Source organism: Phoxinus phoxinus (assembly GCF_949152265.1).
Source record: "Phoxinus phoxinus genome assembly, chromosome: 10".
In the NCBI taxonomy this organism is placed as follows: Eukaryota; Metazoa; Chordata; class Actinopteri; order Cypriniformes; family Leuciscidae; genus Phoxinus; species Phoxinus phoxinus.
The window spans coordinates 9,306,707-9,378,795 of NC_136885.1; the positions used below are offsets into that span (position 1 = coordinate 9,306,707).

Consider the following 72,089-nt stretch of genomic DNA (forward strand, 5'->3'; position numbering starts at 1 on the left):
TTACCTCAAACGTGCTGGAGTAGCCTAACAACGGATCCAGCTGCAGGTGATCAGTAAGTGCTTTGTTCTAATCGCGATATGAAATGGTGTCTGTAAACCGCAAAAGACTGTTTAAATTTTAATCGCGTTTCTGTGTTTGAATGAATGAACGGCACAGACGCATGCGTTTGTTTACTACAGCTCGCGCATGTCTGTGTGAATGAATTTAGCTTTTAGCAAACTATCTATATTGCCAACTGAGTAAAAATCGACTGAATACGTTGAAATAAAATGTCTTTGTATAAGCAACATATTAAACTGCAAATTAACATTTATGCCTATAAAAGACGATATGTTACAGACGAAATATGAAAGACAACATTTCGTTTTGGATAGATTATAAAGTTTTTACTGCCACATCAAAACCTAATTTACAAGGTGCAAACAAAATCTTAAAAGATCAATATAAGCCTTCTCTTTAAATTATTTTTGTGTTTTATTAGTGACAAATTTGGGGAGAGGATAGCCTACATCCAAAACTTTCTGAAAATACGAATGAGAATTAACTGCACAATTACTAGAAATGTTTACCTTGGATATTATACAGTTGCAAGCATACACAGTTTGTCGTAAAATACACTTTTTTCAAGATGTTTCCAACTCTGAACCAATTCTGTAGTTATATATATATATATATATATGTATGTATGTATGTATGTATGTATGTATGTATGTATGTATGTATGTATGTATGTATGTATGTATGCATGTATGTATGTATGTATGTATGTATGTATGTGTGTGTATATGTGTGTGTGTGTTGTCTTTGCATTCTTTCTTTTGGCTCAGTGACACCTATGAAATGCTCATTAGTATGCATCATTAGCAGGTCTTTGTCTTCTCTCAGGTGTGAATGAGGACATTATTCATGACCTTGTTGGATCATTCACGCCCACCTGCATATTGCCTTTCCAAACAAAATGTGTCTTACAAAATTTAAATCAATCTATTGTTTAATGTGAACGATTAGCCCAGATGATTTTCAGATCATTTTAAAGTAAACACTCTAGCCGACAACTTCCATTAGTCAAAAGTATTGTGGGAATATGTGAAGTTGGTCGTTTGTGTCTGTAACGTACGGAATGAGGCGGTCGGATCCATGTGCAGCACTTTATTTAAACTTACACACAAGCAGACATAAACTCAAGCAGACAGTTAAACAAGGGGCAATCCGGTAATTCGTGGTCAAAACAGGCTTAGGTCGAGGCAGGCAGCACAGGTTCATAAACAGTCCAGATAACAGACAAGGGTCAAGAGTCCAGGGAAACACAAAATACTAAAACAAGGAATAATGTACAAACAAGGGATGTACGCTTACTTGTATAACAAGACCTCGCACAGGACAGAGGGATCACTCAGGCTTAAATAAGGAACTCAATCACTCGTAATCAAACACAACTGAACATAATTAAACAATTAGTCCATGGTGGAAAATAACACAGGAAGAGAGTGCCCTCCAGTGGCTCATGCGGGCACTCCAGCCGCTGATTGTCACAGTGGTCTTATATCATAAAATTTAAGTTAGAGTTTTTTGAATAACCACGCATAAATAATATTCTCTCAAAAATGCAAACATGTACATACATGTTGCTCACATATTATGATAGCCATGTTCGTGCTAAATAGAGTGTAATTGCACCTTTTCCATTAATATGTTTATAAGCTACTGAAAAAAATACAAATATCAGGGCTTGTCAAAACATCTCAAGGACCCCAAAAACACCTTAGACCCCAGAGGGTTAAGACCGCACTCCTGCTAGCGTTAGCATCTGTCTAGCGAGTGGGCGATTTGCAAGCACTCTCTTTCAGTGCTTCCTGCCTTGAGATTGGGCCTAACGACTTTAAGGTCGTCCTCAAGTTATTTAGTTGTCACTCTTCCCACCTTGGAAGATGAGCATCAATTACACTTAGGCTACTCTGTCCTGTCCGGGTCACAAAGCAGAGACTGTCCCGCTGGATAGTAGACGCCATCGTATTGGCTTACATTTTGTTGGGCCTTCAATGCCCCATCGGCGTCAGAGAACCCTCCACCAGAGATATGGCCTTTTTTTGGGCGTGGTCCAGTGGTGTATCTATTGGCAACATCTGTGCGGGGGCCGGCTGGTCCTCGCCCTCCACCATCACCAGGTTTTACAACTTGGAGTGAGCCTAACCCACTGTACTATTACCTCTCTGGAGTTTCCGACCTCAGTCTGAGCCCTATTCTGGTTGGACTAATTCTGCCCTCCTCCCCCAAATAGTGCCCTTATCCAAGCACCTTAGGCTAGGGCCCTACAACATGTCGTTCTTCTTGAACATAGCACGGCGTGATTGGACTGGTTCCCCATTGAGTCTAGCGACGCAATACGAGTAAACTTTTAGAAAGGGAGCGTCTCGGTTACTAATGTAACCTCGGTTCCCTGAGATAACGGGAACGAGTATTGCATATAGACCTTATGCGCCAGAGAAACAAGGGGGCCGCCATCTTTAGAATATTGTCTTTGAACTTCCTTTTTGCGGTTGCTCTGTATATTTATATGGCATCGCTGTCCAGGAGTAAATCGCTTTTGAAGTGGATTTACTTAATGTAAAGTTAACGAAAGTTATCATGAGTATTGTAATGTTTAAAGCAGATGTCTTAACAAATGTCAGTAGACCGGGAAGTTCTCTTACGAGAGCTCTCTCGTACTGCGTCGAAGACGCTACGGGAAAGATTCTTTCTCGAGATATTGAAGCCTAAAAATTCATCCTTAATTTTGTAATCATTTAAAACGCATTTCTGCAGCATACAGCCTTAGGCGGAACAGCTTGCGCGCCTATTGGCTGCTCTGCCAGAAAAGCACAGCCTATGCGAGGCCAGTGACGCTGACCCAATGACCGAAACGGGCGTGGCCTAGGCCTTTAAATACTCGAGCATAGCTGTCTCCAAACTGATTTCTTTAAACTTCACGAAGCTCTCGCATCGTTGGATCTGGATAGCAAGCCACCACCGCCGTTTGAGAAAGCAACTCTGCAGGATGCGCTCTTCACCTGAAGCAGCTCACCTCGCCGCCTTCAGTAGCCGTTCCCTGCAGCGCTATCCGGCGTTGGATATATCCTTTTCGCTTTGTGTGTGTTTTGTGTGTGTGTTTCGCCGCTGCGTCACACACTTTTTCCTCACAAAAAGAGTACGAGTGTCTTTTTAAAGATGCCTCGTGATTCCTGCGGCTCGTGCAGAGCCACACTCATCGACGGGGACCACCACGTGCTGTGTGCTTCCTGCTTGGGTGAGGAACACGCAGCTATCGCTCTCGGTGATGGCGGCTGCCATCATTGCGACATGATGCCTATCGCGACTCTGCGGACTCGCCTAGCATCGTTCGCCGAAGCTGCTCCTCCGCCCCCTGTAGCGCCGCGCCGTAAAAAGCGCCGCGCTCAGCGGGTCCCGGATGACCCCCCTCCACCGCCCGGAACCCCCCCTCCACCAAGCTCCCCGCAGCCGCCCTAAACAGCCGCCCGCTCAAGCTCAGCAGCGCCCCGCGCCCGCCGCGGCAACCCAGCAGCAACAGGCCCGAGAGAGACCACGGTCTCGCTCTGCTGGACGCCGCCCGCCGCCGCGTGGGCCTCGGCCTAAGATCGCAATCAAGCCCGAGGCCTCGGCGCCATCCTAGCCCGACTAGGAAAAAGACGGTGTTTGGGTCCCGCTGCGGCCGGACTTCCACCCAAGATTCCCGCTCGTACAGCCCCAGCAATAGTGTTTGTACCAGTGTATACTGCAGCCAACAAACCGGTGGTAAAGCCCGTTTGCCTGCACACAAACGCCGTTTTCACGGCGACCCAAATAAATCCAAAAAAGAGTTTTATTTCTGGTGTTCCGGCCAAGGCCGATGGTGTAATGTGTGTAACTGTAATGCCCACCCAGTGCCCATTCATACACACAAGCACAACCCCGTTCAACACAGGGTCTGCACACATAAAATCGATTCAGGTCGATTGTGCATCACATGTAGTAAGCGTGCCCACTACCCAGTCCCCACAACCACTACACACTGCACGTCCCGCGGTTTCTGTAAAAACGAAACCAACGCACGGTCAGTCAGTACTAAAACACAGTATTCCCGTGTTATAAATGTGCCCGCTACCACGCGCCCACATTTATTCACAAACATAACGAGCCCTATGGGGCTCGCCCCGCGCGCTCCCTCTCAACCAAGAGAGTTGAGCGCGCGCGGGATGCCCGCTCGATTAAGCGCGCCCCCCGCCTCAGACGCCACGGCGTCCATGTTACAGCACACGGTTGCTCGCGTGTCGCCGCCATTTCGCGACCAGGGCCCGGTTTTCATTCGACCCCTAGTTACTCGTGCAGATGCATGAGGAAAACTCCCCGGGGTTTCAGAATGGGTGCTAAAAACTATGACAAGAGGCTATTCGCTACAGTTCTCTCGACGCCCTCCCCGTTACACGGCGAGGCTCGAGACCACGCTAAAAACGGAAGTAGCACATCTACTTCAAGCCGAAATAGCGAAGCTTTTGGGCAAAGGGGCCATAGAGCCTTTATCTCAAGCTCAAAGCGAAGGGGGTTTATACAGCAGATATTTCCTGGTACCAAAGAAATAAGGGGGTCTCAGACCCATTTTAGATCTGAGGTATCTGAACAAAGCGCTTATGAAGCGAAAGTTCTGAATGCTCACGACCAGAAAAATCCTCACGCAGATTCGCAGAGGAGACTGGTTTATGGCAATAGATCTGAAAGACGCGTATTTTCAAATACAAATTGCGTCACGTCACAGGCGATTCTTGAGATTCGCCTTCGAGGGCCAGGCATATCAGTACACAGTCCTGCCGTTCGGCCTGTCTCTAGCACCTCGTACATTTACAGTGTGCATGAACGCGGCGCTGGCACCCCTGAGACTCCGAGGCGTTCGAATTCTGAATTATTTGGACGATTGGCTGATTCTAGCTCAATCACGTTCAGAACTCACTAGCCACAGAACCCTAATACTCGATCACCTCGAGTTTTTAGGTCTCAGAGTCAACTGGGAGAAGAGTTCACTAATTCCCAGTCAAAAGATTTCTTTTCTGGGAACGGAACTGAACTCGCTGTCTATGACGGCACAGCTGTCATCACAGCGCAGACTGAGCATCCTGCATATGCTGAAATCCTTCCGCAGCGGTCGCATAGTCCCGCTCAGGAAGTTTCAGAGGATGCTGGGTAGGGCTGCACGATATGAGGAAAAGCTGCGATGTGCGATAACATTGTTTAATATTGCGATGACGATATGACTTGCGATAAATGTGATTGTTAACTATACTGTTCCCATGTCTTAGTGCTTTAATAGGTTCTTTGCGTGATAGGTCAAACGTTTATTACCTGCCTGGTTCAGAATACACGATTTTAGCGTGATTTTGGCACGATCCGTTTGATGTATGGGTATCGTGGAGATTCGTAATAACGACAACGGGCGTCGGGACGCAAGATTCGATCGTAACATCTCGTATAGTGTGTCATAGTGGGCGACAACCTACGTCGCGGCTGCGATGCTTTACGACAGAAAGACTATAGCATGTTTAATTCTTTAACGGTCCTCCACGACGGGTTGAATATGTGAGCGAGGCGAGGCGAGACGTGAGTGAGTGTGTGTGTGCGTGCGTGAGCGAGCGAGTGAGTGAGCGAGCGAGGGACAGTGTGTGTGTCTGTGCGTGCGAGTGAATGTTTGCGAGTGAATGAGTGTGTGTGACGGCACGCGATGACTGGTCGGAAAGCAACGTGTAGTCTGACATGTTTCTTGTCCACGACAAGATTTTAGGAGTCAAAAACGTAAGTTAGTGCTAATCTGAACCAGGCATTATTCATCGTGTCAGGCTGTCTGTTGCGATGTGTTCATCGCGGGAGTTCATATCGCGATGACGATGAAAATTCGATGTATCGTTCAGCCCTAATGCTGGGCCTTATGGCCTCAGCCTCGTCAGTACTACAGCTGGGTCTGTTGCGCATGCGCCCACTGCAGTTCTGGCTGAAAGCGTGAGTACCGCGCCGAGCATGGATCCACGGTCACTGTCGCCTCAAGGTCGATCAGGTGTGCATGACAGCCCTGACACCATGGAGTGCGTCAGACTGGTACCGCTCAGGTGTAAGCCTGGGGACTTCCTCGAGCGTGAAGGTGGTGCCCACCTCAGGCTGGGGAGCATTGCTCGAGGGCAGACCGCGCTTTGGCCAGTGGCCAGAGCGGGTCAAATCACTACACATAAACTGCCTGGAAATGTTGGCAGTGGACTTAGCGCTGAGGCGCTTTTGTCCTCGGATAAAGGGACACCACGTCCTGGTCCGTTCGGACAACATGTCGGTAGTGGCCTACATAAACCGCCAGGGGGGGTGTAAAATCCCGAAACCTATACAGGTTGACGGAGCGCCTCTGTCTCTGGGCCCAGCACAACCTGCGCTCACTGAGAGCAGTACACATGCCAGGGCGCCTGAACATAGGCCCGGACAGACTCTCACGGAACAACGTTCCTGCGGGAGAGTGGTCTCTACACCCACAGACAGTACAACTGCTGTGGAGGAGGTTTGGCAGAGCAGAGATAGACCTGTTTGCGTCTCAAGAGAATGCTCACTGCCCGAAATTCTTTTCAAAGAGCACGAACGCGCTTGCCAGTGTCTGGCCCCGCTGTCCGCTCTATGCTTTTCCTCCTGTCTCACTCCTGCCTCAGGTGTTGGAGCGAATCAGAGAAAGCGGAGGCTCAGTGCTACTCGTTGCCCCATACTGGACGGACCAAGCATGGTTTCCAGTATTGATGCAGCTGACGAGCACTGCTCCATGGCCGATACCGGTGAGGAGGGAACTCCTCTCTCAGGCCAAGGGCGCGATTTTGCATCCTCACCCCGGATCTATGGTCCCTACATGTGTGGGCTATAAACGGGTACCCGCTAACCTCCCGAAGGGAGTATTAGACACGATCGAGCAGGCTAGAGCCCCATCCACTAGGCGGCTCTATACCTCTAAATGGTCTGTGTTCTCTGGTTGGTGCTCAGACCGGGGTCTGTCACCCATGCACTGCGGGGAAACGGAGATTCTCTCCTTCTTACAAGAGCTGCTGGATAAGGGTAGGACCCCATCCACGCTTAAAGTTTACGTGGCGGCCATATCAGCGTTCGTTAATCCGACGCTTGGCCGTTCACTGGGCAGAAATGACCTGGTGGTCCGTTTCCTGAAAGGAGCCAGGAGGTTGAATCCTCCCAGACCTCCTTCAGTCCCCATCTGGGACCTTTCTACGGTATTGAATGCCATGAAGGGTGCCCCATTCGAGCCTATACACTCAGTTGACATGAAACACCTGTCTTTCAAGACCGTGTTTCTTTTGGCTCTTGCTTCAGTGAAGCGCGTGGGGGATTTGCAGGCGCTCTCAGTGAGAGCGTCATGTATGGAGTTCGGGCCTAACGACTCTAAAGTAGTGTTAACCCTCTGGGGTCTAAGGTGTTTTTGGGGTCCTTGAGATGTTTTGACATGACCTGATATTTGTATTTTTTTCAGTTGCTTATAAACATATTAATGGCAAAGGTGTAATTATACTCTATTTAGCACGAACATGGCTATCATAATATGTGAGCAACATGTATGTACATGTTTGCATTTTTGAGAGAATATTATTTATGCGTGGTTATTCAAAAAACTCAAACTTAAATTGTCTGATATAAGACCACAAACGACTAACTTCACATATTCCCACAATACTTTTGACTAATGGATGTTGTCGGCTAAAGTGTTTACTTTAAAATGATCTGAAAATCATCCGGGCTAATCGTTCACATTAAACAATAGATTGATTTAAATTTTGTAAGACACTTTTTGTTTGGAAAGGCAATATGCAGGTGGGCGTGAATGATCCAACAAGGTCATGAATAATGTCCTCATTCCCACCTGAAGACAAAGACCTGCTAATGCTGCATACTAATGAGCAATTCATAGGTGTCACTGAGCCACAAGATAGAATGCAAAGACAACACACACACACATATACACACACACACACACACACACACACACACACACACACACACACACACACATATATATATATATATAACTACAGAATTGATTCAGAGTTGGAAACATCTTGAAAAAAGTGTATTTTTCCACAAACTGTGTATGCTTGCAAATTGTATAATATCCAAGGTAAACATTTCTAGTAATTGTGCAGTTAATTCTCATTCGTATTTTCAGAAAGTTTTGGATGTAGACAATCCTCTCCCCAAATTTGTCACTAATAAAACACAAAAATAATTTAAAGAGAAGGCTTATATTGATATTTTAAGATTTGTTTGCACCTTGTAAATTAGGTTTTGATGTGGCAGTAAAAACTTTATAATCTATCCAAAACGAAATGTTGTCTTTCATATTTAGTCTGTAACATATTGTCTTTTATAGGCTAATATATATTAGGGCATAAATGTTAATTTGAAGTTTAATATGTTGCTTATACAAAGACAAATTTTATTTCAACGTATTCAGTCGATTTTTTCTCATCTCAGTAGGCAATATAGATAGTTTCATTCACACACAGACACGCGCTAGCTGTAGTAGCTAAACAGCAACATGCGTCTGTGCCGTTCATTCATTCAAACACAGAAACGCGATTCAAATTGAAACAGTCTTTTGCGGTTTACAGACACCATTTCATATCGCGATTAGAACAAAGCACTTACTGATGATCTGCAGCTGGATCCGTTGTTAGGCTACTCCAGCACGTTTGAGGTAAAATTTCCAGAATTATCACGATATTATTATTCCTCACAGCGAGTGTGTTATCCAGCTGTTGTGGGCGTTGACTGGTTTGCATGTGTTGCTTCAGATCTGCGTTTGAATAGCGGCGCGCTCTCGATGGGCGTGTCACATTAGCAGAGTAATGAGATGCCAGAACGATAATGAGACCGGCTGATCTCTCGCTCTTTATATATAGATTACATAAACAGAGAATATTTATTTTAGTTTTGAATTAGATAATTTAAAACTACACACTTAAATGATTATAGAGATATATAGCTCATGTCTGAGTGAATAGTATTCGCTGAGTTTTGTTTGAGTTTAGAGAAGTGCTTCAGAAAAAAAGTTCACGGAGACGGAGAGGCAGAAAGCACTCCCTGTTTACTTTCTTTATTTTACAAAAACACAATGTTTTATTTCGATTGTAAGTGGACACATAAAAAAGTAGACATTTAACAGCTTATTTTTTCATATTTCTTAAGGCTGTATGACCAAAACGGACGGAGTATTTTAGGTCTATTTTGCTGCTATGTAAAAAAAAACGAGCAAAACGCGCCCGCGCGTTTGCCGACCTCAGAGGGTTAAAACCGAAACATGGGTACGTGCCTAAGTCCCTCAACACACCGTTCAGGGCTCAGGTCATCTCCCTGTCGGCTCTGCTGGCCTCCGAGGACGGGAGTAGCTCCCTTTGTCCAGTTAGGGCATTAAGAGCTTATGTGTCCCGCTCTGCTGTTTTTCGACAGACAGAGCAACTCTTCGTTTCGTTCATTGGGCGTTCTAAAGGGTGAGCCGCAACAAAACAGAGCCTGTCTAGATGGGTGGTGGATGCCATAGCGCTGGTCTACGCATCTGAGGGCTTAACATGCCCACTGGGCATCAGAGCACACTCTACGAGGGGCATGGCCTCCTCGTGGGCCTGGTATAGTGGAATCTCGTTGCAAGATATTTGTATGGCGGCAGGCTGGGCCTCCCCGTCTACATTTATAAGGTTCTACAACCTAGAGGTTCCCGCGTTGCAGGCTAAATTGCTCTCAGTCTAAAAGCAGGGCGGCCCAGGTCACCTTATGTTTTAAGCATCACTCACTGACAACGTGTCCCATGAGCATGCTATGACCCCCCATATATATCTATCTGTTACATATATATGCTATTTTAAAGGGATGATGCTATTCTAGCCGCTCTCCTTATAAAACTCTCTGTGAGTTGTTGTGTGTAGGCACTTGCATGCCCGGGCGCGCGCGCCCTTGGGTGTCTGTGCTGAATCCAAGCACGCACTGCGTTTTACAGGCGTTCCTGTAGCGTCTTCGACGCAGTACGAGAGAACTCTCGTAAGAGAACGTACTCGGTTACTAATGTAACCTCGGTTACTAACGTAACCTCGGTTCTCTCTAGAAGAGTAACGAGTACTGCGTCTCAGTGCCGTGCATGCCCACTCTGCGTCGCTTCAGTGGCGAAATCAGTTTGGAGACAGCTATGCTCGAGTATTTATAGGCCTAGGCCACGCCCGTTTCGGCGGGACGTGATGCAGAGCGTCACTGGCCTCGCATAGGCTGTGCTTTTCTGGCAGAGCAGCCAATAGGCGTGCAAGCTGTTCCGCCTAAGGCTGTATGCTGCAGAAATGCGTTTTAAATTATTACAAAATTAAGGATTAATTTTTAGGCTTCAATATCTCGAGAAAGAATCTTTCCCGTAGCATCTTCGACGCAGTACTCGTTCCTCTTCTAGAGAGAACCGAGGTTACGTTAGTAACCGAGTACGATTTTAAAACGAGCCGTTCATTCATAAATATGCAAGATCGCTGTGAAAATACAGACTGGAAGACAAAAGACAACGAGCGCGGCGCTGAAAAGGGGCAGGGCTACATAAGGTCTATACAGCTGTGCTATGGCGCCTCATGACTTGCCATACGTCGCTTCAGTCAAACTAACCTGAATCCTATGGCGATACGAGCTGCTTATATAGGCAGATACCCCGCCCCCTTTGGCTGGCTCTGCACTTGGTTCAGGGGTATGCGCCCCAATTGGCTAGCGCAGATACGCAGCATTGCCATAAGTTCATGCAGTTCCCACTGCTCAGCCAATAAGCGCAGATCACTGCAGTTGCTCTCGGAAGACAGGCTACAGACTCTTCCCTCGCAGCCAGCGAACTCCTGATACTCACATTAACAAACTGCTAATAAAATAAGTGTCTTCAGTCTTTGTGTCTGTCACCAGTTATCTTTAGAATACCTTGAAACACAATCTGTATTAGCGATCTATAAAGCTAAAGAATGAAGAAAGGCAGCTATGTCAAGCGAATATACATGGAGAACTCAGATACTAAACAAATAACACTCATTCAAAACTCACGTGTCTTACACGTTACTATGCACAATTCTATATTTTAATCTGATGTATTTTCGATTAAACAACTTTTCTTTACCACAATCTCTTAGCTTCTCTCTCTGATCGGCTGCACTTGTAAATCTCTCCCCTCATCTCTCTCGAACAACCACTCAATTACAATTTACACACCAGTAAGGGCGGGACTTAAATTACTTAGAGGAAGTAAATCAATCAAACTAACTTTAGCTGGACAATAACTTTATTCTAGAGCTGCTGTAAAGCCAAAACAATCGGTTACTTTAATTTCCTATTATCCCTGTAAAGCTACTTTGAAACAATCTATATTGTTAAAGGCGCTATATAAATGAAGGTGACTTGACATTAAAATCTATTGCTGGCTAGAGCAATCTGGATAAGACTATATTGAGCAACTCTATAGACCGATCTCAAATCTTCCTTTCGCAAGATCATTGAAAAAGTTGTCTTCAATCAGCTGAACACATTCTTAAGCTCAAATGGATACTTTGACAAATTTCAATCTGGTTTCCGATCGCATCACAGCACAGAGACAGCGCTCATAAAGATAATAAACAATATTCGCTTAAATACTGATACAGGCAAATTATCAGTACTGGTACTCGACCTCAGTGCTGCATTTGACACTGTCGATCACAACATACTTCTTGACAGGCTGGAAAACTGTGTCTGGCTTTCTGGGATAGTCCTAAAATGGTTCAGGTCATACATAGAAGCGAGTGGTTATTATGTGAGTATAGGTGACCATAAGTCTGAGTCGACATCCATGACATGCGGAGTTTCTCAAGGCTCAATACTTGCGCCACACTTCTATTCAACCTGTACATGCTCCCAATGAGCCAAATAATGAGAAAGAAGAACCAAATTGCTTACCACAGCTATGCAGACGACACACAGATCTACTTAGCCCTATCGCCTAACGATTACAGTCCCATTGACTCCCTGTTCCAATGCATTGATGAAGTAAACAGTTGGATGTGCCAAAACTTTCTTCAGCTAAACAAAGGCATAACTGAAGTCATTGCATTTGGAAACAAAGATGAAGTTCTCAAGGAGAATGCATATGTCACCGGGTGAAAGAACCAGATATTCTAAAAAATCCCATATTGGTCCCAATTCTGGCTGTGCTTGATTGCTGGCCATAACGAGCGGCAGCTGAGGTGAATCAGCTGCGCTTCATTGAAGCACGCGCTCAGGACAAGGGAGCATAAAAGGGAAGTGTTTGAGCAGTGAGAGTGTGGTGTATCTGGGCAAGTGTGTGTCTCCCGACAGCAGTGTGTGTCTTGACAGCGGCGCAACAAGAGAAAGCTGAAGGTTGAAAGTCTAATCGGTGTTCTATTGTGAAGTTTCCCCGAGACGTGCTCATTAAGTGAGTTTTCTGAAGCAACCATGAACAGCAGCACCACGAAGTAAGTGAGGAGATTATACAGCAGAAAAAGGAGACGTGACTGGCCAAAGTGAGAGAGGAAACCATCGCAGGATTGGAATAACACACCGAGGAAAAGTTAAGTGCACCCTTCATTTGAATACCCTTTGAGAAAACCACATGTGAAGCTTGTCCATCACCAGTGCGTGTCTAACCTGTGTTGCGGGCAGTGTGTTATTCTGTTGATAGAGCAAAACGTAGTAACTGGAACAGCTGGGAGGATCGCTGATGTGCTCACGTCAATCTTCTGAAAACACTATTCCTTGAGTCAATCACCCTACAGCGAGAAGAGAAACGGGTTGATTAATCATTGTGGAGATGAAGTGAGTTTGCAGTGTCTGAAAGAGTGAAATGCACACGTGTGAGGATTTATAAGAGTGATTTATGCACAAGTGTGGTGAGATCAAACGACTGTGTTTCCTCTGAAACTGTGATGAATGAAAATTGACGTCTGAATATGAAGATCCCTTCAAATTGATCTGTCTAATGCCTTCTGTACACCTAAAGACTTTGAAAAGATTTAGAAAAGACTTTATAAGATTATCAGCTCACATCTAAAGACTTGGTTTCACAGACTCACAGTCTCAGACTAAAGATTTTACAAACACTGAATCTTGTAGTGACACTATTTACAAGACTACAACACATTTTTTCCTCCATTAAAATAGGCATTTTTGTGCATATTTTTTGTTTGATGAGTAAAAATATGTTAATTTATATTGTTTAATTACAATAAATCACTTTCTTTTCCAGGAATGAAAAAAATTGTTATGTGAACATCTCTTAATAAAGAGTTGACTATTTAATGGGATGACCTAACTTTTTCACATGACTGTATGGGGGTTATGAATCTATATCATTATATGATGAGAACAATAGTTTGAACTAATGTCTTGAAAGGGTATAATTTTAAATGCAGGCATGTCGATGGCTTCGGCAATATCGGTCCACTTATTTTCTTTTTCCACTCTGTCGTGGTATAAATGGCAGTTTACATCAAAAAGACACGGCTGCTCTGCCCACAGCTCGACAAGGCGCTTCTCTTTATCCACGGTCCATTTTCGCCTACTTGGCGCTCGTTGTGTTTCCACGTCCGTCGACATGTTTCTTTGTTGTGACTGATGGCTTCCTGTTTCTGGTTTTCTGAGAACAAATGTATTGGTTGTTGATTGTTTTACGTCACTATGACTACGCTAGGACTTGCGATAATATCAAACATGTTTGATATGAAAGACTAGAGAAAGACTGGCATAAATCGGGTCGCCGACTGCAGATTATCCCCTCACATTTAACGATCGAGACGACGGGAGCGCGCCGAGACTCCAGTAAGATTCCTAAAGACTGCCGGTCTTTAGTCTGGGACTGTGAAAATCCTTTGGTGTACGCCCAGCATAAAGCTGTGTCCAGGTTTCCCTTTGTGCACGGTGTGGCGAGGAGCTCAATACACCCTGAGCACCACAATTCACGAGCACTACCTCTCGCGTCAAAGAAAGTCCAGTCTCACGAACTCTCCAACGACGCCGTTCTGCTGTACCCGGAACGAGAGCGCAGGCTAAAATCAGCATACTATCATCTGAAAAATATTGCAAGAAGTAGATGCTTTGTTTCCAGTCAAGACTTAGAGAAACTTGTGCATGCTTTCATCACCAGCAGGGTGGATTATTGTAATGGACTCCTCACTGGCCTTCCCAAAAAGACCATAAGACAGTTGCAGCTCATACAGAACGCTGCCAGGATTCTGAGCAGAACGAGAAAATATGAACATATCAAACCAGTCCTCAGGTCTTTACACTGGCTCCCAGTTACATTTAGGATTGATTTTAAAGTATTATACTGGTATATAAATAATTTAATGGCCAAGGACCTCAATACATTGCAGATATGCTCCCTGAATATAAACCCAACAGATCACTCAGATCATTAGGATCACATCAGCTAGAAATACCAAGGGTTCACTCAAAGCACGGCGAGTCCGCTTTTAGCTACTATGCCAGCCGTAGCTGGAACCAGCTTCCAGAAGAGATCAGGTGTGCTCTTACTGTAGTCACATTCAAATCCAGACTCAAAACACATCTGTTTAGCTTTGCATTTAATGAATGAGCACTGTGCCACTGTTCGTCCGACTGTTTGTACTGTATTTTTTAATTTGTTTATACTAAACTGTTTTAATTATTCTTATTTCTTTTGATTATTTTAATTTCTTCTATGTAAAGCACTTTGAATTACCATGAATGTATGTGTATGAAATGTGCTATATAAATAAACTTGCCTTGCCTTGCTGTATAAGCAAATTTTATCTCTGGTCTAGAACTAAACAAAAACAGAAATAAATACACTGAAATAATCCCATTACCTGTGGAATTGTATTCTACTGGCTTATACAGTATATATTGCAATATCATAGCAACGACCCAGGACACACTAGCATTCACTTAACAAGCACCCAGAACATCCTAGCAACGACCCAGAATGCAACCCAACACCCTAGCAACTAGTAAATGGCTCTCGCATGGTTCACCTGCTATACTTCATTTACACTGTAAATCGTTTGATGGCTGCTGCCTGCAGGTGTAAATGGATACATGATCTTGACCAAAATTCAAGCTGCATGATCAAAATATTCTCAGCTTTCTTTTAGGTTGATTCAAAATATATTATAACTGTTCCACTTAGACAGCTTTCAGTTATGTCTCAGGTCAATCAAAAGGTCAATCAAAAATGTGGTGTTTTGTGCTCTAAAAGTGCTGATAAATATCCCCCCCCCCCCCCCACACACACACACACAAAAAAAAAATCATACTTTTATCAAAAGTCTGTTTTCATCCTTTCATTTTCATACTTTTATTGTTGCAAAAGTGGATGGTTTTAAAAGCAAAGGGAATACATTTCCTTAAATTTATTTCACAATAACATATTTTGCAAACAAGCAATACCCAAGTTATACGTAATGCTTTCACCTTCCAAATACAGTATTGAAATACAGTGATCTTTAGCAAAATGGAGAACTTCAGTCTGGATGTGAGGACTATGGCTTAAGCTTCACTCCCAAACACAGGGCCAGCTCACTCTTCTGAATCTTTCCGTCTTTATTCACGTCACAGTGATGCAGCAGAACCTCACGGAATTTATCCAGATCCACTCCGCTGATACTGGGCTGAGAAAAAGAAGGTGTTTGAATAAGGAGGCAAATAGAGAGAAACAGACAAAATGACACAAACAGCTGCCACTATTGACAATTATTAATAGTATTGTACCAGAGATGCCAACTTTGGTTGCCTGGCTGGAGTGAGATTTTGATAACATGACTGAATCAGTGACACGCCCCTTTTGGGTATTTTAAGGATCCAACAATTCATTTTTAATTTCCTGTTAATAATGCAAATTAACCAAATACTTGGTTAATTTGCATTATTGCAGCCTAATGTTGTACTGGATGCACCTATTAGAAACTTATTGGCCCTCATTTATGAAAAGTGCGTACACCAAATTTCCAGCGTACACCTGGCGTACACCCAAAACCACGGTGACTTTGCGATTTATCAATATGGACGTTGGCGTATGGCACGCTCAAATCCTACGCCAGCTCAGGAGGTGGTGTACATGTACGCACGTTTTGAGTTAGTGCTGAAATGCGCAGAAAAACAATTCACAAAACGCTCTGACAAACTAAAGATATGATATATTATGACCCACTGTAAAAAAACAACAACATAGAAATCATAAACTTCAGTGTTTATTTTTGTGAGTTAAGCCCGGCAGGTGCGCACGGACTGGGTTCAGTAATGAAAGGCTTTCAATGACCAAAAAATAATTCAGAATGACAAAATAATTCAGAATGACAAAATAATTAAAATGACATTCTTCTTCTTTTAAATAATAATACAAATAATAATAACAACAAAGACATGTTAATAACAATCTAAATAACAATAAGCGTCATTAATAATCAAAATCGTAATACTAATAAGAAGAATATTACAAATTGTCATGCAATTATTCACATCATCATCCAGCCCGGTCTCACCCCAAAACGTCATATACTGACGGGTCTTGACCATACGTCAACATACGACGAAAAGGGTACCCCTATAACGTCAATATGAGACGCAGACATAAACGCACCAGCAGCGCCTCCTAGCGGTACCCTAACGCACACCTAAACCCAACCATACCCGAATCGTCTCACATGGACGTTAAAGGGTACCCTTTTCGTCGTATGTTGCCGTATGGTCAAGACGTCACGTATGTGACGTTTTGGGGTGAGACTGTGTTACATCATCATACACCCCATTACATGTGACGTCATGCGAAATTCCACGCTAATAGTTTTAAAACACGTGCTGTAAAATAATGCATTGTGATAGGTAATTTGCTCAACCAACCAGCGATTTAAACTGTATTTCCACCGGAGAAGTTTCTCCTCTTTGCCGTCTTCCGTGTGTCCATGGCGTAAAATGAGGGCGTGGGGGAGGCGGAGACGTGAATATATAGGGGCATGTTAATCTAATGACGATCGTTTTCAGCCGCGGCATTTATCAAGAGGCAGGTATTGCGTACACCTGAATATCAAAGGTACGCACAGCTTCAGACGGTGAGAGGAGTGTAAGCATAATCTTACTCCAACATATACGCCCGTTTCAACGCAAGATTGATAAATGAGGGCCAATGTGTATGCTTTGTGTGAAAAAAAGTGTTATAGTGTTATATACATGTTATAGTACATAAGTATAAAAGTAGTGTATGCAAATATATGTATAAAGTATTAAAATAGTGTATACAATATAAGCGTGTTTGTCCACAGTTGTAAAACAGAAAGACACAATCTAAGTGTTAATAGGTCAGAGGTAGAATGTTCTGTAAGAACACACACATTCGGTCCTCTCAGTACAGTAACATATTACTCTCATTTATTTTTCCTGTAGGGCCTAAATGTAAAAGACTCTTTTATGAAGATCCCATTACGGTATTGTTATAAAACTATTTTTTGTGTACATTATTGATGCATAAAAATATATATTTTAATCAAAATGCTTCCACCTGTTTAAGACTCATGAACATGCATTTTGAAGTTATAGCTATAGTTTGGTAATGGTTCGGTTATAATATCATTTGGTTATGCAAAACTATTGCACAAACAGCTCAAATTAAACTCTATGAATATAAGTCAAATTGTATAATGCCCTTTTCGCACTGTGGTCTGTCATTTTTAAATGGTTCTTTAATCTTACAAACCACATTACTGACAGAGTGCAATATTCAACTAATTTACAACCAAATTATCACCTTCACCGAAAATTAGGGCTGCACAATTAATTGCAATGAAACCGCACGCGATTTGGCAAAGGCTGCAACTATTTTATGCGCAGCTTGTCAGTACAGCAGAGCTGATTGATAGTAAATGCTGCTCTATCTGAACACCAGAGACGCCAAATATGCCCCGCCACAGAAGTATGATAATGCACATAATTCCAGGAAATCCATATGGGTATCATCGCTGTAGCTGAATAAACAGAAGATTATGAAGTGAGTTTGGAGTAAAAGCATGTTATTAAATGTCTTTTATTAGACAAGAGGTTGATAAATGGTTCTCATGTTTGGAAAGATGTTTGATGTGTATTGCTTTTTCAAATGCACGTTATAAGTGACTCACAATGCTTTCAGATGGAGCAGCGTTTACAGAGCCATACATCAATGACAAGCTGCGCATAAAAATAAATATATCACAGCCTTTGTGATTTCATAATCGCGATAAGCCTTATTCGGTTTAAGTGCGGTATCATGTAAATTGCGATTAATCGTGCAGCCCTACTGAAAACTAGAAAAAAGAGATTATGAGATATTGAAAATTCTGAATGCTTAAAGTCATAGCACATCCCTCCTCAACAAGCTGTACGATTTGATCTTTCCAGCACAAACTATGCAGAATGAGTAACATGCTGATATTTAATACTGGTTAGGGAATTCTTTTTATAGGCCTAGCTGGAGTGCCCTTGATCTCCATCAGAGGGCACTCCTCTTGACTCTTGTACTTTTGCATTGTGAACTTAATTTCCCAGTGTCCTTTGCCTGCGCTCATGAGTGTTGTGATTATGCTCAGCTGTGTCTTGTTATCTTGTTAATGTTTCCCTATATAATTCCTTGTGTTTCTAATGTTCTTTGTCTGGTCTTTTCCTTTTGTAGGATGTTGCGTTGTTGTTTCTCAGTTCTGCTCCCTGCTTGTTTCGATTTTCTTATATTTGGTTATTTAGTTTGTTTGGTATCTTTCTAAAAAATGTAAAATGTCTCTGCACTTGGATCCTGCCTTCTCTCTTCTCTGAAAGCTCATCGTAACATACACAGGCCTATAAATATAATAACTTTTATATTAGTTTAGGCCCTACTGAATGCTAGGGACTTTTTGTTGAGCGGTGTGTTCTCCTCGCACTAGGTGCGTTTACATAGAGCATTGTATTCCGATTATAATTGGTTTAAAAAAAACAATCTGAATGAAAATCCTTCATGTAAATACCTTAATCAGAATAAAAATGCCCAAACCGATTGAAAGAGGAAGGAACAACCTTTTCTAATCCGTTCGATAGGGCATGTAAACACTTGAACGGAAACTGGAAAACTTTGCACATGTGCAATGACGTAGAAATGGCATAATGATAAATAATGCAAGGAGGAGCTGATGTTGTTGAATATAATAAATGACTGTAGTGTCAATCTAAAACCTAGTTTTGGGGTGCGGAAATGGGCATCTTTACTTCTAATTAGAACCCAAAATAGATAAATATTAAGTCTGCTTTAAAAAAAAAAAAAAAGGAAATTAGGATGGTTATGCAACAACAGCGGGGAAACTCTGTATATTCGTGCAGTGTCTGCATGTCAAACGTTTAAATTCAATTTAAAGCTTGTGACATATTAGCTCACGCATCAACCAGATCAGATTATTTAGCGTTCATGTAAACACTATGTTCCGAAAAGTGTCCGATTGTGGCAAGGCGGGTTAGATTCCGCCCTGTGATTTGTGTTGAGTGACGGGGATGACAACCTATCGGCAGCCACCCCTGGCTTACTTAAGGCGGAGTTCAGGTCACCCGGGGATACGTCATCGTCACAGACGTTGTTGTGGGTGCGTGTGCAGTTCCGTGGGAGCCAGGTTACTGTTCGAATCAATGCAACGTTGTTTTTGGGTACAGGCTGTCCCTATCCGAGGTATGTTTATTCTGACAGGCTAACGTTTGTTTTGATGTGATCTCTGGTAACGTTAAACCCCTGTTTCCATCATAGTGCGGCTAATGTGTTTGAACAGATGTAACATCTCTGTACACTTGCAGGTTGCCTATTGTGAACGAGACTGCGTGTGAGTAACTGAATCTTCTGTGGGTCTAGCGATCTACCTTTTGGGTAGGTAAATCTAACCACTTGAATAACCTGAGGTGGGTGTTTTTTTAAATTCATGTATTAACTGTTTTCTTTTTTTTATGCAGTAAACCACTTGTGAGCGGTTCATCATTGTGGACTGGAGGCAAAATGCTCCATTGATAACGTCGCTAAGACGGCACTGTTGTTTTCTGCTGCCATTTAATATCACTGTGATCATCGTGATTCATTATTTGTTTCCGTTAGCTTACTTTGCATCTGCATATGGTTGTAGATGCTGGTGGTACTAGTGTGTGGCTAGCTTCCGAGCCTTTCGCCCATGTATGGCGTAGTAGCTACATGTGATGGTATAATTTAGCACCACTTAATGTATATTACCACCAGCCGTTTGGTTATCCTTGAGCCCTGTGCCCTGTGCCCTGTGTGTTCCTCACAGACTGTGAAGTGAGCAACATCTTCTTTTCTGTTTTGTAATCCTGGATTCGATTTCTGTGATTTAATGTTTAAATTGTATTTTTGTTTGTGTGTGGTTCATTTCATTTTTGTTCATAGCCTTTGGCTGCTGTAACGTGGCCACATTGTAAACCTGCTAGGTCACCACCAGCCAGGTTAACTTCTGTGCTCAGTAATTTGCAGAGTGTTGATTTCTTTGTTTAATTTGGTTTATTATAATTTCATAAGTTTGCAGCCAACTGTGAAAGTGTATTATATTGTTTTTGTTTCTTTCAGGAGCTGAAGGCCCGCCCCGTGCAGGGGAGCTGGCTGTCTGTCCCCTTTTGGTGGTGGTTTCGTTACAGAGTGTTTTGCCGTTGGCACCTGTGTGTCTTTCACCTAGTGAGTGTGAGTGTCGTGTGGAGTGGAATTTGATGAGTGGTGTGACCTTAGGACACTCACTGTCCAGCTAGCTCGCTGCACGCAAGCCTCAGCCCAAAAGTGTTTTTGTGTTCTTTACTTTTGTTTTTCTTTATTTCTGGCCTGGTGCACACTTAACAGTGCAAAACTTTTGTCTACCTCAAAGTTTTTATATATTAAATTATTGTTGCTAAAATAAAAAAAGGTATTTTTGTATTCTGATCCACGTCTCTTGTCGTCTGTGGTCACGAACCAGCGTGTCTTGTATAAATTTCTCCGTTTAGTGAAACGGAGTGGCGTAGTCTTCTCTTCATTTAGTTATACTTTTCCTCATAAGTGTAACTGTAATTTACCCGATTCACCACCACGCCACACATGTAAATGTAGCTATTAACTGAAGGTTAATAGATTTCTCTCATGGAGGAGCGGAAGCATATCAGGATGTCCCTAATTACATGTGATGTTTATTACTGTATAGGTATAGAAGTTACATTCCAACAATTGATCACTTACCTTGACAAGCTCCATCATGTCTTTGACAAACCCGTCTACTTCTGGACCTTCAAGTGCTCCAGTCTTACTCTAGAATCAGAGCCAACCACTAAGTGAGGGAACATCAGGATAAGTATCTAATGTGATACTCATGCACAACAATAAACAAGACGTACTGTTAATAAAGTAATAAATCATCAGTCTAGGTTAAAAAAAATCTTACAACATCATAGTGAGCAAAAATCTTCTCAAAGTCTCTCTTTCTCTCGATTTGACTACTGGCCTGTGGAGGGCGAGAAATCATGACAGCATCATGCACTTTATCATTAAATTTGTGTCAATGATCACGGGTGTCACAAGCAGGAGGGGAAAAATTGAGATAAATTACTCTAAATAAATTAGAGAAAAAGTACTAACATCCATTTTGAACTGCAACAGGAAGTTCTCTTGTAGAGCCAGAATTCTGGGAAGGAGATACAGTTAAATTAAGGCAGGCAATGAAAACATTTTGTCAACGCGAGCGCGTGCAGATTGCATACGTCTGGAAATATATGAATAGTATCAATGGAGTAATATGTCAGCATAACATATGACAAAAAAAATTGATAAGAAAAAGCAACTGCGCTGCGGCCGGACTTCCACCAAAGATTGCCGCTCGTCCAGTCCCAGGAAACGTGACTGGTCCAGCGTATTTAGCAGCCAACAAGCCGGTTCCATTGCCTGCTTGCCTGCACACAAAAGCCGTTTTCACGGCTACCCAGATAAATCCATTAAAGAGTGTATTTTCTGGTGTCCCGGCCACGGCCAATGGTGTTTCATGTGTAGTAAGAATGCCCACTATTCAGTGCCTATCCCTACACGCAAGCACAGCCCCTCACACAGGGCTCGCGCACATAAAATCGACTCAGATCGATTGCGCATTAAACGTAGCAAACGTGCCCACGACCCAGTGCCCACAAACGCTACTTCCTGCATGCCTCACGGTTTTTGTAAAAACGAAACCAGTGTGCAGGCGGTCTGCTCAGGCGAGCGATGCTATAAAGGTGGTAAATGTGCCCGCTACCCTGCGCCCATGTCCACACACAAGCATGACAGTTCCAACGGAGGGTCAGGCATACCAGTACACAGTCCTGCCTTTCGGCTTGTCCCTGTACATTTACGAAGAGCATGGACGCAGCGCTCGTGCCCCTCAAACTCTGGGGCATACGAGTGCTGAACTATTTGGACGACAGGCTCATTCTAGCCCAATCTCACTCAGAGATCGTGGAGCACAGAGCTATTTTACTCAATCACCTCGAGAATCTCGGTCTCACAGTTAACTGGGAAAAGAGTTCGCTATTCCCCAGACAGATTATATCGTTTCTGGGAATAGAACTGAACTCGCTGTCAATGACAGCACGACTGTCACCCCAGCACACGCTGGACATTCAGCGCGCAGTCGGCTCTTTTCGCTGCGGCGCTGTAGTCCCTCTCAAGAAATTCCAGAGGATGCTAGGTCTGATGGCCTCGGCATCAGCAGTTCTGGCTCAAAGAGAGAGTGCCTCACAGAGCGTGGGCCGCCGGTCGGCTTCGCCTCAAGGTCAATCAAGCGTGCATTGCAGCTTTAAACCCTTGGGGGTAAAGAGACTGGTACCATTCAGGTGTAAGCCTGGGGACTTCCTCGAGGCTGAGGGTGGTGTCTACGGACGCATCCACCTCAGGATGGGGAGCACTGCTCGAGGGCAGACCGCTCTTTGGCCAATGGTCAAAACGGGAGAAGCTCCTTCATATAAACTGCCTCGAGATGTTAGCAGTGAGCAAAGCGCTCACGCGCTTTCATCCCCTGGTAAAGGGGTACCACATCCTAGTACGTTCAGACAACGTGTCGGTGGTATCCTACATAAATCGCCAGGGCGGCCTCAGGTCCCTGACTCTGTACAGGCTAACCAGACGCCTACCCACGTTCCGACAGGGGAATGGTCCTTGCACCCACAGACAGTACGGCTGCTGTGGAAGAAATTCAGCAGAGCGGAAGTAGACCTGTTCGCGTCTCAGGAAAACGTTCACTGTCCAGAATTTTTCTCGAAAAGCAAGGACGCGTTGACCCACACGTGGCCTCGCCGTCCTCTCTACGCTTTTCCCCCTGTCTCCCTCCTGACACAGGTGGTAGAACGGATCAGGGAAGAAGGATGTTCAGTGCTGCTTGTAGCGCCGCTCTGGACGAGCCAACCTTGGTTCCCAGTTGTGATGCAGTTAGCAAGCACCGCCCCGTGGCCAGTGCCTCTGAGGAGGGATCTCCTTTCTCAAGCCAACGGCTCGATCTGGCATCCTCACCCAGAGCTGTGGTCCCTTCATGTGTGGGCCATCAATGGGTACCCGCTGACCTCCCACAGGGAGTGTTAAACACGATCACGCAGGCCAGAGCTCCGTCTACGCGACATCTCTACGCATCTAAGTGGTCTGTGTTTTCTGGCTGGTGCACAGCTCGTGGCGTGTCACCCCTGAATTGCGGAGTGACAGAGGTTCTCTCCTTCCTACAGGAGCTGCTGGATAAGGGTAGGTCCCCTTCCACGCTCAAAGTCTTTGTGGCGGCCATAGCAGTGTTCTCTATGACAGCGCTTGGCCAGTCTATAGGAAGGAACGATTTAGTCAATCACTTCCTTAGAGGAGCTAAGAGACTGAATCCTCCCAGACCTCCCACAGTCCCTATATGGGACCTTTCTACGGTACTGGAAGCCATGAAAGGTCATCCTTTTGAGCCCTTGCAGAAGATTGATCTTAAACACCTGTCGTTCAAGACGGCGTTTCTTCTGGCTTCAGTGAAGCGCATAGGGGACTTACACGCGCTCTCAGTGAGTGCGACGTGCATGGAGTTTGGGCCTAATGACTCTAGGGTTATACTCAAACCTAAGCACGGTTATGTTCCTAAATCCCTCAATACACTGTTTAGGGCACAGGTCATTTCCCTGTCTGCCCTACCGGTCACTGAAGGAAATGTGGACGAAAGCTTCGTCTGCCCAGTCAGGGCATTAAGAGCTTATGTGTCTCGCTCGTCTGCCTTCAGACAGACGGAGCAGCTCTTTGTTTCATTTAGCGGGCGTTCTAAGGGACTAGCCTATCCAGGTGGATAGTGGACGCAATAGCGCTAGCTTACACAACCAAGGGCATGCAATGTCCATTGGGTGTCAGGGCGCACTCCACGAGAAGCATGGCTTCATCGTGGGCCTGGTCAAGTGGGATTGCCTTGCAAGATATCTGTATGGCGGCAGGCTGGGCCTCCCCGTCTACATTTATAAGGTTTTACAACCTAGAGGTTCCCGCACTACAAGCCAGGTTACTGGCGTTCTAGTACGGCCAAATCGTTAAACTGACACTGTCAGTCTTGAGTTATATGGCTATTATGAATAGCAGTGCGGCTCTAAGCTGCCATATACGGAAGATAGTGGCTAAAACCCTCTTCTTCCAGGATTCCCTGTGAATCCCCTGGGTGATTGTGCACTGTATGAACCCCGGGCGGTCGCCCTTTGGGTCTATGTTGTCAGATCCCAGCACGCACAGCGTTTTACATTAGGTTCCCCTAGCGTAGTTCTACGCAGTACGAGAGTATCTCTCGTAAGAGAACGTACTCGGTTACTAACGTAACCTCGGTTCTCTCGTAAGAGAGTAATGAGTACTGCGTATCCTGCCGTGCGTGCACGCGCTCTGGTTGCTTCACTGTGAAAAATCAGAGATATGAGCCCGCGAGCGGCATTTCATAGACCTAAGCCACACCCGTTTCGGCGGGACGTGACGCAGAGGGCGCGAAGCGCTCTCATTGGGTATGACGTCACTCTAGGTCTCGCTCGATAGGCTCAAGCAGTTGCCTGCAGTCCAGCCAATAGGCGCGCGAGCTGTCTCACCTATGCCTGTATGCTGTGGCAACGCGTTTTACATTAATACAAAATTAAGGATAATTTTCTTGGCTTCAGTATTCTCGTGGAAAAGGATTTTCCCCTAGCGTAGTTCTACGCAGTACTCGTTCCTCTCTCTAGAGAGAACCGAGGTTACGTTAGTAGCCGAGTACGTTTTTAGTGCACTTTTGTTAAAAAGATTACTGTATAAATGCATAGATATGTAACCTGTCATTTTTAAAAAGCCTATACAGTGTGTATTGGTACACCATTATTACAAAAAGGTACTTAAGCAATGTATGTTCTTGTAAAATTGCTCCCAAATGTAAGATTGTTGTTGAAGACTAAAATTTCATCTTTTAATATAATTTCATTATTTAATATTATGTATCTGTAGTATTATTATTTATTGGTATTCATAATCAGTTGTGTTATCTTATGCATTTTAAAATGCATGAGTCAGACTATAGATTGTACACATGTGTTTAAGGATCATATTCTAGACACAGACACAGGGAGGGGAGCTGGTAGAGTTATATTTTGCTTAGAGGTACAGTATGTGTGCAATCCCACATTCACTGAGCAGAGATGTTCCAATGATTGTGATACATTAAATGTGAACATGTTAAAGGAATGTTTCAACTTATGTAAATGTACCCCTAATGTATACACTGAAAAAATAGTTTCTTAATGTGGATTGTGCATGAGGTATACATTCCATTTTTAAACATAAACAACATGTTTTTCAAGGAAGTTGAAAGTCTCTCTGTGATGTACATAAGTCAAGTCAAGTTATCTTCATTTATATAGCGCTTTTAACAATGTAGACTGTTTCAAAGCAGCTTTACTTTAAGGTAATAGATTGTTTTGGCTTTATAGCGGTTCTTGAATAATGTTATTTTCCAGCTAAAGTTAGTTTTGATTGATTCACTTCCGTCGAAGTGATCATTTGTTATTTAATTAGGGGCCGCTAAGACGACACCGACACCCGAGACGGCCGAGACTGCTCCACCCAGCAGTCTCAGGGACATTAGACAGGTGAGGAAGAAACTTCTGGAACGCCACAGATTGCTTTTTCGACTCCTGAAATCTATCGATGACAGTGTTTATAGCGTCGCCGAATAAACTCGAAGGCGAAAGTGGAGCGTCCAAAAGAACAGATCTGTCTCTATCTTTAATATCAGATAAATTCAACCATAAGTGTGGCACCATGGCCACCAGAGCTGCCATAGAACGGCCTACTGATTTGGCCCTCTCCTTGGTGGCCCGGAGAGACAGATCTGTTGTGCGACACAATTCTCGAATTGCGTCAGCGCTGACTTCCTCACTATCATCCATTTCCCTAAGCAGATCAGCCTGGTATGCTTGCAAGATAGACATAGTATGCAAGCATGCCGCAGCCTGACCTGCTGCCAAATATGCTTTACTCACCAGCACTGAAGTAGCTTTTAATGGCTTGGTGGGTAACAACGGGGCTTTTAATGATGACTCTGACTCAGGAGAGAGATAGCGAAGAAAGAGAAGCGTCTCCTCAGCCCGAGGCATTGTCATATAACCAAAATCTTTAATACCCATAACATTACTGTAATTAGATGTCTGAGGATTAAAAACTCGAAATGAAACCGGTATATTCCACGATTTCGACACCTCAGTGTGGAGAGCGGGAAAAAATGGCAAACCCTGGCGAGGAGGCTGTGATCTGGATGGTAAATATCTTTCATCTAGTAAACTCTTTCTTTCATCACACTGTTCCTCGGCTGGCCAGTCAATTTAATTTGGCAACAGCGCAAGTCACAACCTACATAAGCTCCTCATCAACAAGGGTATGAGATGACGAACTCTCATAATCTCCTGCATCAATACTGACGACATCCAATTCCTCAGAATTCCCTAGTTTCCTGGTCGATGACGTCACCCGCCTATGACGTCTCGTCTTTCCATTGGACTAATTATACACGTGCTTCACAACGCAATCACGCAGGGGCGTTCCCACTGCATCTCGACGCAGCTCGAGTTCCCTTGAAAGGGAACTGCATATTTTTTACTCGCACATAATGCATTAATTATACAAATATATAAATTGTGTTTTTTTACTTTTTGTTTGTATTATTTTATGTAGAAATAAATAGTGTATAATTTATTATTTAGAAAATATGAGACTCTTCTGGTTTTCCTTTTTGTATTATTTTATGTAGAAATAAATAGTGTATAATTTATTATTTAGAAAATATGAGACTCTTCTGGTTTTCCTTTTTGTAATTACTTAAATCCCTTGCCATGGCAATACCGGTCCATGTATCCAATACCCATTTGCAATTTAGCATCTTCAGTATATAGGCATCATGTTGAGATAGATTGTTGTGAATCATATGAAGCCCTTAGTTCAAAATTCAGAGCTTGATTTTAAAAAATCCACATGCAAAAAACAAACAAAAATAAGCTAATGTCCTTGTTGGTCAGAGCATATGACTGTAAATTAGAAAGTTCCTGGCTCGATGAGAACAATATATCGAGTTTGCTGAATGTAGGTAAAACTAATCCCCCACTTTAGTCAAAAGTTGGCACAACTGAGCCCCTCCTACATGTGTTAAAATGCAACAACCTAAGCCCTTGATCACTTGGAACTGATGGGGCTGATTTATCAGTTAAAAAAAAATGTATAGGCACTATTTATTGCCTATTTTTTTTATAGGCACTGAGCCTTTGCCTCTCTTTCAACAAAACAAACACCCATACTCCCTCTTAATAGCAATGCCTAAACAGCTTCACATGTACAGTACACAAGTGCTATCATTAAACACACATCACCTAGCCAGGTCATTAAGATCCAATCTGCCATCTTTGTTTTTGTCAAAAATGTTCATCTGAAAGACACAAAAACAAAGTTCATATTTAGAAAATGGTTGAACAATTTTTCTAGACTCAAATAATGAAAATTAACAAAATTATTATTCATTATTATTATTAAAAGTATTATTCATTTTGGAGTGTACTTGGACAATAAACTGACCTTAGCCACTAACGGAGCAGTGTACCTATATACACTGATGGTATATATGTTTTTATTTTTTTTATTTGCTTTGTTGGCTGCTGTGATCAAGAAAGGATTGTGTACTGTCGTATGATAAAAACTAGTGCTGTTAATTCAACATGCTAATTTAGTGTAATTATAAAAATAATAATGTGGTTAAAAAAATGAACACAGTTAATAGACCACTATACTCAGGATCTTAAATAAAAAGCATAACTCAGATTTCAAGATGCTGAAACAGCAGGGATACAGAGACTAATGATTTGTATACATAGACAACAAATACAAATCATGCAGATGGAATGTAAGTATTTTAATAGCTTGCATTTATAGGGACTGAAAATCAACGTGGTTATTTAAGCTGTGAATATTTCAATTGAAAAATTTCTCTTTTACACACAATTTCATTATTAAAAATGTAATAACATTAATTTTCCAGACCTAAAAATATCACCTAATTTTTAACAGGCAATTTACAGTCAATTTTTGCAAAAAAAATGTGTCTTCCATCTCTTTTGCAGGATGGTTTGTATCGTGAGAATATCGGCTCTCACGTCAACACAACACGGATGCGTCATGGCTGAGATCTATGCAGAAGTGAAGATATTTAGTAAATAAAGACTTTATTTTTGTTTTTGTATTTTTGTGCACACAAAGCATTCTTTATAAAATTCTTAGAGATGTTTACATCTAAAATGTGCAATGCTGGGGGTACTCGGACCAGAATTGGGAACCAATAAAGAAAGTAAAAGCATATGCATAAAAAATACTGAAATTAAATGTATACTTATTTACATAATATTGACTAAATTAGAAATAAATAATTTGAAAATTAATATGAAAAAAGTTCAACTTTGAACAATAAACAGATATACTTTAGATCAGTTTCTCAACCAGTGGGTCACGACCCAAAAGTGGGTTGGAGAAAATTAGTTTGGTTCAAATATCAAAAAATTTGGGTCGTAGCTTAATGGCCATGGGAAAATGAGGGTCCCATGGCCAAATCAGTTGAGAACCATTGCTTTAGGTAGCAGCTTCTCGATTTTCTTATAGAATTTTTCAACAAAAAAAGTGAATATTAATAAAAAGAGAAGTAAACACTGTTACGAACAGTGCACTCAGTAATCTGGTAACACTGTGGACTGAAAATGATGTTTTTCCAAATAAAGGCAAGGCAGCGCTAATTTTATGTAGAGCACAGTGATTGTGACATAGCGTCCAACTGGAAAAAAGCACATCATAGTTTGAAATCAAGGATTTAAAGTTTGTTGATATAGCTTCTCCAGTGATAGCTTATACCCACATTGCAAAAACCGCCTGTTTCACACAGAGTTTTTATGCATGCTACAAATGCACATTTAAAAATATCTCATTGCAGGATTCGCCTAAATTTGCAAGAATGAATAGAATAGAATGAGGCATTTATATAGCGCTTTCATATGTACTACTGTACACCCAAAGCATACACCGGGATTACACCCCTACTCTTTAAGATGCTTTTAATGACCACAGAGAGCCAGGACCTCGGTTTTACGTCTCATCTGAAGGACGGTGCTCTTTGACAGTATATAGTGTCCCCATCACTTTACTGGGGCGTTAGTGTCACGAATCTGGTCCATGCACTTCCGGTTGGTCACCACCAGAGGTCACCCACTCACAGCATGGACTCTTGCACTTCACTTCAATTCCCATCATTCATTGCATTGACAACACACAGCTGATTCCACTACTCACACCTGAGAACTATCTCACACTCCTTATAAGCCTTGGACTTTCTCTCCCTGGTGCCGAGTATTGTATTGCTTTTAGCACTTCCCTAGTGTTAGCTTCTCTACAGAGCCCAACCAGTGATCTCAGTCTTGCCTTGTCCTTTGTGTTTCCTGATTCTTGCCCGTGTTTCCTGGATTCTCCCTCAGCCTAGCCCTTTGGATTCGGTTTGCTCCTTGTTTGGATTATCGCTGTTTACCTGGATTATCTCTCTTTGCCTTGCCCCTGTTGGATATTGTTCGCCGATCGTCTACCTACGCTTGCCATAAGGATTACTCTGTGTCATGCCTCTGCCATACTTGTTTGCTGTTGATTGACCTTGCCTGTATGACTACCACATTTTGGAATAAAGCCTTGCATATGGATCCGCACGTCTCTCGTCTTGTTCGTCCCGTTACAGAATACTCGGCCACACAAGGATCCAGCGGCTTTCCCTGTGGATATTGGCCAGGTATGGACACTGCACGAATGTTATTAAAACTCGAGCAGGGCTCGCGATCGCTCGAGGAGTATATACAAGAGTACTTAGATCTCGCCTATTTTTCTGATATGCCGGACTGTGTGCTCATAGATTTCTTCTGTGAGGGCATTAATCAGCCGCTCAAATCACATTTAATCTGTGAGGGTCCCCGTTCATCACTCAGTCAGTTTATGGACTATGCTTTGTTGACTGTTGGTTTATCGTTCACTGTGGGTGTCGCGGAGGAACGCGACTCCCCCCTCACTCAAGTAATGGCGGCTGCACCAGAGCAAGCTCACAAAATGGCGGACACAACATCCCGTTCCGTCATAGCTACCAATTCTGAGTCAAGCCAAGTCACGGTTGATCTTTACGAGTCAAGTCAGGTCTCAACGGATCTTCACAAGTCTCTTCACATCTCAGCGAATTTCCCAGAGTATCGTCATGTCACCGCTGACCAGCCAGAGTCTTTTCACGTCCTCTCTGCCACACCCAGATATTCAAGGTCAGTGCTTCGATTTCCCAGTCTGGTTTCCAGTGTGAGGGATTCACCACTGGTGTCTGCCCGCGCAGCTGGTATCCCCAAACCGACTCACTTTAATCCTCCTGTACTAATTACCCTGTCAGAAGTGCTTCCCATGATGGGGATCGCTTTATGTTGCGTTTGGGCTGCGTACACCACCTCAGAACTACCCCAAGCGATGGCACCCGCTGCAGTTTCTCCAGAGATGGCGGCACGTGCTGTAGAACCTCTAGAAGCGGCGGTACTCGCTTCAGCCCCTTGTATGGTGGTAGCGCCCAGCAATGTCCTCTCAGCCTGTCATGTCACGGTCAAAGGAACCGTTGATGAGCACTGTACCTGTACTGTTAATGAACTTTACCTGATTCTTGATGCTACCACTGTAGAACCTCCAGAGATGGCGGCGTCTGCTGCAGAACCTTTGGAGGTGTCAGTGATAACCGTCTGCAAATCCTCGTCCTGCCCTGTCATGGCTATGGAGGCCGCCTGTACATCCTCGTCTTGCCCAGTTACTGAGCCTGAGTCTCTTCGCGTCAGACCTGCTGAGCCTACGCCTCCAGAGACTGAGCTTCACGTCACGTCAGCCGATCCAGAGACTGAGCTTCACGTCACGTCAGCCGATCCAGAGACTGAGCTTCACGTCACGTCAGCCGATCCAGAGACTGAGCTTCACGTCACGTCAGCCGAGCCTGAACTCCCTCACGTCACGTCAGCCGATCCAGTCACTGTCAATGAGTCTGGTCTTAAGCTGTCTTCCTGTCCAGTTCCAATCAATGCTGAACTATCATTGTGTTCTGAACTAGCCAAGGTGGCTGATTTTGAACTCGTCTTGTTCGTCCCGTTACAGTTAGGACCCACACAGGCCACAGGGTGAGCGCCCCCTACTGGCCTCACTAACACCTCTACCAGCAGCAACTTGGTTTTCTCAGGAGGTCTCCCATCCAGGTACTAACCAGGCTCAACCCTGTTTAGCTTCAGTGGGCATCCAGTCTTGGGCTACAGGGATATGGCTGCTGCTGCAAGGTTTGTGAAATAAAATGTTTATTAGATATTCAAAGCCTTGTTTAAATAATTGAAATGCTTATTTGCTGAATGCGGATGGTATGAGAAATCACTATAGTGTTTGTTTGCCTGTCTATTACTAATAATAGAAAAGCAAACGCTACAACACGTTTTCATATACCGTTTACGTTCTCTTCGTATATCTGCTCTGTCTAATAATCTATAAATACAAACAGTAAACTAATGAAGACAAAGTAGGAGAAGGTTTTGAACTGTATGAACTGATGGACTTTTGAGGTAATCAGCTAACCTACCTACTTTATTCCATTTTAATATCCGATATTAAGTGAGAATATTACCCCCTCCTTGAACTGCCACCTTAACGTGGTGGAGGGGTTTGAGTACCCGAATGACCCTAGGAGCTATGTTGTCCGGGGCTATATGCCCCTGGTAGGGTCTCCCAAGGCAAACAGGTCCTAGGCGACGGGTCAGACTAAGAGCGGTTCAAAACCCCTTTATGAAGAAAAATACATCGAGGACCGTGACGTCGCCCGGTATGGCGCAGCCGGGGTCCCACCCTGGAGCCAGGCCCGGGGTTGGGGCTCGTATGCGAGCGCCTGGTGGCCGGGCCTACCCCCACGGGGTCCGGCCGGGCTCAGCCCGAAGGAGCGACGTGGGGCCGCCTTCCCGTGGGCTCACCACCTGCAGGAGGGGCCGTAAGGGGCCGGTGCTTAGAGGATCGGGCGGCAGTCGAAGGCGGGGGCCTCGACAACCCGACCCCTGGACACGGAAACTAGCTCTAGGGACGTGGAACGTCACCTCGCTGGTGGGGAAGGAGCCTGAGATCGTGCGTGAGGTTGAGAGGTTCCAGCTAGAGATAGTTGGAATCACCTCTACGCACGGCTTAAGCTCTGGAACCACACTCCTTGAGAGAGGATGGACTCTTCACCACTCTGGAGTTGCCCATGGTGAGAGGCGGCGGGCTGGTGTGGGTTTGCTTATAGCCCCCCAGCTCAGCCCCCATGTGTTGGAGTTTACCCCGGTGAACGAGAGGGTCGTTTCCCTGCGCCTACGGGTTGGGGATAGGTCTCTCACTGTTGTGTGTGCCTACGGGCCAAACGGCAGTGCAGAGTACCCGGCCTTCTTGGAGTCTCTGGGAGGGGTGCTGGAAAGTGCTCCGACTGGGGACTCCGTCGTTCTACTGGGGGACTTCAACGCCCACGTGGGCAACGACAGTGTTACCTGGAGGGGCGTGATTGGGATGAACGGCCCCCCTGATCTGAACCCGAGCGGTGTTCAGTTATTGGACTTCTGTGCTAGTCACAGTTTGTCCATAACGAACACCATGTTCAAGCATAAGGGTGTCCATCAGTACACGTGGCACCAGGACACCCTAGGCCGTAGGTCGATGATCGACTTTGTGGTCGTTTCATCTGACCTGCGGCCGTATGTCTTGGACACTCGGGTAAAGAGAGGGGCGGAGCTGTCAACTGATCACCACCTGGTGGTGAGTTGGATCCGATGGCGGAAGAGGAAGCTGGACAGACTTGGCAGACCCAAGCGTACTGTAAGGGTCTGCTGGGAACGTTTGGCCGAGTCTCCTGTCAGAGAGATCTTCAACTCCCACCTCCGGCGGAGCTTCGACCGGATCCCGAGGGAGGCTGGAGATATTGAGTCAGAGTGGACCATGTTCTCCACCTCCATTGTCGAAGCGGCCGCTCGGAGCTGTGGCCGTAAGGTCTCCGGTGCCTGTCGAGGCGGCAATCCCCGAACCCGGTGGTGGACACCGGAAGTAAGGGATGCCGTCAAGCTGAAGAAGGAGTCCTATCTGGCCTGGTTGGCTTGTGGGACTCCTGAGGCAGCTGACGGGTACCGGCAGGCCAAGCGAACTGCAGCCCGGGTGGTTGTGGAGGCAAAAACTCGGGCCTGGGAGGAGTTCGGTGAGGCCATGGAAAAGGACTATCGGCTGGCCTCGAAGAGATTCTGGCAAACCGTCCGGCGACTCAGGAGAGGGAAGCAGTGCCCCACCAACGCTGTTTACAGTGGAGGTGGGCAGCTGTTGACCTCGACTGGGGATGTTGTCGGACGGTGGAAGGAATACTTCGAGGATCTCCTCAATCCTGCTGTCACGTCTTCCATGGAGGAAGCAGAGGCTGAGGTCTCAGAGGTGGACTCGTCCATCACCCAAGCTGAAGTCACCGGGGTAGTCAAAAAACTCCTCGGTGGCAAGGCACCGGGGGTGGATGAGATCCGCCCTGAGTACCTCAAGTCTCTGGATGTTGCGGGGCTGTCTTGGCTGACACGCCTCTGCAGCATCGCGTGGCAGTCGGGGACAGTGCCTCTGGGATGGCAGACCGGGGTGGTGGTCCCTCTTTTTAAGAAGGGGGACCGGAGGGTGTGTTCCAACTACAGGGGGATCACACTTCTCAGCCTCCCCGGGAAAGTCTATGCCAGGGTACTGGAGAGGAGAATACGGCCGATAGTAGAACCTCGGATTCAGGAGGAACAGTGCGGTTTTCGTCCGGGCCGTGGAACACTGGACCAGCTCTATACCCTCTACAGGGTGCTGGAGGGTTCATGGGAGTTTGCCCAACCAATCCACATGTGCTTTGTGGATTTGGAGAAGGCATTCGACTGTGTCCCTCGTGGCGGCCTGTGGAGGGTGCTCCGGGAGTATGGGGTCCGGGGTCCTTTGCTAAGGGCTGTCCGGTCCCTGTACGATCGAAGCAGGAGCTTGGTTCGCATTGCCGGCAGTAAGTCAGACTTCTTCCCGGTGCATGTTGGACTCCGGCAGGGCTGCCCTTTGTCGCCGGTTCTGTTCATAATTTTTATGGACAGAATTTCTAGGCGCAGCCAGGGGCCGGAGGGTGTCTGGTTTGGGAACAACACGATTTCGTCTCTGCTCTTTGCAGATGATGTTGTCGTGTTGGCCCCATCAGACCAGGACCTTCAGCATGCACTGGGACGGTTTGCAGCCGAGTGTGAAGCGGCTGGGATGAGAATCAGCACCTCCAAATCCGAGGCCATGGTCCTCAGTCGGAAAAAGGTGGCTTGCCTACTTCAGGTTGGTGGAGAGTTCCTGCCTCAAGTGGAGGAGTTCAAGTATCTTGGGGTCTTGTTCACGAGTGAGGGAAGGATGGAACGGGAGATTGACAGACGGATCGGTGCAGCTTCAGCAGTAATGCGGTCGATGTACCGGTCTGTCGTGGTGAAGAAAGAGCTGAGCCGCAAGGCGAAGCTCTCGATTTACCGGTCAATCTACGTTCCTACTCTCACCTATGGTCATGAGCTTTGGGTCATGACCGAAAGGACAAGATCCCGGATACAGGCGGCCGAAATGAGCTTTCTCCGCAGGGTGGCTGGGCGATCCCTTAGAGATAGGGTGAGGAGCTCGGTCACTCGGGAGGAGCTCAGAGTAGAGCCGCTGCTCCTCCACATCGAGAGGGGTCAGCTGAGGTGGCTCGGGCATCTGTTCCGGATGCCTCCTGGACGCCTTCCCTGGAAGGTGTTCCAGGCACGTCCCACCGGGAGGAGACCACGGGGAAGACCTAGGACACGCTGGAGAGACTATGTCTCTCGGCTGGCCTGGGAACGCCTCGGTGTCCCCCCGGAAGAGCTAGAGGAAGTGGCTAGGGAAAGGGAAGTCTGGGCATCTCTGCTTAGACTGCTGCCCCCGCGACCCGGCCCCGGATAAGCGGAAGAAGATGGATGGATGGATATTAAGTGAGAAGAAAAATAAAAACAATTTTTAGATATCAATCTGCATATGCGATGAACATTGGTTATGCTCATCTTTAGTAGTTCCTTTTAAAGGGATTGTTCACCCAAAAATGAAAATTACCCCATGATTCCTAAGTGTATAATCCTAGGTGTATATGATGAACACAATCGGAGTTAAAATATATCATTGCTCTTCCAAGCTTTAAAGTGGTAGTGAATGGCAGTCCTGATTTTGAAGCCCCAAAAAGTGCATCTATCCATCATAAAAGTTCTCCTCACAGCTCCGGGGGGTTAATTAAGGGCTTCTGAAGTAAATAGATGGGTTTGTGTTCAAAAATATATTTAAACTTTATAAACTAAAATAACTTTCTTCCACCTTTTATTAATAAATTATAATGCATTAAGGCACATTAAGAGTATTCTTTGGTTTTCTATGGGAGTTGTGGTGGAGGAGGCATGGTCGAGCAACAAGTGAGCATGACTGTGGGATGAGCGGTAGTGAGTCAGTTAATACAGCTGTTTTCACTCAGCCAGCCATATCACCCTGTAGCCCAAGACTGGTTGCCCACTGAAGCTAAGCAGGGCTGAGCCTGGTTAGTACTTGGATGGGAGACCTTCTGAGAAAACCAGGTTGCTGCTGGAAGAGGTGTTAGTGAGGCCAGCAGGAGGCGCTCACCCTGTGGTCTGTGTGGGTCCTAACACCCCAGTGTAGTGACGGGGACACAATACTGTCAAAGAGCGCCATCCTTCGGATGAGACGTTAAACCGAGGTCCTGACTCTCTGTGGTCACAAAAAATCCCAGGATGTCTTTCGAAAGAGTAGGGGTGTAACCCCGGCATCCAGGCCAAATTTGCCCAGTGGCCTCTGTCCATCATGGCCTCCTAATCATCCCCATATACTGATTGGCTTCATCACCGTCTCCTCTCCACCAGTAAGCTGGTGTGTGGTGGGCGTTCTGACGCAATATGGCTGCCGTCGCATCATCCAGGTGGATGCTGCACATTGGTGGTGGTTGAGGAGATTCCCCCTTCTATGTAAAGCGCTTTGAGTGTCGAGAAAAGAGCTATAAATGTAATGATTATTATTATTAGGGGTAAGTGGGAAGAGAACGAATAAAGCCAGCTCCAGTGTTTGATTGAGGAGAGAGAGAGAGCACAAGTCAAATGGACTGACCTTGAAATTAAACTGGAGAATACTGCTGAAAAGCTGGCTTTTAATTGAGTTTTATTCTGTTTGGTTATTTTTGAAAAAACAATAAAACTGAGTACAACTGGCTCACTGCCCCAATCCTTCTTTACCTCACAAAATATACTACAATGGTGCCGAAACCCCAGGACTGTGGGCCGAGTCAAGTCAAGTCACCTATATTTATACAGTGCTTTCTACAATACAGATTGTTTACATTGAAAAACAACTTCATAATGATAAAGAGGGAGAGAAAAAAAACATGATTCAACATGTATAAATTAAATTCCGCAGTAACCCAGCTCTAAAAAGACAAAAGTACTTTTAAACAGTTATTATCAAGTTGAAATAAGTTGAGTTAAGTCAATTCAGTTAAGTTTAATAACTGTGTGAAGTTCATCAATAGAAAGTTTAAAAGAACAGCATTTATTTGAAATACGGTAGAATCTTTTGTAACATTATAAATGTATTTACTGTAACTTTTAATCAATTTAATTCATCCTTGATGAATAAAAGTATTGATTTCATACATTTTAAATCCATCTTTTTGGTGGTTAGTGTAGTTTACAGCACAACAGCTCATCTGTTTCTGCTAGAAATGCTGTAAAGAGAGGTGCTTTCTGCCGCCTAGTTGCGCGCGCATCTCTGCGATGACGTTGCACAGAAACCCGTCTATACCCACTAAGCTACTGAAAGAGATGCTTCCAGAGGTCATAGATCCTCTTTTTAATCATCATTTCATCAATCTTGTCAATTATGTTCCTTTTTAGCAAAAAAATTATATCTGCGAGGATTTTTAATTTTTTCATCTTAAAAGTATATCTAAATTATGTCATATGCTCTCAATGAAAAATGCTGAACAATTAGTTAATGCGTTCATGACATCAAGGCTAGATTATTGTAATGTTATCTATGCTATTATATTATGCTATTAAAACACTAAATGGTTTAGCTCCCACGTACTTGAGCATTATAGTCCTTCACGTCTATTGTGATCTCAAAATGGCCAGTTGATAATACCTAGAATATCAAAATCAACCGCAGGTGGTATATCCTTTTCCTCTTTGGAACATACTCTGGAACAGTCTTCTTCAGGACGCACTCTGTCAGTTTAAATCTAGACTAGACTTTTACCTGGCATACACATAGCACAATATCAATTTCTATAATTCAAATCAGTTAAGCTAAACAATGAAACTCATTTCTTCTTGAGCTGCTGTACGGCCGAAAACAAACTTTGTTGCATTATTTTCCTTTTATCAAAGCTGCTTTGAAACAATCTGTATTTAAGCATACTATAAATAAAGGTGACTTGTCTTGACCCTTATTTTTATCCGTTCCGTGTCCTGTATTGTATTTACATGTTGATTGTAAAGCTGTTGCAATTTTTTTAGTTGTGAATTACCTTTCTTTGTTTTATTTTGTAAATAAAGTGTGAAGCTGCAAACAGAACCTTATTCTCCTCTTTCTTCCTTGCTTAGCAGTCGTGACATACTGATTTTTAAATAATGAAATTGTGATTTTATTTTTAGTTTAAATATTCAGTGATTAAATATAGAGAGATATTGAATGTGTCAAGCTATGTGTTCTCTTACGAGAGATACTCTCGTACTGCGTTGTCGTAGCAACGCATTGGGGATAATCCTTTTCCACGAGAATACTGAAGCAAAAAATTATCCTTAATTTTGTATCTATGTAAAACGCTTTGCCACAGCATACAGACCTAGGCGATACAGCTCGCGCGCCTATTGGCTGCTGTGCGGCAAAAGCTTAAGCCAATTGAGCGAGCCCTTGAGTGACGTCACACCCAATGAGGGCGCTTTGCGCCCTCCCGCGTCACGTCCCGCCGAAACGGGCGTGGCTTAGGGCTATATATTTCGCTCACAGGCTTATGAACTCAGATTTTTTATCCTTCAGCGAGGACAACTCATCGCTGATCCGAGTGAAGAAGCTGCGCCGTCGAGAGAGCACCTCAGCGGGAGAAGTCACGACAAGCTGCTGGCACCGCCGCCTTCGTCGCCTTCCAGCTGCGCGTTCCGGCGCCTATATATCCTTTCACGTATTGAGTGTGTGTGAGGTCGCCGGCGCGACACACTTGTTTTACTCTGTTGTATCTCAAGCGGCGTCTTTCTCAAGATGCCTCTTTGCGGTTCGTGCAAACGGACCACGCTCAGCGACGGGGACCGCCACGTGATTTGCGCTTCCTGCCTGGGCGAGGAACACGCGGCTATCGCTCTTGCGGATGGCGGCTGCCATCACTGTGAACTTCTGCCTCTGGCGACTCTGCGGACTCGCCTGGCGTCGTTCCAGGAGCCCGTGTTCTCCGCTGTTGTGCCGCGCCGTAAAAAGCGCCGTGCACAGCGGAACCCGGAACCTCCGGCAAGCCACCCAAGTTCGCCGGCGCGCCCGCGAACTGTGTCTCCGGCTTCCTCAGCGTCGATACCCGACGGACAGCGACCGCAGATTGCCGCCGCTTCCGTCGACGACATCGATGACATCGACATCGACGCCATGCTGAGGGACGAGGACTCGTGCTCGGTTTTGGCTTCCGGCAGCGAGGATTGGGCGAGCTCTGCGGATCTCGCGCCCCCTGCCCCCACGCCAAAAGGAAAGAGAGCGAGCAACGAGGCGGAGCTCATGCGCGTTCTCACTCAAGCCACGGCGAGCCTTGGCCTTGAGTGGGTTTCGCCCGAGCAGCCCGCTAAAAACCGGCTGGATGGCTATTTTCTGCCCGGGGAGAAGTCGACGCCTGTCTCAAAGCCTGCCCCCTTCCTTCCTGAGCTTCACGAGGAGGTCGCAAGAGCTTGGACTTCCCCGTATTCTACGAGGACGAGGTCATCTGTTTCTCTAGCGTTCTCCGAGGTCAACGACGCTAAGAACAGAGGTTACCTTTCCCTCCCGCCGGTCGAAGAGCCTATCGCGGCCCACTTATGCCCACCCTCCGCTGGACGGCGGGCTAAGATGGCGCTGCCTTCAAAGGCTTGCCGCACGACGTCATCCCTGCTCCGTCGCGCTTATGCCGCCAACGGACAGGCCGCGTCAGCGCTGCACTCCATGGCGACGCTGCAGATCTTCCAGGCCGATCTCCTCCGCAAGCTGGACGAGAACGGACCCGAGGCGATCTGTGTGGCGGACCTGAGAAGCGCTACAGACCTGGCTCTTCGCACTTCGAAGTCTGCAGCCCAAGCCATCGGACGCTGTATGGCGGCGATCACCGTGTCTGAGAGGCACCTCTGGTTAACGCTCTCAGACATGCCAGAAGCAGAGCGGACCGCGTTCCTCGACGCCCCGCTCTCCCCTGCTGGCCTCTTCGGGACTTCGGTGAAGGACTTCACCGACAGGTATGCGGAGGTGCAGAAGGCGACCCAGGCTATGAAGCACTTCCTGCCGAAGCGCTCCAGCTCTGCAGCAGGCCGTGCGAAACCGCCCGCTCAGAGCTCACAGCCGAGACCGCCGCCCAGCTCCTCATCTCAACGCCGCCAGAACCAGAGCTCGAGACCGCGCTCTCGCTCTGCCGGTCGCCGCCCCGCGCCGCGTGGCCCGTGACAGAAGGTAGCGTTGAAGCCAGAGCCCCCGAAGACATCCTAGCACTGCTAGGGAAGCGTCGGTGTTCAAGTCCCGCTGCGGCCGGACCCTCACCGAAGCTCACCGCTCGTGCAGTCCCAAGCGAAGCGACTGTACCTGCGATCATTGCAGCCAACAGGCGTGTCTCACTGGCCGCTTGCCTGCACACAACAGCCGTTTTCACGGCTACCCAGATAAATCCATTAAAGAGTGCATTTTCTGGTGTCCCGGCCACGGCCGACGGTGTTTCTTGTGTAGTAAATCTGCCCGCTGTAATGTGCACATCCCTACACACAAACACGGCCCCACACACAGGGCCCGCGCACATAAAATCGACTCGATTGCGCGTTAAAAGTAGCACACGTGCCCACTACCCAGTGCCCACTAATGCTACCTCCTGCTCATCGCACGGTTTCTGTAAAAACGAAACCTGCGTGCAGGCGCTCCGCTCCGGCGAGCGATGCTATAAAGGTGGTAAACGTGCCCGGTCCCCAGTGCCCGCGTTCCCACACAAGCATCACGGTTCCTACGGAGCCCGTCTAGCCCTCCCTCTCCCGCCTGAAGGCTGTCGAGGGGTCGAGCGCGGACATTCTGCCCGCTTTCATAAGCGCGGCCCCGGCCTCAGATGTTGCGAGCGAGACATTACAAATGTCGCAGCTCACGAAAGCCGCTGTATCGCGAGTCGATCAGAGCGCGCTTTTCACTCAGCCCCTAGCTACACGTGCAGATGCATGGGAAAAGCTTCCCGGGGTTTCAAAATGGGTGATAAACATCATAAAAGAAGGCTATTCGCTACAGTTTCGCAGACGCCCTCGCCGCCATGCGGCGCGCGTCGAGACTTCGGTAGATTCGAATGTAGCACATCTACTTCGAGCCGAAATTCAGAAACTTCTGAGGAAAAGGGCTATCGAACCTTTATCTCAGGCTCAGAGCGAAGGGGGGCTTTACAGCAGATACTTCCTGGTACCCAAGAAAGACGGGGGTCTCAGACCCATACTAGATCTGAGGCAACTGAACAGAGCGCTTGTGAAACGCCAGTTCAGAATGCTAACGACCAGAAAAATCCTTGCGCACGTTCGCCAAGGAGACTGGTTCGTGTCAGTAGATCTAAAAGACGCGTATTTTCAAATACAGATTGCGTCACGTCACAGGCGATTTTTGAGATTCGCCTTCGAGGGCCAGGCATACCAGTACAGTGTCTCTAGCACCCCGTACATTTACGAAGTGCATGGACGCAGCACTCGCTGCCCTCAAACTGCAGGGTGTTCGAGTGCTGAACTATTTGGACGATTGGCTCATTCTAGCCCAATCTAATTCAGAGATAGTGGCGCACAGGGCCCTGCTGCTGAGTCACCTCGAGAGTCTCGGTCTCACAGTAAACTGGGAAAAGAGTTCGCTGTCCCCCAGTCAAAATATTTCTTTTCTGGGACTGGAACTGAACTCGCTGTCGATGACAGCGCAGCTGTCACAACAGCGCGCGCTGCGCATCCAGCGCACAGTCAGCTCATTTCGCTGCGGCGCTGTTCTCCCTCTAAAGAGCTTTCAGAAAATGCTAGGTCTGATGGCCTCAGCATCTGCGGTACTGCAGCTGGGTCTGCTGCGCATGCGCCCGCTGCAGATATGGCTCAAAGGGAGGGTGCCATGCAAAGCATGGGCCTCCGGTCGGCTTCGCCTCAAGGTCAATCAAGCTTGCGTTGCAGCTTTGAAACCATGGAGGTCAAAAGACTGGTACCTGTCAGGTGTAAGCCTAGGGACTTCCTCGAGTCTGAGGGTGGTGTCTACGGATGCATCCAACGCAGGATGGGGAGCGCTGCTCGAGGGCAGACCGCTGTTTGGCCTTTGGTCAGAGCGAGAGAAGCTCTTCCACATAAACTGCCTTGAGATGTTAGCGGTGTGCAATGCGCTCACTCGCTTTCGTCCCCTGATTATGGGCTGCCATGTACTGATACGTTCAGACAACATGTCATTGGTGTCATACATAAATCGCCAGGGCGGCCTCAGGTCCCTGTCATTATACAGGCTGACCAAACGCCTCCTGATATGGGCGTGCTGCAACCTCCTTTCACTAAGGGCGGCGCACGTGCCGGGGCACCTGAATGTTGGACCAGACGTACTGTCCAGGAACCGCGTTCTGGCAGGAGAATGGTCATTACACCCACACACAGTACAACTGTTGTGGAAGAAATTCGGCAGAGCGGAAGTGGACCTCTTTGCGTCCCCAGAGAACGCTCACTGTCTAGAATTTTTCTCGAAAAGCAAGGACGCGCTGGCTCATCAGTGGCCACGCCGCCCCCTATATGCTTTTCCCCCTGTCTCCCTCCTGACCCTGGTGGTGGAGAGGATCAGGGAGGAAGGATGCTCAGTGCTGCTAGTAGCGCCGCTCTGGTCGAATCAACCCTGGTTCCCAGCTGTGATGCAGTTAGCCAGCACCGCCCCGTGGCCAGTGCCTCTGAGGAGAGATCTACTCTCTCAAGCGAGTGGCTCGATTTGGCATCCTCACCCGGAGCTATGGTCCCTTCATGTGTGGGCCATCAACGGGTATCCGCTGACCTCCCTCAGGGAGTGTTAAACACGATCACACAAGCTAGAGCTCCGTCTACACGACGGCTCTATTCGTCTAAATGGTCTGTTTTTTCTGGCTGGTGCACGTCTCGCGGCGTGTCACCCCCAGACTGCGGAGTGACAGAGGTTTTGTCCTTCTTACAAGAGATGTTGGATAGCGGGAGATCCCCTTCCACACTCAAGGTATATGTGGCGGCTATAGCGGCTTTTTCTGAAACCGCACACGGCCAGTCCATAGGAAGGAACGATTTAGTCATTCGGTTCCTTAAAGGAGCTAGGAGACTTAATCCACCCAGACCTCCCACAGTTCCCATTTGGGACCTTTCCACGGTGCTGGACGCCATGAAGGGTCCTCCTTTCGAGCCTCTTTAGGAGATTGATATGAAACACTTGTCGCTCAAGACGGTGTTTCTCCTGGCTCTCGCTTCAGTGAAGCACGTTGGGGACTTGCACGCGCTCTCAGTGAGCGCGTCGTGCATGGAATTTGGGCTTAATGACTCCAGAGTCGTGCTCAAATCTAAGCATGGTTACGTTCCAAAATCCCTAAACACACCGTTTAGGGCGCAGGTTATTTCCCTGTCTGCCCTTCCGGTCATCGGGGATAATATGGACGAAAACTTAATCTGCCCGGTGAGGGCATTGTGAGCTTATGTGTCGCGCTCGTCTGCTTTCAGGCAGACAGAGCAGCTTTTCGTTTCGTTTAGTGGGCGTCTCAAGGGACTGGCCACTTCGAAACAGAGCCTATCCAGATGGATAGTGGACGCTATAGCTCTAGCGTACGCATCCAAAGGCATTCAGTGCCCTTTGGGTGTTAGGGCGCACTCCACGAGAAGTATGGCTTCTTCGTGGGCTTGGTCGAGTGGGATTGCCTTACGGGATATTTGTATGGCGGCAGGCTGGGCCTCACCGTCTACATTTATCAGGTTTTATAACCTCGAGGTACCCGCCTTACAGGCCAAGATATTATCGGTTTAAATAACCGTATTTGTTAGACTGACATTTCAGTCGTCTATTATGGCATTTTTATGCTGAAACTGCTAAGCGCAGTTAATTCTGTACTGATCTGCTATGCGCAGTGTATTCTGTACTGATCTGCTAAGCGCAGTCAATTCTATACTGATCTGCTAAGGCAGTCATTTTTGTGAGAGATGGTGGTTAGAGCCCACCTCTTTCAGGATTCTCTGTGAGTCCTACAGGTGATTATGTACTATATGAACCCCAGCTCAGTGCTCTGGGTCTATGGTGTCGGATCACTGCACACACGGCGTCTTACAGGGTGTTCCCCAATGCGTTGCTACGACAACGCAGTACGAGAGTATCTCTCGTAAGAGAACGTACTCGGTTACTAACGTAACCTCGGTTCTCTCTAGAGAGAGGAACGAGTACTGCGTTTCCTGCCGTGTATGCGCTCTGGTTGTTTCGCTGTTAAAAATCAGAGTTCATAAGCCTGTGAGCGAAATATATAGCCCTAAGCCACGCCCGTTTCGGCGGGACGTGACGCGGGAGGGCGTGAAGCGCCCTCATTGGGTGTGACGTCACTCAAGGGCTCGCTCGATTGGCTTAAGCTTTTGCCGCACAGCAGCCAATAGGCGCGCGAGCTGTCTCGCCTAGGTCTGTATGCTGTGGCAAAGCGTTTTACATAGATACAAAATTAAGGATAATTTTTTGCTTCAGTATTCTCGTGGAAAAGGATTTTCCCCAATGCGTTGCTACGACAACGCAGTACTCGTTCCTCTCTCTAGAGAGAACCGAGGTTACGTTAGTAACCGAGTACGTTTTAAAGGTTAAATGTCCTTACCATTAAGGTTTATTGATTAATTCACTCTACCCCTAAACTACCCCTAAAGAGATATCGATCTCTAAAGCGGCTGTTTTAACTGTTTTTAACTGCCTATTTTGAATGCATGTGCATTCTTTTTTGCATTAGATTATTTCAATTGGCAACCAAAAACATATTGAAACTGAGACTAACATGAAACATGAGCTCAATGTAAGAAGCATGGAAAGATATGGATAGTTGAGAAGTTTAGGTTTATAAAACTAAAATAAATGCATGGTGCATAATTGAAAATAGCAATGTTACCATGGCATCTGTGTATTCTTCCAACTTGCTTGAGGAAATATTCTTTTTGTGCTGCTCAAACAGGTCCTTCAAAAAAACCTACCATGAAAAAGAGGCACTTTTAATTATGATGACTAGACTCAAACAAAACAGAAAAAAGAGAAGGTAAGAGAAAGAAATTATTGAAATATTTTTATGAAATTGTGATTAGAATAGTACAGAGCCACTAAAGTGACTTTGGAAGAAAAAAAAAACGTCCTGTGTGTACCGTTTTGCACATTGAAAAAAGACTTCTACGTAAATAACATAATTGATCATTAAATTGCGAAATCCGATAATCTATGATTAAAATATTGTCACATTTCTGTAATCAATTTGGTGCTTGGTGAGAGTATTGAAACAGTAGAATGTTAACTTATGAGAAAAAGTCAGTTCTTACCCTTCTTGACAAGGATATTTTGAGGAGAAACGTGAGCTTACATCAAGTTAAACATGCTTCAAAACACGCTTTAAACTAATGTTTAATGTGATATGTTCATTCTTACATCTACTATAAAAAAATATATTGTTAGCCCCGAGATTCTTCACGTAAGTGAATAAATACATAGATCCGCAACCAGTATTCATATAACCTAATGGTCTGGTAGAACTTTTAAGTGTTAGAGATTCTGTGTTAATCTGCCCCCGTATAGTTTTATACAAATCAATTATTTAATAAAAGGTCTTAAAATCGAGTATATAGGTTCCCTCATTAAAATAAAAAAATTTCATCAATGATTGTATTTCAAGTGCAGGAACACATTTGTGTACATTTTGTTTTACGATTTCTCCGGAAATAATTGAGTCTCCACAACGGCATTAAGATTGACGCGCTCATCTGTGTGAAGACTGCATTAGCCAAAAGAGAAAGTTCTGCTGCCACTGATAACATTGGCAACGAACAATCAGCATGATTTCAAAAACTACACATTAAAGTGCCAGATTGCTTCTCATTTAAGACAAATAAACGTCAACTGGATACGTTTCATTTCCATTAGGTATCCGTGCTGCAAAAATGTTCACCAAAAAAAGGTGGGGAAAATACCGACCCTGGCAAAAAGTGGTGGACATGTCCAACCTTATAATTACGCTTGGAGTATAAATCTCCCTCTGAGTCATGTGTGTGCATTTACCCTGAGCTCCACCGCTGATATGTAACCACTGCTGTCAGCATCATGTTTCCTCCAGATCTATCATGGGAAATGTGGAAACTTTTTAAAATGGAAAAGTGAAATGAGAATGTGATTATGTGAAGTGAAAGGTTACCTTCATAAACTCCACACTGTTATCTAACAGAGCCTCTCTACGAAAGATAAGAAGGAAGTTCTCATCCTCGGGCAGGATCATATTCGCCATCTAGTATACATACACACACACACACACACACACACACACACACACACACAACATGTTTACTGTTTAGTACCAGCTAATAAAGGGGTTTAATCATACTGAAATCAATTATGTCTCCACTCATAAAAGTGAATTACTTCCTTAATGCAAGGCAGATGTCATACCAATGTTTTTGCCCATATGCTAGTGTGTTAGATACGGTAACTAGGTCGCACTAGGTGGATGCTAGGTGGTTTCTTCCCATAAATCCTGATGTATTTGTTACATCATAAGAAGGATGGCGTCTACACTAATATTAGTCTCTCTGTTTATCCCAAGGTTTTCCGCAGTCCGCCGGATCCAGGCCGTATACAGATCTGATGAAGAACCTGCGCCTGGACACGACAACAACGCAGTCCTGAAGTGTCAACTAGTCTCTCCCCTGTGAAGGCCTCCTTCCCTTTACCTTATCTTTACAGATACAACGTTTTCAGGATAATTCCGGTTCACGTGGCTACGCGGAAGCGATAAAAAATTATGTATTATACATTTTCCAAGGCTTGTACCTTGGAACTTATTTTATGGTTTGCGTTCTCGAGCCACCAGGCTCCAATTGTTTTGTGCAAATAAGCGGCCGGATCGCATTAAGGGTTTTCTGTTAGAACGGTGTCGTGTTAGCGGCCCCTAAGTTAATAACTAATGATCGTTGCGACTGAAGTGTATCAATCAAAACTAACTTTAGCTGGAAAATAACTTTAATCTAGAGCTGCTGTAAAGCCAAAACAAACTCTGTTACTTTAATTTCCTATTAAATATATATATTAAATATAATTTCCAATATACAATCTATATTGGTAAAAGCGCTATATAAATGAAGGTGACTTGACTTTCTTACTGGCCCAAGTCTATGATATTTTGGTCTCTTGATATGGCTCAGGTCCCTCTTTGTTTGTAGTTTTTGTTTTGTTTTTGTTTTTTACCAGTTTTATCATCAGGTTATTTATTACAATACCCTTGCCTTTTTTGTACTATTTTCCAGAATGATCCTCTGTCCTAATATTTTATGAGTAAATGTCCTCTTTGTGTAGTTTTGCCTGGAAGGGGAAAACAAGACTTCACACAAACATACAGATACAAAATTAGGGGTGTGCAGTCCATAAGCTTTGAATGCTCTGCATACCCAAGCCAATTGAGAGAATGAGTTTGGGGACTCGCTAATTAATTACTATTCCTTATCATTTGAGGTGTAACGTAAAGCTTGCACAATAAAATGTTAGTCATACACTGTAAAAAAAATTTAACCTCTCAAGTCTAAATATTCTAGTGATTGGTCACATCTAAATTTTTAAATTGGCCCAAGTGAAATTCTGTAAAATAAATAGAATTAATTGTTGCAATAGTCTGTTAACATTGGTTCAATGAGAAATAATATGTCAGACTAATTGAAAAATTTAGATGTGACCAGTCACTAGAAAATTTAGACTTTGGGATGTATTTTTTTTTTACAGTGTACGTATGTAACTGTCTGTCATTTATTTATATGTTTGGTAGGCAGGCTCTCGCACTAGTTTAATGACCTGGGCCTACTCAAGGGCCTAAGACCACAACTTAAAATTTTGTGGCTAGGGAACCTGAAGGAGCACCCGCCTAACTATTTGGGAACGTACCACCCGAAATGCCACCAGGACGGCCTGACCTGGTGTCAATACATAGACACTTCAGTCTGGCCACTTCCTGTCTGTCCGAAGACAGAGCCTCTGGACACTTGCCTTTAGGTAAGGCATCCAACCCGAGGGACAGCGAAGCTGGCAGTGAACCACTCAGCCCGGACCTCAGAGACGGGGTATCCCGAAGAGCATGACTCAGCATAGTGCTTACAACCCTTGCTAGCGAGGGGAGTTTCCTGATTCCTGCAGCCATACGATGTTGGACGCCTGGCGATGCTCTGGCCGTCTGCTGCGTTTCTGAGGTTGTTTACACCTGGCCACTTCATGCGTTTTCTCAGATCGGATAGCTAACTTTTTTATCAAAACGATTCCATTTACACCTGGTCACATAGGCCTAAATGTGTTTTTGCAAATATAAATATAAATCTTGATATAAATCCGATCTTCAATTCCCGCGCTATATGCAGATTTAATGGATTTAATGTCACCGAAAGCAACAGATATGAGCTGCATTTTATTGATCATCAGCTAACATTTAAAAATCAAAGACTGCAATAAGAGAGAGCGGCAGCCCTGGTAAGATAATTTTGTTTCTTTACTTTTAATGAAGATTATTATTATTCTGTGTTAAAGCATCTGTGACATACTTTCACTTTGATTTGGGATAGTTTGCACGTTGGCTTGACGCTTGATGAATACATCATCTGCGGTGATGCGTGTTTCAGCGCGCCGTCATATCTGACTATAACATACAGCCTATAACACGCTTTCAAAATAACACGCTTTTTTAAAATAAAAAACAAACGGTCTAATCATAGACTGTAAAAAATGCGCTACACGTGGCACTTTAAAAGCCGGAGAATTTATTTGTAGTTAGATTACGGATATTTCAGGTCATGTTCGAAATGCATATTCGAATATCGAATAAAAAGTGACAGCCCTAATGGTTCATGTAGGTTGTCTACAAACCGGAAGGTTGGTGGTTCAATCCCCGGTTCCACCTGACCAAATGTTCCACCTGACCAACCCCAGCTGCTCCCGACGAGCTTGATGGCGCCTTGCATGGCTGACACCGCCGTCGGTGTATGAATGAGTGAGTGAATGGGTGAATGTGAGGCAATATGTAAAGCGCTTTGGTGGCCATTGTGTCTGTGAAAGCCCTATATAAATGCAGTCCATTTACCATTTATGAGCCTGGGCGGTCCCCTGCTAAGGCCAGCCAGTCTCGGAGCGGACTGTTTAAGCCAGCCTCCTGAAAGTCTTCTCAAGAAAGAGACTAATTACCACAGACCAAAGGTGTTGGGGACTGAGCTATATAGTGGCCTGATAAGGCCAACCACTGCTGGGGACTCGCCTATCAGTGAGGATTGGTCGGGCCTACTAGCAAGTCTAATTCTGCTACAAAGGTACACTGTTGGGAACCATACCATTTTAACATAACTATTGGGCCCACCCACAGGATTCCTAATAAGGCTAGCTACCTGGTCGCCGCCATAATGTATGTCCCACAATGTTGAGACCCAACTCCGAGGAGGCCTGTTAAGGCCTACTACCCATCAGTGAGTCTACTGCCCGAACTACTAAGCTCAACCACCTGAGGTAAGCTGGCCTAAAGAGCCCTGTTGGGGGCTGCCCGGTCAAGGAGGCCTGCCGAGCCCTACTACCTAACCACGCAGCGCCTACAGTATGCTGGTACCTAATCACATTGCCAAAGGCAGTGTACTCAGCAACAAAGCAATATCATTTAATCAAGGGGAGTACAACGTACACCACTCTGCCCCACTGGAGACCCCAGATTGAGGGCCTACCATCTAAATGCATGGGCGTCAGCATCTAAAAACCAGAATAAAATTAAGTTTAGAACTCTCCACTCAACCCGAGCCATCATGGTGTGAGGTAGATTAATACAGAGCTGAGAATGGAGTACTCAGAACTACCCTGAGTTAACGGGAGAGTAACAACCATATGCCCCTGACAATTGTAACAGGGTGCGGGCCTGCCAGTGGCTCTAGAGATGACAGGCTCAGCAAGCTGAGTGGAGCCAACTCTGGAGGCCCAAGTCCATATGCTAGCTCTGTACGGCGGGGTCTGGCAAAACGATCTCTTCGAGATCGACCCATAGTAATGGGGAGGCCTCCTGGAGGCCTAACCCTAGATCTTTAACAATCATGCCTCGACTACCAAACTGCATTACTCTTAGCACCCCTGAATACAGAGAAGGGGGCGGGCCTTGGCCGAAAAACTCCCTATTATGGGAGGAGGCTATAATCTAGGGAAGACGGAAGCCTAAACTCACGATGTGAATGGCCAGAGGAAGAAATGCTTCAGCAGAAGACCACCACTATCCCTAGCAAAGCCTAAGCCAGCTACAGAGGCGGCCCTGGTGAGGGCCAGCCTGCAAGCATAGATCTACCTGAGGGCTCGGAAAAGCCATAGGCTTACAAAAAAATATTATAATCTTTTCGAGGGGCTGCAGAACAGAATCTCAACAGAGCTCAAGGGGGCGATGTACTCAAGATAAAAATGTCAGACAGTCCCGTGGGCTGGACATAAGATCTATCTGAAGCATGAGCATCAGTCTATACTCCAAAACAAAAACCTTTTGAGAGAGACCAACTACTCTACCCTGAGGTGGCTAATAGCCCGAGGCCTAGTTCTCATCATGGGCCCAACCCCATGCCTGATGTAAGGAACGCCTGGGGAGTCGGGAAGAGAGGAGAGAGCTGTTGTAATGAGGCCCTCCGGGGAGATTATCCATCAGCGACGCTGTGTTCGCTCGTGCTGGATAACCTCCCTCAGATCCCTCTTCCTGGAGAGTCACGTATCTTCTGCGCCCTGCTCCAAGCCAGAGGGGGCACACGAGAGGCGACACTGGCTCTCTGGCCCTGTCTACAGTCCTCGGACCATGAAGGGCCAGGCCTTCCCGCCTGCCTGGGCATGGACCCAGATCTCAACGGTATGAAGGTCCTAAAAGCAGCTGAGCGCGCCTTCGCCTCCCTGAACTTCCCAACCACCGCCTCCACGGAGGTGCCAGAGTTCAGAGGGCGAGACCGGCGAATTGAGGAGAAAGGCCTTCTCTCTGTACCCGAAGGCACAGTATATAAGGGTGCTTTCACACCTGCCTTGTTTAGTTCGGTTGAATCGCACTAGAGTTCGTTTTCCGAATTGGTGCGGTTCGTTTAGGCAGGTGAGAATGCAGCAATCGCACTCGCGTGCGCACCAAAAGCGGACCAAACAAGCGTACCGAGACCTCCTCGAAGAGGTGGTCTCGGTACGCTTTCAAACGAACTCTGGAGCGGTTCGTTTGTGGTGAGAACGTGATCCGAACTTTTGGACTAAACCAGCTGCCGTAGTCAGCCGCGCTGTGCATTATGGGATGAGGAATAATGTTTGTTGACATTTTGACTCCTCAAACTTGGAGTTCTGAGGAGGTGCGGAGCCTCATAGAAATATGGTCTGATGACCATATTAGCTCCCAACTCTCCAAAACCCATAAAAACAGCGAAATATTTGTTTTATTTAGTAAACAGCTCAGGGAAAGGGGGTTTCAGAGATCTGTGGAGCAGTGCAGGGTTAAGGCAAAGAAACTTCGCCAGCAATACATAAAAGTGAGGGATGCACTTAATAAAACAGGCAGCTCGGGTAAGGAGAAAGACAAGTTCCCCTGGTACGATGACCTCGACAAAATAAAACGTTAATTCTGACCAATCGAAGTGCAGTTACCTCTGGCCAACGAGTGATGTGGATGTTGTCACGTGACTGCATTTTGGTTCGTTTCATCAACTCATCATCTGATTCGGACCAGAGCAATCAGTGTGGTGTGAAAAGAAACCAAAACGCATGAAAATGATACAAAGAATAATTTTCGCCCTTAGTCCGGACCAAATGAACCGAACTACAGGTGTGAAAGCACCCTTAGACAATGTAAACGTATTACCCCAATTCAGTTAGGCTTATCAACCCATTCTATCTCTTTGTATGCCGACGATGCTATTTTTATCCGATCTACAACGCTCACTTCCTAACGCCCTTCAAATTATAGACAAATTTGGCACATTATCAGGGTTTAAAATTAATCATTCTAAAACTATTTTAATGCCTCTCAATTCAGATGGTTTTAATTTTTCTATTCCAAATAGTATTCAGATTTCAACACAAGTCAAATACTTAGGGATTCAGTTGAGACCTACTTTACACCTTATTTCCAAAGTTAACTATATGTCATTTTATGGGGAAGTTGAGTCAGATATTCAAAGATGGATGTGTCTTGCCTTCATCGCCATCCGCCCGAATGTCAACAATAAAAATGAATATTTTACCCCGCATTCATTTTATTAGGTCTATGCTTCCTCTCCCCCCACCAGTGAATTACTGGAAAAAGTTGGACTCTTTACTGATAAAATATTTTTGGAATGGAAAGCGTCCCCGTATTAAGTGGTCTACACTTCAAAAAAGTAAAATAAAAGGTGGAATGGGCTGCCCTAATTTTAAATGGTACCACTGGTCTTTTATCCAGTTTTGAAATGGTTTGATTCAAGCTCTCAGTCTTCATGGAAACAATTAGAAAAAGAGCGTATTTTACCAATTCGTTTGCAAGATTTTTTTTTTTTTTCAGGCCTTTCTCACAGGAAATGCTCATTAAATTATGGTCCTATAATTTCCTACACTCTTGAAATATTAATAAAGATTGAAGCCTGTTCTGCATCTAAAACTTTATGGCACACTCATACTCCGATTTGGCACAATCTGAACTTACTTTCTGGTGGTCAACCTTTCGTACAGCCTTCCTGGTCTACAAAAGGCATTCTAACGTTAAACGACATAAAAGGGGAAGATTCAATTCTGGACTTTTGTGACTTAATAGAAACATTTAATATTTAGCAGAACACTTTATTTTTATATTTCAAATTACAGGCCCATAAGGTACCTTGGGGTATAAGTCTTCATACTCACCCGGTGGTGAATTGGATCTCAAACGCACCAAGTACAGGAATTGTTTCATATTTTTATCTCGGCTTTCAAAATCCTAATACAGAATACATCTCAATCTTAATACATCTCAAAACTTTTCTAGAGCTTGGTTATTAGATCTGAAAGTTTCTAACAGGACAATTGAATGGAATACAGTGTGGGATAATACATTCCATGCATCCACAAACCCGAACCACCAATTCATTCATTTTATTCACAGGGCATATAACCACAAGTATACGACGTAATGGGTCTATCACCCCACCCGTATTGTAATTTCTGTACATCGGGATGTGTGGACACTTTGGTACACATGCTGTGGGAGTGTCCAGATGTGCAAAAATTCTGGGATACGGAGCTTGATGTTTTGTACAAGGCTTCGAGGATTTGTATCCCCAAAGATCCTGTTATTTTATTGTTGAATGACAATTCTCAATAGAGGGGAGGGTAGAGGGGGATTAGAACTTAAAGCTCATTATGCTCATATTTTATATTTGTAAAATACCGGTAATAATAAAAACATTGGACAGAAGTAACTCAGGTAATGGAAGAAATGTTTAAGAAACCAAATATAGTAAAGACACAAAAAATATAGTAAAGACACAAAATATAGTTTTAAACAAGAATCCCCAGTTTTAAATGATTGGTTAGATCTAGGTTCTAAAATGCATTCAATGGAGACGATAACATATAAAAATGAAGAACAAAGGTATACAGTTTAAAAAGACATGGGCAACTCAAAAGGAATATATATTACATTAATTACTTTTTTCATATAATAATCCTCCATTTTAATTTATCTAGCTACTTATTTTATTTATTTATTATTTTTATATTATTATTTGATGTTTTCATAATTGGATTACAATTATTTATTAGGAATGGAAAGATATAATAAAGTATTAAAAAAAAAAAAAGTTTTAAAAAGTATTATCTTACCAAACATCTTTTGTGTTCCAGTGAAGAAAAACTCACTCAGGTTAGAACAACATAAGAGGGATTGAATGATTAATTTTTGGGGGGTGGACTAGCCATTAGTAGTGTACAGCTTCAAAGCCCACTTACATGGTGAAACAGTGGCAACTGAAAACGGCTATCACCTAAGAATCAGTTGTTAAATGGCAAAATCTATAATGTACTTATGAAAATACACATTTGATTTCAGTAATGTGGTTATGTACAGCACATTAATTATAGCACTTGTAGTTCTAGCTCGTCTCTGACTGCTGGAAATAGTTATATTTAATCCAGTGTTTCAAACATCCCCAGCCTCACTTACAAATCTATTGTGTAAAGGAAGCAAAACAAACATTAACATGACAAAGCAAATAATTTTCATGTCATTGATCTTACTAGTGCAACGGTGCTGGAAACAGCCGGAAGCCATAACGCAGCTAGATAACAGCTGCAGCAAACCTCTGCCATCAATGCATGCAGAAAGTAATTCAGCTGTTTGTTTGTTTTTCTTTTCACACAGAAAGACTAATTATAGAGGAATAGCCAGAATGTAAGGCATGTGTTTAAAAACACTTTTATTATTCCCGCTTTCATGCTTAATTTTTACCAGGCCCATCAAATTATTATATTATATGAACATTCATTTTTACTTCTATACACTAAACACTACACAAAAAAAATGTAGGCAAATGTAAAAAAAAATTTATGTACTTCCTCGATCTGCAGGCGTCCATCTGATGTGACATCATAGGCAGACATAAACCTCTTCTTTATCTGCTGTACGCTTCCCTTTGTTATCTTATCCTAAGGAGAGTAGAGAAAACAAACTGGTTACCATGACCACATTTCTATAATTTACCTCTCATTAAGCTCCTCAACATCACTCAGCAAAGCCATTAGATTGGTACACCTGTGCAATAGAGATGCCCTTAAGATATGCTGGTACACAGTGAACATCTGGCTCATCATTTATTTATAAAAGCCTGCTTACTTACATCACTATAACGCTTATTCACTGAGAGTACAAATTTAGCATTATCAACTTCAGAACTACTATTGTGTAAAAACAATGTAACACTGTACATTTAGTCAAAAGTTATCCTATACTAACTACAGAAGTGGGTTTTAGAATCAGTAGAGAACACAGAACATGTATTTTTTTCTTATGTGTCTAACCAGTTTCCTGAAAAAAGTGCCAATCTGAAAACAGAACATTTCAGTCACAAGTGTACATGTGCGTACATTTTTTATACTATGATTACTATAGTTTCTATAAAAATAACATAAATAGTACCGTTACTTTAACTGTGATAAACTGTGGCATTAACCATCAAAAACAAAATGACAGAAAAAAAACCACACTAGTACCACAACAATTAAAAAATAAATCAGCAGATGTTAAATGGCTGTTGACAGCTTACTCCAGAAAAGAGAGGACAGATTCTAGTGTGTAAACAGCCAGAGAAAACGGATGACCTCATTTACAAAAATAGTATGTTTGTTGTTCTTCGATAAATGTCAGCAATGTAATCAATAACAGCTGTGTCATCAAAAACAACAATTATACCGGTGCTGAGTCCAAAATGTATTGGACACACTTCATAATAAATTTAATTAATGAAAATAGCAAACATAGGTTTACTAAAGATTCTTAATTTATGTACATTTAGATTCATAAGTAATTGTTAATAAACTTACTCATCTATTTGTATAGTCTTATTTAAATTAGCACAAACTACTGATCTGTTAACCATTATATTAAGTTTTTTTTAACATACCTCTGGCCCTAATTTTTTCAGCATGAGCAGGAAAAAGTCATCCAACTCTTTTCCTTCAATGTAGCCATTATCTGCAGAAAAGTATTTATCAAATGCAATTTTATGAACAGATACAGATATAGACAATACTTAAATCTAAACACAATACTCACAATATATGGAAATATCACATCTGAAAGCCGAATTTAAATGATTTTACATTCTCACCATCAGCATCAAAGTGTTGCCAAATCTGTAGAAAACCAGCAGCATCTAGGTTTGCAAAAGCACAGTCCATGATGGAAAAATAGCGTTAAGGATACAGGGATTATAGAACAAGAGAAGAAATGCACCTGTGCTCAGAGAAAGCGACTGTAGATGTGGCCAATTTTCTCTGACTCACTGTGTCAGAAAAAAAAACCCTCCTCTTTCACACCATGTCATATGCTGAGAGCCTGATATGATCTAAGGACAAACTTTAGTATGTTTTATCATGATCAAACTGTAAGCTTATTACTTATTACATGTTACTTCATGTTCACTACCAGAAACTATTAGCAAACTGTTTGAATAAAAAGTAGGAAATGGAGGAATACTACAACTGTAGAATATCTAATATAATGGTGTACATAACAAAAGCCATGCATTATTTCTGTTTTAACATAGATTCCTCACCAATAAGTCACACGTTAATATAACATACATAATATATGAATAAATATGAAATTGTGTTTTGTGCTATGACTAGAGGTTGTGTCTCTACTCATTGTTCTTGACTGAACAATAAAGAATTGAGAAGTCTGAAAGGTTTTTTTGTGTATCTGTTTTACTCCCACACTTACAAAAAAAAAAAAAAAATGTAATTTGCAATCTATTAATTGTTGTCATCTTTTGAGTTTGATTTTCCTCGGGTTTCTGTTGTCTTCTTCAGAAGAGTTTCTTCATTAACTGCACTGTAAACCCAGATTTTGTTTCTAATTAAACTTACGAGTGATCATTACTTATTATTTTATGTTTAGTAAAAACCTGCTATCATTACTAAACAACATTAGTTGATTGTACTATTTAGATGAAAGATTCATTGCACTAATCAGGTTAAGCAAGAGATAACTTAGTATGTTTAGTTTCATAAGGAAGGGGAGGGGGTTAAAACCTGCCTGGTCACGTGAAATGACCCGCGTCTAACGTGCGTTCAAGGCAGTACGAGCACAGGCCTTGGCAGCAGACGGTATTGAGAATTAACAGAGGTTTAGATGTCACCATAATGGTGACAAGTGTTGGCTTAAGTTGGGCCCTTGACATTTGAACATTAGTTCTTCTCTGGCTGCTTTAACTGTGAGTTTAAAAGGCACAATTGGTATAGAAATAGTAAGTGATCCAGTGACTAAGACTGCGTATTGATGTTATCATCAATAAAGGTCATCAACAAAGATTATAAGTCAGTAGCACCTCATTTCATCAAGAGTTTAATCTATTATTGTCTAGATCTTGCCATTTGATTGACATGAAAGACCTGTGATTTTTTTCACCAGGAAATCCAACAGAATTTTTATAATTTGAACTGTTGTAAAAAACATTATGTAGATTTCTTTTTTTAAATGCCATGTTATTTTGTCACACATAGACATCAACAATCAGCATATGAATCTCAACAATGGTGACACTCAAATGAAAAGTTTAGTTTCAGCTTGTGTAAAAAGTTAGGGTTCCATGTTAATACAACTCAACATGTTTAGTTTCAGCTTGTGTAAAAACTAAAGTGGTATAGGGCAACGGGTTTCCACGCAATTTGCGAGTAAAGTCAACTAATTCGGGTTAAGAGTGGAAATTAACACTAAGTTAAGTGAACTTAATTTTCTAAGTACATTAAATAAATGTCAAATTTGGTGAACTAAACAATTTAAGTCAAGTCTACATAAGCACCAAGTTAAGTAAACTTAAATATGCACGTTTTGGGAGAACCCATTACTCAATTAAATTGAGGGAACGAGTTTACTCAAATCAATTGAGTTCAATCAACTTATTAGGGTTTTCAGTGTGTTTGTCTGTGCTTTCTGATTGATTTGAGTGTTCTGTTCAGGTGTGTCTTGCTAATTAGCTACCTTGTCTTCTATGTATTTAAGCCCTCAGTTTCAGTCTGTTCCTTGTCTTCCATTGTTTTTATTGTTTAATGTTTGTTCACATTCACATTTCATGTTTCTGAGTTAAACAAAACCAAGTAATTGCTATGATAAATAATACAACACTCGGTTAATCTTTGTAACGTTAATCTCCTCAGATGATATAGACCCTGACAAGCTTTGTTGTTGTGATTAACGTACACACAACACATTGAGCTTTTCCCTCACCACTAAACGTGCTGCTTTAGTAAGGTTTCGTGAAAAAGTTTCAGCTTTTATTTTCCTTTTACGCCCCGAAGAAGATATCACGGGTTCATCAAGTTCGTCAAAATTATCCATCCTTGATCACTTTTAGTCAGCTTTGACAAAACTCCTCTTAGAGAGCGCGTCTTTTCAAAGGGACATCTGACCTGAATACTGTGCTTAAAACGGACTTATCGTGTTGTGTTCACCAACAAGGGTGTGACTGCTTGTCTGTTTCTGCTGTAAAACATGAACTCGCGATGCCTTGACAGTGGACAATACCAGCTTTTGTGACAAAACTAGTTTAGGGTTCAGTCAGTCTTGTCAGGCATCTATTTCAACTGAGGAGATTAACGTTATAAAGACTCACCGGTAGACAGTATTGTGAGTAAATGAAAATGTGGGCTTTGGCGGAAGGATGTTACGTGAGAATGTGGAGAGTGTCAAAATAAAGGTGTATATTGATATTTTACATGTGAAATTGATGCATTGTATCGTTAGACGTTAAATCGATCCATATAGATGTATTGTTACACCCCTAACAAATTCCTGCTCCATGGAGTACAGCATTGCAATGCAAGTGGTCACAATGCTTCCACTGAGTGGTATCCCCGAATCAGTTCCAGTGAGTAATGTTCCTCAGTTCGTTCCAGTGAGTAATGTTCCTGAGTCCGTTCCAGTGAAACAAATTCCCGAGTCTGTTCCAGTGAGAAAACTTCCCGAGCTGGTTCTAGTGTTAAAATTTCCCAAATCCGTTCCAGTGAATGAAGTTCCCGTCTGTTCCAATGAGTGAAATTCTTAAGTCTGTTCCACTGAGTGAAATTTCCCGGTCCATTCCAGTGAGCAACATTCCAGAGCCTGCCCTTTCTGTATGCCCTGGTGGGATCGAAGAGGTGATTTTTTATAGGCTATTATGTATATTTTTATTATACGTGTGTAACCTGGGTGAATTTAAGCAATTGAATTGTAGATTGTACTGTAAGTAGCAGGGCCGGCGCTCCGCACACGCACATCACGCACTGCGCGTAGGGCACCAAGTGCTTGGGGGGGGCACCAAAAAATCTGGGTCGTGAAAAATCATCACAATAGGCTACTAGTATAAATAACAAATAAAAAATATGTCTAAAGCATGTTAATACAAAAGCAATACAAAAGTAATATAGGCATAGACCAAATTAGTCGAGAAAAAGGTGAATCTCCTGTGCCAGTCTCCCTCTGGTGGAAGGAAGGCCAATCGTTGGGGTCCTCATCGTCATATTTGAATGACAAATAAAGCTAATTTTCCCCCTAGGTAGGCTATTACGTTACAGATGTGTGCTATTAGTGCAGAACGTTCCCTATTGTAATTTCTTTGCTTCAATACAATGTCTATCTATCTGCCTCTTGGTAAGGTGAACTTTAGAAAAACCCTGCAACTGACCGTGATGTGATTTTGCCAAATTAGACTGCTTGGATAAGTTTTTTCGTTGTTGTTCTATGCGGATAATGTGGTCATTTTCAAGAGGTTCATAGGCCAAGGCCCAAGGGCGACATCTGTTGGTGAAACTGCAATTAGAAAAAAAAAAACCCACAATCTCAGTGCTTGTATATTTTCATATTCACAGAGTTGTCAAATTATTAGGGCTGGGAAAAGATTAATCACATCCAAAATAAAAGTTTGTGTCTACATGATATATGTGTGTGTACTGTGTATAATTATTTGTTATATATAAATACACACACATATGCACGTATATATTTAAGAAATATTTGCATGTATATACTGTATATATTTATATATAATTTATATTATATATAAATGTAAATATTTTATATATAAATAACAAATATTTCCTAAATACATACATGCAAATTAGGGGTGTGCAAAGCAGCCGGTATTTGTATTTGTATTTGTATTTGTTGAGGGGGGAAAAGTATTTGTATTTGTATTTGTATTTGTATTCGAGTAAAATTGCCGTAAAAATTTGTATTCGGGAAAAATAGGCGCTAATTTACGTTATAGTGTAATCTTTAATTATATCCATTATAATAATTATGAATATGCAATATTGGTTGATGTTGTTCCATAAATCCAGCAATGAACATGTAACAAGGAACGTCATTGAAAAGAAAATAACATAACAGCCATTACCTCATCCATGGTTAAACCAACAACTAATAAAATACCATTGTGAACATTATGAACCCCACCACCACCCGTCCTTGTTGGAGGACGCTGAACAGACAGAATAAAAACAAATAATACTTCAAAGAACTGTAAACTTCTGAAACTGTAAACTGTAAACTTCTGAAATAACTTCTTTCTAATGCTCAGAATTCTAAGAACTAAACTTTATCAACCCCTGAATGGAATATCTGGCAGAACAAATTTTTTTTTTTTGTGTGTGTGTGTGTTAACCGTAACTTAACCATATTTCACTTGGAAGAAGATATCTTCTGCTAACATCTCAGTTAAATTTCTCCATGTTGTATTTTGTGAACACAAGCTCCTCCACATGTGAGGGGAGCAGTCTGGAGCGATGTGGGGACACAATATCTCCTGCTGTGCTAAAGATCCTCTCAGAGGAGACACTTGTTGGGGGGCAGATGAGATATTTCATTGCCACATGAGCCAGGGCTGGCTGTGGCTGCATCATTTTTGACCAGAAGGTCACTGCAGGATCTGAGGTCAGTGATTCAGTGCTGTCCTCAGCTAAGTAGCTCTCAACTATCTTGAGGGAGGTCATAGCACCAGATGAGGCAGATTTGGCTTTTGGTTTAGCAAGATTGTGCATTGCCCCCCAAAAGAGGCTTTTTTGCCCACTGGTCTCACTCTCAACTGAGGATGAACTGGCAGCTTCAGGTACCCCAGAAACATCATCCGCTTGGAGTTCTGCATCCACCTCTGCAGCCACATCTGCCTTGAGCCTGTCAAACTCTGATGTACTAAGTAGTGACATGGGCAAGCTCTTAAATCTGGGATCCAGTAGGGTGGCTTTAAAGTAATGACCCGAGGAGTTATCAAAGACAGCCTGGAAGCGCTGAGCCAACTGAAACTGCAATGTGGTCACCATTTTAAGTGCCTCTGGAAGAGCCTGTACATCTGCATCCATATTTAAGTTTGTTAGTGCAGTCTTGAGAGCCTGCACACAAGGGATAACAGAAGACAGAGAAGCCACATCCTCACACACAGTGCGTGTTGCCTCCTCAAATGGTTGTAGTATTTTCACAATGGCCTGCACTAGTTCCCATTGATGGTGTGACATTACACCTCCCAGATCCATCTCTGCACTCATGGTAGTCAGTGGTCGTCTCTGCTCCAACAGCCGCTGGAGCATGTGGAAGGAGGAATTCCACCTGGTTGACACATCATGCACCAAAGTGTTCTTGGGAAGGCCAAGCTCTTCCTGGATTCTGTGAAGTTTGTTCACAGCTTTGTTTGATCTGTGTACAAACCCAGTGATCTTGCGAGCAATCAATAACACATTGGTCACTCCCCGGCACTCCTTTAGAGCAGCTGTTACCACTAGGTGTAAGGTGTGAGCCATACACCTAATGTGCACATAGTTACCATCAGCCATTGCCTTAACCATGTTAGTGGCATTATCTGTGACAAAATACTCAACAGAAAATTTCGCTCCAACATCATCTTGCCATTGTTTCACAACGGCCTGGAGGTGATGTAGAATGTTGGCTGCTGTGTGATCTTCATTAAGAACCTCCATCTTGAGAAGTGCTGTCACACGTTTATGTTCATCTATTCCTTGTGGATTCTGTTTGCATTCTATCCAGTGGCCAGTGAGAGAAAGATATGCATTTATGGAAAATTTGCTCGTCCAGATGTCAGACGTGCAGTGCAAAAATTTCCCTTCAATTTTTGAGAGAGTTTCTTTTACTTTTGTTTTCACATCATGGTAAAGTTGTGGTACAACTGTGCGAGAGAAATGCCAACGAGATGGTAGTTGGTATCGGGGGGGAACCACATTGAGAAGCTTGCGAAAACCTTTATTCTCCACTACTGAGTAGGGCATCAGGTCAAGGCAAATCATTTCTCCCACTGTGTTTGTTATTTGCTTTGCAGTGGGGTGGTTGGGTGGATAAGTCTGTTTTGCATTAAATGCAGCTAATATAGGTGATTGAAACTGACTTGCAGGGGCAGAAAATGGCTGTGATGATGATTTGGTGCTGATGGGGGGATTGGTGCTTGTGGGGGGGTTGGCAGACAGTACCAGGAGAGGATGCTTTAAGTGCAAGTGATTATGCATAGCAGATGTTGACAGATGTTTGATATCTCTGCCTCTGCTGATTTGACTTTTGCACACATTACATATCACTTTGGTTTTATCTGCAGCACTGACTGTAAAATGCTTCCACACAGAACTTGAGCACGTTTTTTTGGCTGGTGGAGGACCAAGAGATGGCTCAGCAGCAGCCACACTCTTTTCTATTTGGTTGCCCAAATCCATGTGGGGAGTTTCAGCTAAATTAATGCGTGACGGGAAGCTATGCTAAAGTTAACTAGCCTATAGCCTAATTACATCTAGCTGTCTGCAAAAGACAGAGTAACTTAACGTACCATATAACTCCCACACGTGCATACAATTCAACATACAATTCGACACACAACTACACAAGAATTTTTAGCCAACGTTAACGTTACTCTGTCAAGAGCATAATTGTCTAAATGACCGCGCTGAACAGACCTACGTAAACAGAGCGAACATGAGAGCACGCGACTGCAGACGTAATGCAGCGTAATGGAATAATCTCCCGATCAAATTGCGCTTCCCGAAAGTTATAAACTGCCTCAGGAACCCAGTTAAGATACAAAAATCTGTTTAACAAAAATAGTGATGCAGTTAAGTGTTTTTTTTTTCGCTCAGCCGAGCGCTCTCTGTTGCTGTGTGGAGCAGCCTGTGTCCGTCACTCACTCATCCGGGCGTGCACTGCGGTCTCATGAGGAAACGCAGCTATTTGATATAACGTTTTTCTTTTCCCGAATACAAATATTTTTTTTAAGTATTTGTTCGAAATAAGTATTCGTAAAAAACACGTTATTTGTGCCTTTCCGAATACCGTATTCGGGTTCGGCTCCACCCCTAAGTGTATTTATATATATACAAAATAATTATACACAGTACACACACATATATCATTCATGTAGACACAAACTTTTATTTTGGATGCGATTAATCTTGATTAATCTTTTCCCAGTCCTACAAATTATGTACTGAATTATTATATTGTGCCTCATCAGTCCTCTTTTAAAGGTAAAATAGAGTTTTGAATTTAAATGTTCCAGTGACACATAGGCCTATATAAAAGACTAATGTGTGCAATATTTTTGTATGATGGTTGATGGTTCAATCAAAAATGCATTTCAGTAGAATCCCTGAATATTTTGTCTTGTATTTCTGAATGCAGGGTCAATGCTAAAATACATGCAAGGAGCAACTCAAGGCCAGGAGGAAGAACATCAACCAGCAGTTGTAGCCAGGAACACCAGCCACCAACCAGCTCAGACTCTGCAACAGCACCTAGCCCAGGTACAGATACAAGTCGGCACACAACTGCATCCGCTTCTCAAGGCAGAGTGAGTCCTGTCACTGAGGGGCCATCTGAGGGGCCAAGTGATACTGCAGAGCCATATGTGCACCCTCCAACTGATCCTGCTCTATGGTCAGCTCACATCTTAGATGCTGATCGTGTGGAAATCGAGAGGGCCTTTTAAAGTCAGCTCTGATTTTAATTTCCCTAAGGGACCGGATGGAAGAGCATTTCATACTAGCCTCCAGTTCAAAGTTCTCCCTAATGGAGAAAAGGTGCACAGGAGCTGGGTAGTGTACTATCCACAGAAAAATGCTGTGTTCTGCTTTGCATGCAAGCTTTTTAGCACAAAAGATATAAAGCTGACTGCAGAGGGCCACAGTGATTGGTCTAACATCAACACCAGTTTGAGGGGTCATGAATGTAGCCAAGATCACACACAGTGCATGCTCAAGTGGAGAGAACTGGAAACACGTCTAAAGAAGGGCATGGCAATATATCAGCAGGAGTTGACACTACTGGAGGCAGAAAGGAAAAGGTGGCGAGAGATTCTCAAACGCTTGCTCTCAATCACTCTCTCACTGGCCTCAAGAAATTTGTATTTTAGAGGCTCTTCTGACCGTCTTTATGAGCCAGACAATGGCAACTTCTTGAAGGAAGTAGAGCTTATGGCAACATTTGACCCTGTAATGGAAAATCATTTGGCCAGAATAAAAGATGAGAGTTCCCACACACATTACCTCAGCCATGAGATACAAAACGAACTAATTCAGATCATCTCTTCAGATACACTACACACCATTGTGAGACAAATCCATTTGGCCAAATATTTCTCTATCATTCTTGACTGCACTCCAGATGTGAGTCACACGGAACAGATGTCAGTCATAGTGCGCATTGTCTGTTTCCAACTGCAACCAGACATTAAAGAATACTTTCTAGGATATATTAATGTGGAGCAAACTACTGGCCTTAACCTGTCCAATGTTGTCCTTGAGAAATTGAAGGAGCTTGGCATTCCTTTTGAAAATTGTCGAGGACAGGCCTATGACAATGGAGCCAACATGAGAGGGAAGAAGCAAGGTGTTCAGGCTAGACTGCTACAGTTGAACCCAAGAGCATTGTTTGTCCCTTGTGGAGCTCACACTATGAACCTTGTCATAGCTGATGCTGCCAAGTCCTCACAAGATGCCACTGGCTACTTTGGGTATTTGCAGAAGCTGTTCAATTTCTTCTCCGGTGCCACCCAGCGATGGTCCATTTTAACAAAACATGTTAAACTCGCTCTGAAATCTTGGAGTGACGTTAGATGGGAGAGTAGGCTTCAGAGTGTAACAGCTGTCCGAAATCAAACAAAGGAAGTGAGAGATGCTCTCCTGGAGGCAAGGGAGGCTGTTAATGATCCAGTGGCAAAAGTGGAGGCTCAAGCTCTTGCTGATGTGGCAGGTCCAATGAAGTTCCCCCTGCCTGCATGTGGTTGGTTATTCCTCTCATTGAGGTTCGTCCTATCAGTGAGCTGCAGTAGAGCATATATAAACGGGTTGGCTAGAGTGTGTGGAGTCACTGGCACGAGTCACCGCCCCTTTCTTCCGCGTCATTCGTCAGTTGCCATCAGGTATGTTTGGTGCTGTCGGCTAGGTTGTTACTGGCATACGGTAGCTAACGTTAGCTTATTTTTAGGATGCCATACGAGGTCCTGCGGCTGACGCTGAAATTAGGTTGTCCTTCTTCTGGTAGGTGAAAGCCACGATTGTGATTTATCTAATATCCTCTCGTATTGTAGCGGCACCCTTGTTTGTGTGCAGAGGTTTGAGTGAGGCTGATTTCAAGCACGGCCAGTACGTGTGTTTACCATTCAGTACGTTAGTACCGCCGGCGCGCACGCTGTCCCCCCGACAGAATGGACGAGCCCTTCGCTTTCAAACGAGTGTTGTCTGACTGATTTGGTCCTGGGAGAACGCACCCATAAGGTATGTGCTGCTAATATATTATGGGTTGAGTGGTACTGTTCTGTAGAGAGAAACTGATTTTTTATTAATAGTTAGTAGTTGAATTGTGGAGAGTTAATCTGATTAAATTTGTAATTTTATAGATGTATAAAGTACAGATTGATCGTGTCTGCATGGTCGATTAGCTTCCGTCCTGTTGGGCTGCGTGGGACTACAGTCTGGAGGCGCTGTTGCTTTGTGTTTACATTTTGATTTAATTTGCTTTCCTGTGTGTTTGTTGCGTGTGCTCCGTGTGCGTGCGTGTGCTCTGCTTTATATTTTCTTTAGTCCATGTAGTGTGTTTGTTAGATTGTAAACATTGTTAATGTGAAATTTTGTTTGTTTATTGTAGTACATTTATGTGCTGTATTATGATTTAAGGGTATAGGAGATTTATTTTTTTGTGTTGAATCTAGTTAATGTGCATTCTTTATTTTTGCGTTTGTGTGGCAATGTGATCCTGTTCATTTTGTTTCTTGTTTTGTATTCATTATTTTGTAATGTGATCAGTATTTGTACGCTGATTTGGAGGGGTTAACCGTGAGTGGTGAGACTCTTTTCCTTATTTCAATTTGTTTGTCTTTTGTGGAGTGATTTTCTACTGTGACCATGAAGTGTGTGTATAACCTAATTCTGTTACAGGAGCTGAATGCTTAAGGCAGGGGTGGATTGCTGGTGGTGGTCCTTTACTCACGAATACTGTGTCCTGAGTGGTGTATGTACGAGTGTGTGTTGATGCACAGGTGTACGAGAAAGGTGACTTGCCGTGGAGGCCTTATTGGGCCCTTTATCCCCTGCTGTCACGCCTCGGCTCCTTTTTCCCTGAATTACGTTGCTGCTGGCTACTCAGGTCGCTCTTTGTGTGTTGTATTAAATTGTGTCATTGTCGTGGTCTACATTTAAATGTTGGTCTGTTTTGTCTATACAAAGTCTCTTTCTATTTTTAATAAAGTTTATATTTTTGTATTCACGTCTCCTGACGATTTACTGTGAACTGACCTGTGTTGCTTTAAGAAATTTAATTCAATTGTCCCTGGCAAGATTCCAGGGTGGCGTAGTCGCTAGCTGTCGATTCATAGAACCCTCTGTGTCACGCCACACTGAGGAAGTAGCCTCATTTCGTTTTGTGATTTGCTCTGTTGTGTGGTGTGAACTACTTACCATTACAAACCAGGTGAACAAGCTACTGCAATCCAGTACCATGCAGCTTGATTGTTGCTGTCAGGGTCATTGACAGTACCAAAATCAACCTCTCCAAATACAGACAATCTGGGTTTGATGAGGCTGTGTCAACTGCCAAGGAACTCTGTGAGGCCCTGAATATAGAAACAGAGCTGAAGGAGAAAAGGCTCAGGAGCACAAAAAGGCACTTTGCATACGAAGCTGCTGATGAGCCCCTCAATGATGCCCTTAAAAAGCTTGAAGTCACATTTTTCAATTGTGTTGTGGACTCTGCTTTAATGTCACTACAGGAGAGGTTTGAGACCATGAATCAAGTCAAAGAAAAATATGGAGTGCTGCTTGACTTCAGCAAAGTGAACGGAATGTCCAAGGAGGACTTGAAGAGACACTGCAATGAAGTACACAAGACAATGACGGACAAGGGACTGGCTGACATTGATGGACCTCAGATGATGCAGGAAATCATCAACCTTCCTCAGCTTTCACCACAGACATCTGCCTTGGAAATGCTGACATTTCTGCATAACAATCGGCTCCAAGAGGTATATCCCAATCTGTGGATTGCTCTTCGTATTGCACTGACTCTCCCTGTCACAGTTGCCTCTGCTGAGCGAAGCTTTTCAAAGCTCAAACTCATCAAAACGTACCTGCGTTCATCAGTGGGGCAGGAACGTTTAAGTGGTCTGGCTGTCATCTGCATCAATGGGGACGTGGCTCAGAAACTGTCATATGATGACCTGATAGCTGATTTTGCAGCTAGGAAATGTAGGCGTGTGCCTCTGTAGGGCCTCTGACAACTGATGGTAGTGAAAATGTTTAATATAGTTCTATTGAATAGCAGAATGGTCTCTTTATAGAGATGTAGTCCCTCTGTTGAGTAAATTCTACTGTGCAGTTATGTATGGTTATTTGCAGTTTAAAATGTGCACTTTAAAGTTCATACTTATACTGTTATTTCCTCTTTAAACTTTTTTTTGCACTTTTAACTTTCTGTGTTTACATTGTTTAGTTCCAAATCTGTGTTTTTAGTAATTGTGGTGGTTTTTGGTATTTATAATTTTAACCTTTATATTATTTATTTATTTTCATATTTGGTGCCATTGTTAATGTAAAATTATTTATTTGCAGCAGTTATTTTGGAAGTAAAGAGAACCTAACTAAGAAATTCTGGCTTTAAGAATTATTCCTTGGGTGGGTGGTTGGGGTTGGGGGTTGGGGGTGGGGGTTGGGGTTGGGGGTTGGGGGTTGGGGTTGGGGGTTGAGGGTTGAGGGGGGGGGGGGGGCACCACCAAGCATTTGTGCTTAGGGCACCCAAATGGCTAGCGCCGGCCCTGGTAAATAGAGTACTTACTATGTATGTTATGTTTAATGCAATTCACAAATCTCAATATATATTGACTGTTTCTTTAAAATTCAGTTTTGTTATTTGGTTTGGTTGAAATGTACTTGCTCGGAAATGTGTTTTTTTACAAGCATGTTTAATAATTTATTTTCTTATTGGATAAGAGATCGCAAAGCCCACCTCCTAGAGAGGTAGTCGTGATGGTGATTGGCTGTTGTGAGAGAGGAGACAGAAAATTTGACAGGCTAAGAGAGTGAGTGAAATGGAGAAATCCTGATCGGATTGATTTCCTATATCGTTGCTAGTTTTACTAACTAACCGTTAGTAAGTGATTTGTGACTACTGTTTAAGATTAATGTGTGAAAGACAAATATTTTGTTGAGTTTGATTCAACTTGACTTCTGAACGAAGACATCATTCCTTCGGTTTTGCCGCGATGGGCGCGACGTGAGAGAGAGAGTGATATGATCTCCGGGGACTAGATGGCAGTTTAGCGTTGCGTTTCTGAGGCCACTTGTGTTAAAGTTATAGTCGTCATCGTAAAGAATGATTAACCAGATAGCGCTCTGAATCACCGTGAGGTTCAGAGTTCCTTTGTGTGCATGTGAGACTGTGTGAAAGTGTGTGTGTGTGGGCCCACGATTATTTTACTATAACTTTGGTTCATCTGGTTCAGAGCTCGGCGGACGTGGAGGGTCGCGTAGGCATATCAGCCACGCCAGGAAAGGTGGAGAAGGCAGGGTAGAAGTCTGAAGATGTTGATTGCATGGGTAATCCGGCTGCTTTCGTGGCAAAAGCGAACTCGAACACTCCTAGCCTACTTTCAAATCCTTGGACGGTTTCGGTAAGACCTTGGACGGCTTTTAGAAGCTGCACGTTGAATCCTTCTGTTCCGAGATTAGGCGAAGGTTACGGCGTTGGTGCAGAGGACTTTGGCCTTTTTGCTTGAGGCGCTTCCTGCCTGCTGGTTTGGGTTGAGGGGTTGGAGCCGGAATGGCTGAAGTGTCATCCTCGGGTGGGGCAGCAGAGGTGCCCAGAGTGTTTGAAGCCAAGAGAATGAGATCATTACGTGAGAGGTCATTACTGACCGGGAAACCGTTCTCTTCCAAGATAGTGACGATATTCTCGGAGAGCAGTTAGGATCAGGGAGATTCCCGAGTTTGAATGCGGCTGCTCCGACGCACTGACTGAGGAGAAGGTGGAACTTGATTATAGTCAGAATCAGAAAAGTCGAAGTCTATGATTGTTTTTTGTGACATAGTGAGCTGCGTGAAAAGATGCGCTTGAAGAGTGGAACTTCACTACGACACCTACAGGCAACAAAACAGTGATATCCCTATCACTGTACCTTGCCTGAATTGTCGTCTCACTTGGATCTGACATTTTGAATCACTTTAAATTGACCCAATTTTGTAAGTAGAAAATATGCACAGTTAACAAAACATCTAAATCAACCTTCAATACTTGCTCAAATTTAAATGTGAATTGAATGTAAATACTTTAAAACTTAAAACAAATGTGATGCTTTTCAGTAACAATATTGCACAGGAAATTAAAATGTGCAAAACAGCTTAGGCTATATCAGCTTGAATATTACCCTTCAAAATGCTTAGAAGACTTTGATATCAAATGGCAAATAACCTTCTCTTATAATTTACGAAAACACTTTAAATTTAAAATATAGAAAGCTCAATGAAACTTTAAATGTGTCTTTAAATAGCAAGCTTCAATTAAATTACTTGAGAAAATAAGTCAAAAACATTTACTATACACACTACAGTAACATTGCTTTCATTTACAATAAAAATCTTTAAGCAATTCTTAAGCCACTCTTAAAGGACAATTCCGGTGAAAACACATCTTATCTTAAGGGGTGGCAGTGGCTCAGTGGTTCATGTAGGTTGTTTACAAACTGGAAGGTTTGTGGTTCAATCCCCGGTTCCACCTGACCAAGTGTCGAGGTGTCCATGAGCAAGACACCTAACCCCAGCTGCTCCTGACGAGCTGGATGGCGCCTTGCATGGCTGACACCGCCGTCGGTGTGTGAATGGGTGAATGTGATACAATATGTAAAGCACTTTGGTGGCCATTGGGTCTGTGAAAGCGCTATATAAATGCAGTCCATTTACCATCTCTTAAAACTGATTAGCTTATAACGCTAGTATATGGGGCATTGAATAAGTAAAAGTAAATCGCTAGTTAATAACACTAACAAGGCTCAAAATAGCCTCACACTAACAAGGTAGCATAATGAGGGTCCCAACATGCAAACCGAAGCATTGAGAACTTTTGTAAGTGTACAGACAGTTTAAAGCCGCGTTTCTACCGCAGGAACTTTCCCCAGGAACTAGGAACTTTGGAGTGGTACTCGGTGTGTTTACACCGCAGGAACCAGGGTCTAAATGAAGTTCCGGGTAAATATTTCCCCCTCCGAAAGTCCCTGCTGGCGAGGTAGTACTTTTTCAAAGTTCAGGAACTTTCGGGGGTGGGACTTGTGCGGTGAACATGCTGATTGGTTGTGTTCATATTTTGATGGAAGAGATTCAAGCTGTGCTGCTTTTGTGTGTGATGTAGAGCCCTGCATTTCAGCCCGAGCCCGACGGGCCCCGACTTATTTACGCCCCTAGGGCCGGGCTTCGGGCCAATTTTCACGTCATAGTTCACACGCCGGCCGGGCCTCGGGCCTGTTTTAGGCTTATCCTTCTTTTTATAGCCTATTTCAGACATGTAGGCCTATTCAAATTAAATATGAGAAGTTGACGATGGAAAAACAAACATAGAAAGACGTTTTAAACCTATCACGCTGACATATGACTGACACATGACAGTCTGCTCGCGCACACACACACACGCACGCACACAGGTTTCCCGGCGGCACGACCCAAGATTTGCGGGACCGGCTCGCTGTTTTTAGTGTCCCCGCCAGCAGCAGAAGTATAGCGAGCATGACTTCAGCGCAGCTGGAATAGTTCAAGGAAAAAGTAGGCCCTACGACTGGATTAAAACCTTTCACTGTGTGCATGAAGTCAAGACATTGAGGATGAAAAGTTGCGAGGGGATTTTTGATATCTCGAACGGTTTGGCCGTGGCGAGGAAACAAATTTATGGCGAATATTGGAAACAGGAAGTGTGTTATAACTTCTGCATACATTAATTGATCTTGATGAAACTTCAGCAGTGTGTTCGCTGTAAGAGGCCGATCACATGGATGTGACTATTGTGAGTCAAAGTTATAGCGCCTCCAACTGGCAGCAGGAAGTGTGTCACTTTCAAAATGCTTTGAAATCACCCTCTTATTTTTACCCGATTTGCTTCAAACTTCATCTGTATAATGTAAACACACGACAGATGTAGACCTGTGAAAGGATTATTGATATCTTTAATACTGTCGCCATGGCAACGCTTTAAACTTTTATATTATTTTGGATGCATTTGAGGCTCTTAACATGCTTCAAATTGCATGAAACTCAACATGCATTTGACATTTATTGCCTAGTACACTTGTGCGAAGTTTCAGAAACGGGCGTGGTAAGGGGCTCAGTAGATGGCAGTTTAGCGTTGCGTTTCTGAGGCCACTTGTGTTAAAGTTATAGTCGTCATCGTAAAGAATGATTAACCAGATAGCGCTCTGAATCACCGTGAGGTTCAGAGTTCCTTTGTGTGCATGTGAGACTGTGTGAAAGTGTGTGTGTGTGGGCCCACGATTATTTTACTATAACTTTGGTTCATCTGGTTCAGAGCTCGGCGGACGTGGAGGGTCGCGTAGGCATATCAGCCACGCCAGGAAAGGTGGAGAAGGCAGGGTAGAAGTCTGAAGATGTTGATTGCATGGGTAATCCGGCTGCTTTCGTGGCAAAAGCGAACTCGAACACTCCTAGCCTACTTTCAAATCCTTGGACGGTTTCGGTAAGACCTTGGACGGCTTTTAGAAGCTGCACGTTGAATCCTTCTGTTCCGAGATTAGGCGAAGG

General features: G+C 43.9%; 1 protein-coding gene across 2 annotated transcripts; it reads right to left on the reverse strand.

Annotated features, from left to right (window-relative positions):
• Positions 1–12,683: 12,683 nt before the first annotated feature.
• On the reverse strand, positions 12,684–56,118 carry scgn (secretagogin, EF-hand calcium binding protein). Of its 2 annotated transcripts, none has more exons than XM_079627102.1 (11): positions 55,946–56,118; positions 55,739–55,809; positions 54,672–54,764; positions 46,300–46,389; positions 46,167–46,223; positions 45,016–45,093; positions 27,929–27,984; positions 21,669–21,714; positions 21,475–21,534; positions 21,273–21,341; positions 12,684–12,819 (listed from the first exon to the last, which is right to left on the reverse strand). In XM_079627102.1, exons 1-11 carry the CDS (start codon positions 56,013–56,015, stop codon positions 12,811–12,813), a joined length of 699 nt encoding a protein of 232 aa, XP_079483228.1. In that variant the 5' UTR covers positions 56,016–56,118; the 3' UTR covers positions 12,684–12,810. The 2 variants fall into 2 exon arrangements, with proteins under 2 accessions (XP_079483228.1, XP_079483227.1); XM_079627101.1 differs by lacking the exon at positions 12,684–12,819 and adding an exon at positions 15,363–15,696.
• Between the last annotated feature and the right edge of the window lie 15,971 nt (positions 56,119–72,089).

Bases quoted from the DNA above. Each gene is read 5' to 3' on its own strand.
- scgn (XM_079627101.1), bottom strand. From the start codon at position 56,015: ATGGACTGTGCTTTTGCAAACCTAGATGCTGCTGGTTTTCTACAGATT. The intron at 46,224-46,299 runs GTAACCTTTCAC...TTCCCATGATAG, and splicing joins ACAGTGTGGAGTTTATGAAG to ATCTGGAGGAAACATGATGC. The intron at 21,715-27,928 runs GTGATGTGTGTT...TCTCCTTCCCAG, and splicing joins GATCTTAATGACCTGGCTAG to AATTCTGGCTCTACAAGAGA.